Below are 60948 nucleotides of genomic sequence, written 5' to 3'. Positions count from 1 at the left end.
CATTCAAAATTCCTGGGATGGCAGTTAGTAATATGACATCCTGACTAGATTGGTGTACACAGACTAAGTGCATTTAAGAAAATAGTTGTAAAATGAGAACAGAGCCCATGTGAGGTTGACCCACCCATTGCTGGAGTATATAAGTACCCTGCAAGAGTAGCTGGTACTCAACTTCAGAAATATCCTCCTACAGGTCAACTGAAACTTCACCTCCTAACACCATGTGTTGCAACTACTTTGGAAACTCCTGTGGGAGCTACGGCTGTGGCCTTGGCTATGGCTATGGCTGTGGCTATGGCTCCCGTTATGGCTGTGGCTATGGTTCCAGATATGGCTGTGGCTACGGTTCCGGATATGGCTGTGGCTATGGTTCTGGATATGGCTGTGGTTATGGTTCCGGATATGGCTGTGGCTATGGTTCTGGATATGGCTGTGGCTACGGTTCCAGATATGGCTGTGGTTACGGTTCCGGATATGGCTGTGGCTATGGTTCCGGATATGGCTGTGGTTACGGTTCTGGATATGGCTGTGGCTACGGTTCCGGATGTGGGGCTTCCTGGTGTAGCTACAGACCAATTGTTTACAGGAGTTGCTATTCTTCCTGTTGCTAAAACATCACTGGAACGCAGAAAATCTTTTAAACTGATCAATCCAAAAATTTCTTCTTCACTGACTCATGATGACAACTGAATCAACTGAAGATAAAGGATTCAGCCTGAAGAATAGTCATTCCCCTCTTGGCATTCCAGCTTGTAATGATTTTTTCATGATCTTCTTGGAAAGCAGAAGACATGGTTTAATTCACAGAGCAAGTTGAAACCATCTACTTCTAGTGCTTACCTGTATTGTGATCATTTCCAAATAAACGTAATTCTTTGCTCCTAACAAGTTTGTGTCTTTATGTGTCAGACATGGCCTTTGACTTATACTTTGTGTTACCTTCTGTGATTTTCTTTAAGCCTGTCACAGGTAATCTCTGTGGGCATTCCAACTGTGTGTCTTATCTTCACTCATTGATCAGCATGATATCATTCTGAAAAAAATGGGTCTTTATTGGTTGAGTCTAGTGTTCTTAATTCATTGTAGGAAGTAATTATTCCTAAGCTTTTTTGCTTCATGCTCTTGTGTCTCTCTATTTCTTTCAATATGTACACTCATCAACAGATGCATACATATAAAAACAGACAAATATCTCTGGGTAATGTGGTATGGGAAATTCTCATGGTGAAAACTTTGATGGATAGAGTCAGTGTAATAGTTGAGGGAAAAGAATTTGGAGTGTCCAATGCACTCTTATGTTAATTATAGCACTATTTATATCAGCTAGAGTGGAAAACAACCTGCGTGCTCAACAACACATGAGTGTGTTAAGAAGATGTAACACACATATGTAGAATTGAATGCTAGCTGGTGATTATAATTGTGAAAATTTTCCACTTGCAACAGCATGAATGGAACTGGCAGAGATTGTGTTCAGTGAAATAAGTCAGAAAGAGGGAGAACAATACTGAATGACCTCACATGTATGTATGATATAGTTAAACAAAGCAGAGGAACAGACACTGACATCTGCACACATCTGAAATGGACTGGCTTCCTCACTGGGTGCTCTACCAGCAGATATGCTTACACTCAGTCATGATCACCATCTCCTAGGTTTTTTTGTAGGAACATTGTAAACTCATTGGGAGAGGTACAAGGTACCCGTTTATAAGTACCTTTCTGCTCTCACCCTATTCTCAATTATTGGTTAGGAAAGTAACCAGACCTCTGAAACCTTATGCAAAAATGGTGATGCTATTACATTAATATACATAACTGGAATATTTTTTGTTTCTGCATCTGTAAATTGTGGCCAGTGATAATATGTTTAAGTTTGGCATGTTAAGTGAGATGGAAAATGTAAATTTTACTAAAAATTTAACCTTTTAGCTTAATTGTGTTCATGCAATATTTGGGTCATACTTGCTAAATTGGACAACTCTAGTGAAATTATATGGCAAAGATTTTTGCCTATGTTGAGGGTGAAGACTGATGCAATATTGGGAGTGGGATCCTGCTTGTGATCCCAATTGAATGGACTTACATCTCTCAAGATTGTGATGTAGTAAATGAGTTAATTTCGGAGCTTTTTTTTTTTTATTTGCTTAAATAATTTAAAGGACTTCTACTGTTCTTTAGTTATGTAGTAAGACATGTGGTTGACTAGCATGACTTGGACATTATATTCCTATATCAGTTGAGGTGACAAGACATTGACACCATAGAGAATCAAGAACAGAACATTTTTGAATAAAAATGGAAGGCTGAGAGGCACTATCAACCATACTTGATTAACATTATACAGTGTTGAAGTTAAGGTTTCCTCAAAGGACAAAAAGTATTATTTTTCCAGTTCATTTGGATACATCAGATGTTTAACAGAGAGGGGTGAAGAGTTTCATTTTCAGATAGCATTGAGTTATAATGAGATCTCATGAGAAGTAATAATAATTGCAAGTTTGTCAAAGTTATTAGTTAAACTTATTTTAATAGCCGTATTCCTCAATTGAAACAAACATACACTTCTCCAAAGAACATTATTAGTATCACCCACTCTAGTTCCATCCATGTTGCTGTGCAAGGATAGATTTCATCATCTTTTATAGCTGAGCTGTAGCCATTATGGAGATACACCACACCTTTATCCACGCAACTCTCCTTAGGCACTTGGGTCCTTTCCATAATGTGACTAATGTAAATAGTGCTGCAGTGAACTTAGGAGTCCACATGGCCCCTCAAATTAGTGTCTTTGTGTTCTTCGGTTAGTTCCCTAGCAGTGGAATTACTGGATCATATGGCAAATCCATTGTTAACATTTTGAGATTGACCCACCTTCTCTCAGCTGCTGTCAACTACTGCCCTATTTCCAAGATGAACAGACACTGATCTGTGGTGTGTTTTTCATCAACACATTGTTCTTTGCTGTTCTCTAAGTTTTAGTCCTCTCATGATTGCATTATCTTCCATTTTCTCTTTTCATTTCACATAGTAGTAATCTTATCTGCTATTATTGATTCAACCACCATGTATACACAAATGCCTCATCAAAATAAAGCTGTGTGCCTCAGTCTGTGTCCCTGTGTCCAGTCAGTAGATAGGAACCTTATGTTAGTCTAAACAGGGACTGTACTATTAAAATTAATTTTTAGACTATGAGAAAAGTTGATAACAGGCTGTGAAAATTCTGTATGGTGGTCTTGGGTGTGGAACAGTACTCAAGGATGCAAAACATGGAAGGGGTAGTTCAGCGCCCTGGATAGATGAAATATTTCACTCCTTTGGCCAGATTAGAGTTGTTCTTTATTCAGTGGACCTGCAGGGGACACCTTATGTAGTGCAGATGGTAATCACACATTTAGCAAGTGGTAGAAGTCCTGGGAAGATCAGGGGCACAGACAGCCCTCTGGGGTGGAAAGCTAGCAAGGGAATCTGAGTGTCTGGGCATGTTTGTGGCTACAGATACTCATGGATGAGAAATCGTCAAGGTGCTAGTTTCAACAGAGGGGACAAATAAGCAAAAACATGATCTTGATTCTCCAATATCACCGATGACCCACCATTTAAAAGAATCTCAAAAAGTCCTCACCTACCACCCACCACATGTGCAAACGTAAAATGCAGAACTGCTTTCTCCTGCAGTATCGCCTCTGCAGCACTCTATGCCAAGAAAGCTTAATGCCTTGCTCAAATTATGTGCAAAATCATGAAGGAGCCTTCACTCGTCATCGAACATACACTGAAAATATTAGGGGGCCTCCCTGGTGGCACAAGGGGTAAAGCACTGCACTATGAAGCAATCTGCAGCATCTGCAGCATGAGTTCAAACCCTGGTGGCCAGGGAGCAACCCAAATGGCACAGCAGACCTATCCTCAGTCGCCCACAGCTCCCCTCAGCAGTTTATTTCAGTCAATCTGCCTGTTCTGTTCCCCACTCTGTCACTGGTGAATCCTCTCACCTCCCACCATCTCTGCTCTGTGCCCCAGCTCTTGTATGCATAAATAAATAAATCTTTAAAAAAAAAGAAAATATTAGGAGAGGAGATGCAGTTAGTTTTGAACATTCCTCTTCCAGTTACAGTAGCTCTGTAGGAGAAATAGCTTTTCATGGCCCTATTTGTCAGAACCATTTACTATTAATTTGATTATTGTAAATGTTCTCAAATTTGTAAACTTTAGATTCTGCAACTGAAAATAAGAATAAGTGCATTAAAATAGTGATGGAGTTTATAGGAAATATTAGGAACTCAAAGAGTGAGGCACAGATCTTGCTATATGGGGAGTCACTACCTTCTTTTACTTTTCCCTCTGTCTTGTATCCAAACATCAGCATTCCCAAAGAATAACAGTTGTCAAATATCTATATTAACCTTGAACAGTTATAGTGTACCATGGAACAGTACACCATAAAATCCAAAATTGGTAAGCATCCAGCAAATACAGTATGGGTAACTATTATTATTCAAAAATTATTTGTTTGAGGGCCTCCCTGGTGGTGCAGTCGGTTGAGCACAGCCCTGTGAAACTGATGGCAGCCTCTGCAGTGCCGATTTGATCCTCGCCGGCCTTGGAGCAACCCACATGGCAAGCAGACCTCTCCTGTCTTGCCTGCTGCTCACCCTCAGCAGTGTATTTCGTCAGTCTGCCTGTTCTGTTCCCCGCTCTGTCTCTGGTGAATCCTTTCACCCTCCCGCGCATCTGACCTGTACCTTTGTTCTTGTATAAATAAAATAAATCTTTAAAAAAATATTTGAGAACCAGTGGGAATAGAATATTTCATGTCTGCGAGTTCAATTTTGTTTGAACTAATGTTAGTGGAGATCATGACTACATAATGAGAACCTTATAAGGAGACTTGCACTGAAAATTTGGACTTGAACTCAGACATGCTTAAACCAAAGCATTTTCTTTACTGAAAGTTGAAATCTTAAAAAAGTGTTTCATTATTAAGTGTTTGTATTTTGTCAATGATTAGTTTCTATTCTGGTGTTTCCTAAACAATTTGTACTAAAGATACTATAGAATATTATAAACTGATGGAAAGGATGAATAGACAAATTTTCTTCAGACAAGGAGATTATTTCAGGGAATAAATGTAGCATATTGCAATACTTAATTCCTTATCCAAACCATGGCAAGTATTTTACAGTATAAAGCTTATTATTGGAAAAAAGGAAACACTGTGATATGATAATGAAGGTGATACTGATGATGTGGAGGGGAGATATTAATAGCAATCAGTAGAACCTTGAGCTCAATATTGATAGCTGCTTTCTAAGACAATGAAAGAGCAAAATAGTGAACACATATACAGGCCAAGTATTTGTTGATGTGTTATGTTATAACCATGAAAATAATTATGGAGGTAAAATTAGTGTTATAAATGTTTGGTTGTTTAGCGCATGTATCTTTCTTCGTGTTTAAATAGCCATTAGAAAATTCCCAGGATGGCAGTATATAATGTGACATCCTGACAAGATTGTTGTACACAGAATGAGCTCACTTTTGAAAATAGTTATATAATGAGAACTTAGCCCATGTGAGGTTGACCCACCCATTGCTGGAGTATATAAGTCCCCTGCAAGAGTAGCTGATACTCGACTTCAGTAAGATCTTCCTACAGGTCAACCGACACTTCACCTCCTGACACCATGTGTTGCAACTACTTTGGAAACTCCTATGGGAGCTACGGCTGTGGCCTTGGCTATGGCTGTGGGTATGGCTCCCGCTATGGCTGTGGCTACTATGGTTCTGGATATGGCTGTGGCTATGGTTCCAGATATGGCTGTGGCCTTGGCTATGGCTATGGCTGTGGCTATGGCTCCCGCTATGGCTGTGGCTATGGTTCTGGATATGGCTGTGGCTACGGTTCTGGATATGGCTGTGGTTATGGTTCCAGATATGGCTGTGGCTACGGTTCTGGATATGGCTGTGGCTATGGTTCCAGATATGGCTGTGGCTATGGTTCTGGATATGGAGCTTCCTGCTGTGGCTACCGACCAATTATTTACAGGAGCTGCTATTCTTCCTGCTGCTAAAACATCACTGGAATGCAGAAAATCTTCTAAACTGATCAATCCAAGGAATTTCTTCTTCACTGACTCATGGTCACAACTTAAATCAACTGATGAGAGAGGATTCAGCCTGAAGAGTAGTCATTCTCCTCTTGGCATTCCACCTGTTATTGAGTTTTTATGATCTTGCAAAGCAGATGACATGGTTTAAGTCATCGAGCAAATTGAATCCCTCCAACTTCTTGAGCATATTTCTATATTGTGATCATTTCCAAATAAACATGATTCTTTGCTCCTAACAAGTTTGTGAATCTATTGTGTCAGATGTGGCCATTGACTTGCACTTGGTCTTATTAGTCTGTGACTTTCTTGGATTTTGGCAGTACTAATCTCAGTGGTCATTCTGCTGTGACTGGCCTCCAGGCATTGTTCAGAACCCACGACTTACTGAAGTATATTTGCCATGATGTCATTCTGAAAAAAATGGGTCTTTATTGGTTGAGTCTAGTGTTCTTAATTCATTGTAAGGAAGTATTGATTCCTAAGCTTTTTTGTTTCATGATTCTGGGTCTGTATATTTCTTTCTATATGTACACTTGCAGCACTATTTAAATCAGCTATTGTGGAAAACAACCTCCCTGTCCTACATCATATGAGTGTGTTAAGAAGATGTAACACATATATACACAATTTAATGCTAGCTAGTGATTATAAATGTGAAATTTTTCCACTTATGACAGCATGAATGGAACTGACAGAGATTGTGTTCAGTGAAATAAGTTAGAAAAGGAAAGAAGAATACTGAATGATCTCCCACATATGTATGATATAGTTAAAGCAAAGGAACAGTCACTGACATCTGAACACATCTGAAATGGACTGACTTCCTGATTGGGTGCTCTACCACCTGATATGCCTACACCCAGTCATAATCACCCTCTACTAGGGTAATTTTATAGGAAAATTATAAACTCATGGGGAGAGGTACAATGAATCCATTTATAAATACCTCTCTAATCTCACCCTAGTCTACAAAATTATTGGTAGAATAATGATATATGTTTAAGGTTTGGCATACTAAGTAAGATAGAAAAATGCAAATTTTACTAAAAATTTAACTTTATGGCTTAATTGGGTTCACTCAAAATTTGTTAAGATTTATTTTCATTTATGCATATAAGAACTGGGGTATAGGGCAGAGGTGAGGGGTGAGAGGATTCACCAGAAATAGTGGGGAGCAGAACAGGTGGATCTACTGAAATACACTGCTGAAGGGAGCAGTGGGTGAGACAGGAGAGGTCTGTTAGGTCATGTGTGTCAGCGCCCTGGCTAGGGATTGAACTCAGGCCCCACTTGCTGGTTATAGCTTGTAAGCACTGACACTCAACCCCTGCGCCATCAGGGAGGTCCAATATTTGGGTCATTCTTGCTAAATAAGACTACTCTAGCTAAATTATATGGCAAAGGTATTTTGCTGATGTCTTTGATGAAGACTTGATTGCAATATTGGGAGTGGGATCCTGACTTGAGATTCCAGTTGGATACTTGCATCCCCAAAGACTCTGAAATAATAATTGAATTAATTTTTGAGCTGCTATTTTCTTTAAATTTGGTAATCTTTAACAGGCTGCTTCCTCTTTTCTTTAGTTATGTAGTAAGATACGTGATTGACTAGGATGACTTGGAGATCATATTCGCACGTCCACTGAGGTGAGGAGATATTGACACTAAAGAGTATCAAAAACAGAACATTCTGCCATAAAAGTGGGAAGGTGAGAGACACTATCAAGCATAATTGATTAACATTATACGGTGTTGAAAATTAAGGTGCCTCAATGGATAAAAAATATTTTTTCAAGTTTATTTGGATTCATAAGATATAACATAAAGTGGTTAGGAGTTTCTATATAAGACAGCATTGATTTATTATGACATCTCCTATGAAATAATTAGTAATTGGCCAGTTAGTAAAAGTTATTAGTCAAGCTTATTTTAATAGTTGTACCTAGGAGTGGAATTGCTGGATCATATGACAAATCTATTATTAATATTTTGTGATTGACTCAGCTCCTTTTAGATTGTTGTCAACTGTTCCCATATTTCTAAGATGAACAGACTCTGATACATGATGTCTTTTTCATCGACACATTGTTCTTTGCTTTTCTGTAAGTTTTAGTTCTCTTGTGATTGCATTATCTTCCATTTTCTCTTTTCATTTCACATAGACTAGTAATCTTATCTGCTGTCATTGATTCAAATACCACATATGAACAAATGTCTCATAAAACTAAAGCTCTCTGCCTTAGCTTATGTGCAGTCAATAGATAGGCATCTCACATTAAGTTAAACAGGGACTGTGCTATTAAAATTAATTTTTAAACTATAATAAAAGTTGATTATAGGGTGTGAAAATTCTATATGGTTGTCTAGGATCTGGAACAATACTCAAGAAAGAAAACATGGAAGGGGATTTAAAATTCTGGAGAGCCAAAAAATTTCACTCCTTTGGCCAAACTACAGCTATTCTCTATTCAGTGGACCCAATAATCAAATGTTCAGCAAGTGGTAGAAGTGCTGGGAAGCTCAGGGGTACAATCTGCTCTCTTTGGGAGGAAAACTAGTAAGGGAATCTGAGTGTCTGGGGAGTTTGTGGCTATAGACACTCATGGATGAGAAATCTTCAAGGTGCTAATTTCAGCAAGTGGGGGAAAAATATACAAACATGATCTTGAGACTCTAACATTACTGATGACCCACCACTTAAAAGAATCTCAAAATGTCCTAACCTACCGTTCCCCTCGAGAGCAAACACAAATGAAGAACTGCTTTGTCCTATAGTTTCTCCTTTGTAGCACTCTATGACAAGAAAGCTTAATGTCATGCTTAGATCAAAGTGACAATCAGGAAGGAGCCCATCACTCATCACAGAGCATAGTGTGAAAATATTAGGATATGAGATGCAGTAAGTTCAAAGCATTCCTCTCCCAGTTTCAATGGCTCTGTAGGAGAAACAGCTTTTCATGGCCAAGTTTGTCAGAACCAGTTAGTAATTATTTGGCTATGGGAAATGTTCTCAAAATGATAAACTTTAGTTTCTGCAATTGCTAAATAAGAGTAAGTGCATTAAATTGTGGAGTCAGTAGGATGTTTTGTCTTTCTTGAGTATTGTTCCACATCCTAGACAACCATACAGAATTTTCACACCCTATAATCAACTTTTATTATAGTTTAAAATTTAATTTTAATAGCACAGTCCCTGTTTAACCTAATGTGAGATTCCTATTGTGGAGTCCTTTGTATACATACATACAAAGTGTGATGCACAGGTCCTGCTATATCAGGAGTCCCTGTGTTCTTTTACTTTCCCCCCCTTTCTTGTGTGCAAACATAAGCATTCCCAAATAATAACAGTTTTCAAATATCTTTATTAACTTAGACTGATGTTTTTATTGTATTAATATGTTAATAGTAACTTTAATAATGTAAGTAAAGTAAATCAGAAAAAAAAGCAAGTATAGGACACTTCTTTCATATGTGAAATATAAATAACAAAGCAGAGGAACAGGAAAAAAAAGGAAACATAAACATGGCATATGTTCCCTAAAATTTTTTGCATAAATATGGCATAGAATATCATAAACTAATTCCTGAAAAGTATGCTATAGATAAACTTCAGAGAGGAGATTAAATGTAGCATGTTGAAATACTCAATTCCCTGTCCAAACTAAGGAAAGCATTTTACAGTATTTACCTTATTAATGGAAAAAGGAAAACTATACTATGAAAATGAAGGTGATATTGAGGATGTGGAGGGGAGATATTAATAGCAATCAGTAGAACATTGTGCTCAATATTGATAGTTTCTTTCTAAGACAATGAAAGAGCAAAATAGAAAACTTACAAATTTACAGACCAAACCTTTTCATTGCTGTGATATAGCCATGAAACAATTTGGAAGTAAAATTAGGGTTATGTAAGGTTGGGTGTTTAGCACATTGATCTTTATGTTTGACATAATCATTGGAAAATTCCTAGGTTGGCAGTAAGTAATGTAAAATCCTGACAAGTTGCTGTACACAGAATAAGCTCACTTTAGAAAATAGTTGTAAAATGAGAACAGAGCCCATGTGAGTTTGACTCACCCATTTCTGGAGTATATAAGTGCCCTGCAAGAGTAGCTGGTACTCAACTTCAGAAATATCTTCCTACAGGTCAACTAAAACTTCACCTCCTAACACCATGTGTTGCAACTACTTTGGAAACTCCTGTGGGAGCTACGGCTGTGGCCTGGGCTATGGCTATGGCTGTGGCTATGGCTCCCGTTATGGCTGTGGCTATGGTTCCAGATATGGCTGTGGCCTTGGCTATGGTTATGGCTGTGGCTATGGCTCTCGTTATGGCTGTGGCTATGGTTCCGGATATGGCTGTGGCTATGGTTCCGGATATGGCTGTGGCTATGGCTCTCGTTATGGCTGTGGTTACGGTTCCGGATATGGCTGTGGCTATGGCTCCCGATATGGCTGTGGCTATGGTTCCGGATATGGCTGTGGCTATGGTTCTGGATATGGTTCTTCCTGTTGGAGCTACCGGCCATTTGCCTACAGAAGGTGCTATTCTTCTTGCTGCTAAAACATCACCACAATGCAGAGTTTCTTCTACCATGATCACTCCAAGGCATTTCTTCTTCACTGACTCATGATCACCACTGAATCCACTGACAAGAGTATTCAGAACCTGAAGAATATTCATTGTCCTCTTAGCAGTCCAGCTTGTTGCTGAGGGAAATTGAGTTACTCCATGAACCCTTGGAACACAGAAGTCATGGTTTAAATCATAGAGCAAGTTGAAACTCTCTCACTTCTGGTTGCATAATTATATATGTGATCATTTTCAAATAAACATTATTTTCTCCTAACAATTTTGTGTGTCTTTTGTGTCAGATGTGGACATTGACTTACACTTTGTCTTCTATGTATGTTACCTTCTCGGATCCTGGCAGAGCTCATCTCAGTGGTCATTCCAACTGTATGTTTTGTCTCCAGTCTCACTGCTCAGCACCCACAACTCACTGCAGGATATTTGCTATGAATATTATCTTGAAAAAAAATGAGTCTTCATTGGTTGAGTCTAGTGTTTTTTTTTTTTTCTTTAAAAGATTTATTTATCTATACAAGAACCAGGATACAGGCCAAATGCACAGGAGGGTGAGAGGATTCACCAGAGACAGAGTGGGGAACAGAACAGTTAGACTGACGAAATACACTGCTGAGGGGAGCAGTGGGCGAGACAGGAGAGGTCTGCTTCGCCATGTGGGATTTTCGCCTGCTGGCCGGGATCGAACCCACATGACAGAGGCTGGGGATAGCTTCACAGTGCGGAGCTCAACCGCCTGCGCCACCAGGGAGACCCCCAGTCTAGTGTTCTTAATTTATTGTAAGAAAGTATTCATAAACCTTTGTGTTTCATGATTCTGTGTCTATTTCTTTCCATATGTACACTCATCAACACATACATACACATATAAACACAGGCAAATATCTCAGGGTGATCTGGCTTGGGAAATAAATTCTAATGGTTAAAAATTGTTTAGAAAGTGTCAGTGTAAAAGTTGAGGAAAAACAAATAGGGAGGGTCCAATGCACTCTTGTGTTCATTGCAGCACTATTTAAATCAGCCAAGTGTGGAAAACAACCTACACGCCCAAAAACACACGAGTGTGTTAAGAAGGTATAACACATATATACACAATTGAATGCTAGCTAGTGATTACAAACATGAAATTTTTCCACTTGCAACAGTATGAATGGCACTGGTGGTTTTTTTGGTCAGTGATATAAGTCAGAAAGGGAAAGAATAATACTCAGTGATTTCACTTGTAATATAATTAAGCAAAACAATGGAACAGACACTGACAACTTTCTGATAAGGACTGACTCCTCATTGGGTGCTCTACTACCAGATGTGCCTATATACAGTCATGATCACCATGTACTAGGGTTGTTTTTAGGAAAATTGTAAACTTATGGAGAGAGGTATAATGAATTGATAAATACCTCTCTATTCTCACCCTATTCTACAAAATTATTGCTTAGGAACAATTGTGACCTCTGAAGCCTTATGTGAAAATTGTGATACTGATGCCATGAAAATGTGTAAGAGGAATCATTTTGTTCAGCATCTGGAAGCAGTGGCTGGTGATAAATGTTTAAGATTTGGCACAATAAATACAAGATGGAGAAATATAGATTTTCATGAAAATTTTAACTTTAGCTTAATCTTGTTCATGCAATATTTTGATCATACTTACTAAATCAGGCTACTCTTGTTAAATTATATGGCAAAAATATTTTGCTGGTGTCATGGATGCAGACTTGATTGCAGCATTGGGAGTGAGATCCTGACTTGAGATCCCAGCAGGATGGACTTACATCCCCCAAGACTGTGAGATAATAAATGAATTAATTTCTGTGTAGCTATTTTCTTTAATTTGGTAATTTTTAACAGGCTGCTTCTACTATTCTTTAGTTATATAGTAAGACATGTGGTTGACTTATATGACTTGGAGATAATATTCACATGTCAGCTGAGGTGAGGAGACAGTGACACCAAGCAGTATCAAGAACCGATCAATCTGGAGTAAAAGTGGGAGGCTGAGAGACACTGTCAACCATGCTTGATTAACCTTATACAGTGTTGAAAATTATGGTTCCCTCTATGAGTGAAAAATATTATTTTCAAGTTTATTTGGATTCATAAGATGTATAACAGAATTGTAGGAGTTTCTATATAAGGCAGCATTGAGTTATAATGAGATTGCCTACAATGTAATTAGTAATTGGCAAGTTAGTCAAAGGTATCAGTAAAGCTTATTTTAATAGTTCTCTTCACAAATTTAAACAAACATATGCTCCTCCAGAGAGCATTATGTAGTATCCCCTACTCCAGTTCCATCCATGTTGCTGTGCATGTATAGATTTTATCATCTTTTATAGCTGAGTAGTAGCCATTGTGGAGATATACCACACCTTTCTCCATGCATCTGTACTTGGGCACTTGGGTCCTTTCCATAAAGTGACTAATGTAAATAGTGCTGCAGTGAACATAGGAGTGCACATGCCCTTCAAATTAGTGTCTTTGTACTCTTCAGGTATTTATTTAGGAGTGGAATTGCTGGACACTATGGCAAATCTTGTTAATATTTTGAGACTGACCCACTTACTTTTAGCCTGTTTTCATCTATTCCCGTAGTTTCCAAGATGAACAAACTCTGATCCATGAAGCCTTTTTCATTGACAAATATTTCTTTTCTCTAAAGTTTTATCCTCTTGTAATTACATTATCTTCCACCTTTGCTTCTCATTTCATGTACTAGTACATGTTATCTACCATTGATTCAACTACACAAACACACAAGTGACTCATAAAACTTAAGTTCTCTGCATCAGTCTGTGTCCAGTCAGTAGATAGGAACCCCACTCTAGGTTAAACAGGGAATGCTTGCTAATAAAATGAATTTTAAAACTATAATTAAAGGGTGATTATAGGGTGAGAAAAATCTGTATGGGTGCTAGGATATGGAAGTATACTCTAAGGCAAAGCTTGGAAGGAGCAGTTCAGTCCTCTGGATAGCAAAAAAAAAAAAAAAAAAAAAAAAAAAAAAAAAAAAAAACAAAAACAAAAAATTCACTCTTTGCCCAGGCCAGAGCATAGATGGTATTCAAGAATTTAGCTAGTGGTAGAAATTCTGGAAAGCACAGGGGCACATGCAGCTCAATGGGGGAGGATAATTAGAAAGGGAATATGTGTGTCTGTGTGGTTTTGAGGGCTGCAGACACATGGATGCGAAATCTTCAACTTTCAAAAGGTGAAAATTTCAAAAGAGGGGGACAATTAAACAAAAACATGATCTTGAGGCTCCAACATCACGAAGATCCACCACTGAATAAAGTTTCACAAAATATCCTCTCACCCCCACTGCCATGATCTACCTCCCCACCAGGGCAACAAACAATTCATTTGGACTGCCTTTCCCTGCAATTTGTCCCCTGAAACACGCTGTTCTGAGAAAGGTTATCCATGCTCTCATTAACCGAAAATTCATGAAGGAGCCCATCACTCATCACAGAGCTTACATTGAAAGTATTACAAAGATGAGAGGTGGTAATTTCAGAACAGGCCTCTCCCAGTACAAAGGCTCTTAGGAAAAACAGCTTTTCATGGTAAAATTTGTCAGATCCATTTACTAATTATTTGACTGTGGAAAATGTTCTTCAATTCATAAACTTTAGTTTCTGCAACTGCTAAATAAGAATAAGTGCATTAAAATGTGTTGGGGTCTATAGGAAATATATAGGAACTACAAAGAGTTAAAGCCCATATACTGCTCTGCTGGTTTTCACTACCATCTTTTACTTTTCCCTCTTTCTTGTATCCAAACATAAGCATTCCCCAATAATAAGTTTTCAAATACATATATTTACTGGGACTGATGCATTTCTTGTATTAAAATGTTAAGACTTACTTTAATGTAAAATAACACAACAATTCAGAAAGAGAAAGGCAAATACAGGACATTTCTCACATATGTGCAATATAAAAGACAAAACAAAGAACAGAAAGCAAAACAAAACAAAACAAATCCTAGAAATCTGACTGTAGAACAGGGACGTAGGAGATCCAGTGCTGTATATTGAAGAATTACTGAGGCTTTGGTGGTCAATGTGCTATGGTAACACATGTTTGTAGAGGTGTGCACCTTACTTATAAATCACAAACAGTGCTATAGCCAATGCACCTGAATAAATATAACTTTAAATAATACAAAACTAAAGTTAGGAGCATATAGTAAAAACCATGGAGCAGTGAGCTATTATTAATGTCATGATTGGAAGATATTCAACAAAAGTGATAGGTCCTTGTAATTATTCAAATATTCCTTGCTGAAAATACATAGGAGAGTAAAATCAAAATGCTGCAGAGTCTGTAAGCACTAATTATTGAGTGATCACATGTTAGTGGAGAACATGATTCCCTAGCCCATATGAGAAACCTTATACTGAGACCTGCCTTGAAAACTTAGACTTGAGCAAAGGAGTTCTTAAACCAATGCAATTTTCCTCACTTGAAGATCAAACTCTTAGAAAAGTTTATTTTTAGTTCAATAATTAATAGTATTACATAACTTATGAGGTGTTCACTAAAATATTTTTACCTAAAGAGAGAATAGAATGTCATAAACTGATGGGAAGGGATGAGATAGACAATTTACCTTTGGAGGGAAGGAGATCATTTCAGGGAGTATATGTAGCATTTTGGAATACTCAAGTCTTTGTTTAAAATCCAGGAAAAGTACTTTACAGTATTTATTAGTGGAAAAAAGGAAACCAATATGATATGGTGATGGTGATAATGATGATGAGGGGCGGGAGTATATTAATATCAGTGAGTATAACTTTGTTTTTGATAGTTGCTTTCTAAACATTGAAAGAGCAAAATAGTAAACACACATATACAGGCCAAACCTATTTGTTGATGTGTTATGTCATAGGCATGAAAGACAATTATGGAAGTAAAATTAGGGTTATACAAGCTTGGGTATTTAGCACATATATATTTTGTTTGAAATAACTATTAGAAAATTCCTAGCATGGCAGTAAGTAATGTAATATTCTGTACACAGAATGAGCTCATTTTAGCAAATAGTTGTAAAATGAGAACAGAGCCCATGTGAGGTTGACCTGCCCATTCCTGGAGTATAAAAGTGTCCTGCAAGAGTAGCTGATACTCAACTTCAGAAAGATCTTCCTACAGGTCAACTGAAACCTCACCTTCTAACACCATGTACTGCAACTACCTTGGAAACTACTATGGTAGCTACGGCTGTGGCCTTGGCTATGGCTGTGGCCTTGGCTATGGCTCCCGCTATGGCTGTGGCTATGGTTCCGGATATGGCTGTGGCTATGGCTCCCTCTATGGCTGTGGCTACGGTTCCGGATATGGCTGTGGTTATGGTTCTGGATATGGCTGTGGCTATGGTTCCAGATATGGCTGTGGTTATGGTTCCGGATATGGCTGTGGCTACGGTTCCAGATATGGCTGTGGCTATGGTTCCGGATATGGCTGTGGCTATGGTTCTGGATATGGATCTTCCTGCTATAGCTACCGACCAATTGTTTACAGGAGTTGCTATTCTTCTTGCTGCTAAAACATCACCTCAGTACAGATTTTCTTCTAAAATGATCACCCCAAGGCATTTCTCTTTACTGTTTCTTCATCATAGCTGAACCTACTCAAGAAAGAGTATTCAGAGCCTGCAGAGTATCCATTGTCCTCTTGGCAGTCCAGCTTGATGCTGAGGGAAGCTGAGTTACTCCATGATGTGCCTGAAAAGCAGAAGGCATAATTTAAGTACCAACTCTCTGACTCCTTGTTGCATCTTTCTATATTGTGATCATTTCCAAATAAACATGATTCTTTTCTCCTAACAAGTTTGTGTGTGTTTTGTGTCAGACGTGCCTATGACTTACCTCTTTGTCTTCTATGTCTGTGACCTCCTTAGAGCTTGGCAGAGCTTATCTCAGCTGGTCATTACAACTGTGTGTCTGGTCTCTACTCTCATTGCTAATCACCCATGATGTACTGAAGTATATTTGCCATCAATAGCATGCCTCAATAATGGTCCCCATTGGTGGAGTCCTGTGTTCTGAATTGATTTTAGTCTAGTGTTTGATTCTGGGTCTATCTTTCTTTCTATATGAACACTCATCAACACACAATTATACATAGACATATGTCAGCAGAGGTGAGATCATTCACACCAATCCATATCAAGGACAGAGCACTTTGGAGTAAATGTTCAAGGGTGAGAGACACTATGAGATCCCAACCATATATGGGACTGGATTATGAAAAAAATCCTTTTTTTTAATTTTAAAGATTTATTTATTTATTTATATAAGCACTGGGTATAGTCAGAAGCACGGGAGGGTGAGAGAATTCACCAGAGCCAGAGCGGGGAACAGGCAGACCAACAAAATACACTGCTGAGGGGCGTAGCGGGCACAGCAGGAGAGGTGTGGGGCACCATGTGGGACCCTCGCTGGTGGCCAGGGATTGAACTGGTGCTGCAGAGGCTGCGGGCAGCTTTGCAGCCCAGTGCTCAACCGCTGCGCCAATCATGAGAAAAAAATTCCTTGTACCCACAGTAACATTGGGAATAATGAGAGATTATGAGGCATGTTGGCCTTTATACAGCATAATTTCACAATGAATTGGGTTCCCAGAAGAAATATCAACTCCCTGTTATAACATGTATTCAAACACCCAATGATTATAAAAGGAGACTTTATGTAGCTTAACATAAAGAACAAACACTTGACTTTGTTAATACAGCAGATCTGTAATTTTAGTAAAATTCCTAATCTGTTTGTCCCTCAAACAGAAATTACTGCACTAAAGTTACATCTTTTGCAATTTTTTTTGAGACCAAAGAGATTGTAAAATGTGAAAGAAACATGTGATTAAAAAAATGACTAAGCAGTGTTATTCTGAAGGGTATTTGTGTGCTCTTCTCATTGAATAAATGACCACTTAGAACTGATAATAAATTGTTGGGGAGTGGTACTTGTGGTAAATATACACTATCAGAAGGATTACTATTTGGTATGGCCACTATGGATGAATATGGATGTTCTTCAAAATTGAAAATAGGACTGCATATTATCCATCAATTTTACTTCTGGATATTTATCTGAATAATATAAAAATTAATTCAAGAAGATGTATGCAACCCTGTGTTAATTTCACTATTATTCACAATAGCTAAGATGAGGAACAACTGCCCATTGACAGATGATTGGATACAGATATTATGATATGTATACACAGTGGAACAAGAATGAATCCTAGTGGATTATTGTATGTGAAATAACTCAGAAAAATGAATTGCTCTATGATTTCACTCAATTTTGGAAGTTAAATTAACAAAACAAAAATAATTAATAAGAGTAAAACTTAAATTTTGTCAACAGAATGCTGGTTACCAGAGGAGAAGGGTAATATACCTGGTTTAACAAGTAAAGGAGTTTTATTGGATAGTGGTGGATGGTAACCCAGTCTTTGGTGATAGGTGCGGTGTGGCATATGCTGTTGTTGAGGTGTGATTCTGTATGCCTAAACCTTATGCAGTGTTGAAAATCAATGTTACCTCAATAGAGGAAAAAATTAATTTATTTTCATGGCTACTTGGATTCATAAGAACTTCAAACAGTGTAGTGGAGTAGTGTGTATATATATATATATATATATATATATAACTACACAGAAGTTCTCATATATATATGGCAGCATTGAGTTACAATGAGAACTTCTGTGAAGTAATTTGCAGTGGGCAATTTAGTGGATGTTATTAGTTCAACTTATTTTAGTAGTCATATTAGCAAACTCAAAACTATACACAGAGCCTTACAGAGTACCATCCTCTCAAGTTCATCCATGTGTTGCATATGGCGAGATTTCATCATCTTTTATAGCTAAGTAGTAAGCCATTGTGTAGATATACCACACCTTTAGCCACTCGAATAACTTGGGTCATTTCCATAGTGTCACTATTGTAAAAAGTGCTGCAACGAACATAGGAATGCATATGTCTCTTCTTATTAGTGTCTTTACCCTTCAGGTAGTTACCTGGGATTGGAATTGCTGGATCATATGGCAAATCTATTGTTAATGTTTTGAAACTGACCTGCCTATTTCTAGCTTGATGTCATCTATTCCCATAGTTTCCATGATGAAAAAACTTCTGGTACACCATATCTTTATCATTGAAAAATATTTCTTTGCTTTCTCAGAGTTTTGGTCCTTGTAATTACTTTATCCTCCTTCTTTGCTTTACACTTTACATGCTAGTAAATCTTATCTTCTACCATTCATTCAACAACCATGTATACAAAAGTACTCTTAAAATGAAAGCTCCATGTGTCGTTCTGGGTCCAGTCAGTAGACAGAAACCTCACAATACATTAAACAGGAAAGCTTAATAATAACATTAATTTTAAACTATAATTAAAGGGTGATTATAGGGTGAGAAAATTCTGTTTTCTCTTGGGATGTGGAAGAATACTCAAGAAAGGCAACTTGGAAGGCATAGTTCAGCACCCTGGATAGCAGAAAAAGTTCCTCCTCAGGCCAGGCCAGAGGTGTTCTCTATTCAGTGGACCTGCAGGAGACACCCTCAGGAGTGCAAATATTAATAAAGCAGTTAGCAAGTGGTAGAAGGTCTGGGAAGCTCAGAGGCACACCCAACTCTGTGGGTAGGGTAGGCTAGAGAATGTTTGTGTGGGTTTGAATGCTGCAGACACTCATGGATGAGAAATCTTCAATTGCTAGTTTCAGCATAGAAGGGGCCAAATAAGCAAAAACATGGTTCTGAGCCTCCAACAACACTGATGTCCGCTACTAAATATAATCTCACTAAATATCCTTTCATTCTCACTGGTATCACATGCCTTATAAGAGGGCTCAAAACAAATAATGCAGAACTGTCTTCCTCTGCAATTTCTCCCCTGAGACACTCTCTACTGAGAGAGCTTAATGTCATGCTCACATTAAAGGGCCAGTTCATGAAGGAGCCTATCCCTCATTGCAGAGCATACCCTGAAAGTATTGGAAAGATGAGGCAGAAATTTCACAACAGCCCGCTCTTCCATATTCAGAGGCTCTGTAGGGGAAATAGCGTTTCATGGCAAAATTGTCAGAACCATTTACTACTTATTTGACCACAGGAAATGATCTCAAATTTATGAACTTCAGTTTCTGTGACTGCTTATGGCATCAAATAATATGTGAATTAAAAATTTGTTGGACTCTGTAGGAAATATGTAGGAACTACAAAGAGTGAAGCACAGGTTCTGCTGTATCAGGAGTCACTACCTTCTTTTCCTTTCTCCCCATTCTTGTATCCAAACATAAGCATTTTCACATAGTAACAGTTTCCAAATATATATATTTACTTTTATTGATGCATTTCTTTTATTAAAACATTAATACTTTAATGTAAAATAAGCAAATTAAGTCAGAAGGAAAAGGACAAATTTTGATGTTTCACTTGGATGTGGAATATAAAAAACAAAGGAGAGGAACAGATGATAACAAAACAAAAGAAACACTAAATGTGAATGTATAACTGAGTTGACCAGAGGACAAGGTGGGGAACCTGGTGCTAGGAGGGACGAGCTCCAATAGTGGATAGTGGACAATTATTGGGGTTATGGTGGTGGGCGGGGTATGGTAATAAATAAGTAGAGGTGTTCACGAGTATCCATAAATCATATATAGTTTTGTAAACCAATGTACTACCTCTAAAAAAAAGTTTTTAGAAATTACAAAAATAAAAGTAGGGGAAAATAATATCTTGAAATAGTTCAATATTATTAACGTTATGATTGCAAAGTATCCAGCAAAGCTAGTATGGGTAAATAATATCCCATTATTTTTTGTGTGAGAAGACAGGTGAGAATAAAATCAATTAGATACTGTAGATTCTCCAAGTACTAATTATTGATTGATCACATATTAATGGAGGCCAACACTACATAGCACATAAAGGAGCAACCTTATAACTGAACTTGCATTGAAATCTTGATTTTGAACAAAGAAGTTCTTAAACCAAACCATTTTCCTCACTTGAAGTTCAAACTTAGAAAATTTTATCATTCTTTTAAATTATTAAAAGTAAGTATTAGTAACTTCCTTATCTGGTGTTCATTAAAAATATTTGTCCTAAAGAAAGAATAGAATGTTATAAACTAATAGAGAGGGTGAGATAGAAAAGATTTTCTTCAGAGAGAAGGCGAATATTCAGAGACTAAATGTAGCATGTTGAAATGTACGATTCCCTGTCCAAAATCTGTGCTAAGTACTTGGGAGAATTTTCCTTATTAATGGTAAAAAGTAGACCAACATGATGTGATAATGATAGTGGTAATGATAAGAAGGAGGGGAGGAAATTAATAGCAATCATCAAACTTTATGTTAAATATTGATAGTTGCTTTCGAAGACAAAGCACAGAATAGTAAAAACATGCATACACAAGCCAAACATATTTTGTTTATGTGTTATATCATAGCCATGAAATACAATTATGGAAGTAAAATTAGGGTTATATAAGCTTGGATGTTTGCAACATATCTCTTTATGTTTGAAATAACCATTAGAGAATTCCTAGGATGGCAGTAATATGACATCCTGACAAGATGCTGTACACAGAATGAACTCATTTTAGCAAATAGTTGTAAAATGAGAACAGAGCCCATGTGAGGTTGACCCACCCATTGCTGGGAGTATATAAGTGTCCTGCAAGAGTAGCTGATACTCGACTTCAGAAAGATCTTCCTACAGGTCAACTGAAACCTCACCTCCTAACACCATGTACTGCAACTACCTTGGAAACTACTATGGTAGCTACGGCTGTGGCCTTGGCTATGGCTGTGGCCTTGGCTATGGCTCCCGCTATGGCTGTGGCTATGGTTCCGGATATGGCTGTGGCTATGGTTCTGGATATGGCTGTGGCTATGGCTCCCGCTATGGCTGTGGCTACGGTTCCGGATATGGCTGTGGCTATGGTTCCGGATATGGCTGTGGCTACGGCTCCAGATATGGCTGTGGCTATGGCTCTGGTTATAGCTGTGGCTATGGCTCTTCCTTCTGTGGTTACCGGCCTTTTGTCTACAGAAGTTGCTATTCTTCTTGCTGCTAAACCATAACCACAGTCCATGTTTTCTTCCAAAGTGATCATTCCAAGGCATTTCTTCTCTGCGTTCTCATGATCACAACTGAATCCACTGAAGAAAGAGTAATCTGAACCTGCAGAAAATTCGTTGTTCTCCTGGAAGTCTACCTTGTTTTTGAGAAAACCTGAGTTACCCCATGATGTGTCTGGAAAGCAGAAGGCATCATTTAAGTTATAGACCAAGTGCAAACCCTCTAAATTTTTTGTTGCATATTTTTACATTGTGATTATTTGCAAATAAACATGATTCTTTGCTCCTAAAATATTTGTGTATCTTTTGTGTCAGACATGGCCATTGACTTACAGTATTTTCTTCTATGTCTGTGACCTACTCAGAGCCTGGCAGATTTAATCTCAGCTTGACATTCCTACCATGTTTCTGGCCTCCACTCTCATTGCTCAGTACTCATGACTTTCTGAAGTTTACATACTTTGAATTTTATGTCTGAGAAGACTGGGCCCCTACTGGAGTCCTGTATTCTGAATTTATTTCAGTGAAGCCTTCATTCCTATGCTTTCATATTTCCTGATTCTGTATATGTTTCTTTCTTTCTATGTGAATACTCATCAACACATACATACACATAAACACACAGAAATATGTCTCAGAGTAATCTGGTTTGGGAAATTTTGATGGTGAAACATTGGTTAGAAAGAGTAAGCCTAAAAGTTGCAGACAAATGAATAGGGAAGGACAAACACACTCTTAGGTTTGCTGCAGCACTATTTAAATCAGCCAAGTTTAGGAAACAACCCAAGTGCTCAAAAAATATATGACTGTGTTAAGAAGATGTGGTATATGCACACAATAGAATACTTGTACATGGTTAAAAATTGAAATTTTGCTATTTACGACAACATGAATGCACTGGAGGGGTTACGTTAAGTGAAATAAGTCAGAAAGGGAAAGACAACTACTTGATGATTTTACTCATATGTGAAATATAGAGAAACAAAACAAAGGGAATTAAAAAGGAATGACTTCCTTGTTGGGCTCTCTACCACCACATGTATTTATACCCAATAATGATCACCTATACTAGGACTATTTTAGAGGAAAATTATAAAATTATGGAGAGGGGTACAATTAATCCACTTATATATACCTTTATGTTCTCTTCCTACTCTGGGAAATTACTGGTCGGGATTAAATGTGTCTTCTGAAGCCTGATGTGAAAATGATGATGCTCATGCCGTGAAATTCCATAGCTCAGTTTTGTTTCCACATCTGGAAGGAGTGGCCAGAGATAACATGTTTAAGGTTTGGTAGGTAAAAGTCAAGATGGATAAATTTAATTTTACTTCAAATATTTAACTTTTTAGCTTAACTATGTCCAAGCAATATTTGGGTCATACTTGTTAAATCAAGCTGCTCTAAGTTACTTCACAAAGTTTTTTGCAGATATCCTAGATGAAGACATGATTGCAATATTGAGTGTGAATCCTGAGCAGAAATGCCAGTTAGGGTGTACTTCAATTTCTTATCCACCAAGACTGGGAGATAATAAATACATGGTTTTCAAATTGCTATTTTCTTTTATTTTGTTTATTTACAAAAGGTTACATCTACTATTCTTTAAGTTTTGTACTAAGAGATGTGGCTGACTTAAATGGCCTGGAGATAATGTGTCAAGTCAGCTGAGGTAAGGAGACCATTCACACCAATCATAATCAAGGACAGGTCACTCTGGAGTAAAAATGGAAGGGTGAGAGGCACTATCAGCTATACTTAATAGGACTGGCTTGTGATTAAAATCTGGAAACATCAAATGTTGAGGAATTTCTCCATAAGGCAGCAATGAGTAACAATGAGATCTCCAATGAAGTAATTAATAATTGGTAAGTTAGTCAAAGTTATCAGTCAAGCTTATTTTTTAAAAGATTTTATTTATTGATGCATACAAGAGTTGGGGTACAGGCCAGAGGTGTGAAGGGTGATAGGATTCACCAGAGACAGAGTGGGGAGAAGAACAGGAAGACTACTGAAATACAGTGCTGAGGGGAGCAGTGGGCAAGTCAAGAGAGGTCTGCTGTGCCATGTGGGTCTCCTCCTTGGCTGGGGGATCAAACTCGTGCTGCACTGGCTGTGGATAGCTTCATAGGTTGTGTCTTAACCCCTTGCACCACCAGGGAGGCCCCTGTCAAGCTTATTTTAATAGTCATATTCCCAAATTTAACCTATCCTACCCTCCTCCAAAGAACCTTCTAGAACATCTTCCTCTCCAGTTCCATCCATGGGTTCATGTGGTATGATTTCATTATCTTTTATAGCTTAGTAGAAGCCATTGTGGAGCTACACCACACCTTTACCCACTCATGTGTTCCTGGGCACTTGGGTCCTTTCCATAATGTGACTAATGTAAATAGTGCTGCAGTGAACACAGGAGTCCACTTGGCCCTTCAAATTAGTGTCTTTGTACTCTCCAGGTAGTTACCTTGGTGTGGAATGCTGGATCACATGGCAAATCTATTGTGAATGCTTTGAAACTCACCTGCCTACTTTTAACTTGATGTCATCTATTCTCATAGTTTCCATAATGAGCAGACTTCTCATCCGTGACGTCTTAAACCTTGACAAATTTTTCTTTGCTTTTCTCTACGTTTTGGTCTTTGTTATTGCATTATCTTCCATTTTTCCTTTTCACTTAATGTACTACTTCATCTTATCTGTTAGCATTTTATCGACTACCACATATACAAAAATGACTTGTAAAACTAAAGCTCTGTGTGTCAGTCTGGGTCCAGTAGTAGATGGAAACCTCACATAAGGTTAAACAGGAAAGCTTAACATTAAAATCAATTTTAAAGCTATAATAAATGGGTGATTATAGGATGAGAAAATTCTATATGGTTCTCTAGGGATGTGGAAGTATACTCCAGAAGGTAAAACTTGGAACTGCAGTTCAGCACCCTGGATAGCAGGAAAAAAATAACTCCTTTGGCCAGGCTCTATAATCAGTGGACCAATAGGAGATGCCTTCTGGAGTGCAGATGGTAATCAAGCAATTAGCAAATGGTGAAGGTCTGGAAAGCTGAGGGGCAGTGGCAACTCTGTGGGGCAGGATAGCTAGAGAGGGAATCTGTGTGTTGTGTGGGTTTGAAGTCAGCAGATACTCTTGGATGAGAAATCTTCAAAGGCTAGTTTCAACAGAGTGTTCCAAAACCAAAAACTTGATCCTGAGACTCCAGCATCCACCAGTGAATAAAGCCTTAACAAATGTCCTCTCATCCTGTCACTGCCATCTCTTATCCACCCCCCAGTCCAGGGCTGCAAACAAATAATGCAAACTGCTTTCTCCTGCAGTTTCTCCCCTGCAACACTGTCTACCAAGAAAGCTTAATACCATGCTCAGATTAAAGGGCAAACTCATGAAGGGGCCCATCACTTGTCACAGAGCATACACTGAAAGTATTGGGAAGATGAGAGGCAGTAAGTTCAGAAAGTTCCTCTCCCAGTTTCAGTGGCTCTGTAGGAGACAAGGCTTTTCATGGTAAATTTTGTCAGATCCATTTACTAATTACTTGACTATGGGAAGTGTTCTCAAATTTATAAACTTTAGTTCCTGCAACTACTAAGTAAGAATCAATAAACATTAACAATGTAATAGAATCTATCAGAAATATATAGGAACTACGAAGAATGAAGCACAAATCCTTCTATATCGGCAGTCACTACCTTCTTTTACTCACCCCCCCTTCTTGTATCCAAACAGAAGCACTCCCAAATAATAACAGTTTTCAAGTATCTGCATTAACTTGGACTGATGTATTTCTTGTATTAAAATGTTAAAATTTACTTTAATGTAAAGTAAGCAATATATGTCAGAAAGAAAAAGAAAAAATACAGGATATTTCTCTCATATATGAATATAAAAAGCAAAACAGAGGAACAGAAAAACACATGATGAAACAAACCCTAGAAATCTGACTGTAGAACTGAGAGGTAGGAGATCCAGTGGTGTAGAATGAGAAATAACTTGGGCTTTGGTAGTGGGTGTGATGTTGTAACATACATTTTAGAGGTGTGCACCTTATTCCTAAATCATATACAATGCTCTAAAGCAATGCACCACAATAAAAATAATCTTTAAAAATGACAAAATCAAAGTTAGGACAAAATAAATACCATGGAAGTATAAACCATTATTAATGTCATAATTGTAAAGAATCCCACAAAAGTGGTATAGGTAGTGCTATTTGAATATTGTTTGTAGGAGAAGTCAGGTGGGAATAAAAACAATAAAACATTGCAGATTCTTTAAGTACTAATTTTGATTGATCATATGTTAGTAGAGAACATAACTCAATAACACATATATGAGGAACATTATAACCGGACTTACATTGAAAACTTGAGCTTAAACAAAGTTTTTGAACCAAAGCATTTTCCACACTCTAAGTTGAAAGTCGGAAAACTTCATAATTTTTGGTAAAGTAGTAATAGTAAGTTTTATATTACTTATCTGGCCTTCCCTAAAAAACTGTTTGCCCTAAAGAAAGAATAGAATGTCATAAACTGATGGAAAATTTTCTCCAGAGTGGAGATTATTTCAGGGAGTAAACGTAGCATGTTGAAATATTCAATTCCTTGTCTGAAACCCATGAAAAGTACTTTAGAGGATTCACATTATAAATGGAAAAAAAGAAAACATTGTGATATGTGCTATGATAATGTCAATGAGAACAAGAGCAAAATAGTAAACACACATATAAATAAGCCCAATCTATTTTGCTTATGTGTAATGTCATAGCCATGAAATACAATTGTGAAAGTAAAATTAGGGTTATATAAGCTTGGGTGTTTACAACATATATCTTTATGTTTAAAACAACCATTAGAAAATTCCTAGGATGGCAGTAATATGACATCCTGACAAGATGTTGTACACAGAATGAGCTCATTTTAGCAAATAGTTGTAAAATGAGAACAGAGCCCATGTGAGGTTGACCCGCCCATTGCTGAGAGTATATAAGTGTCCTGCAAGAGTAGCTGATACTCGACTTCAGAAAGATCTTCCTACAGGTCAACTGAAACCTCACCTCCTAACACCATGTACTGCAACTACCTTGGAAACTACTATGGTAGCTACGGCTGTGGCCTTGGCTATGGCTGTGGCCTTGGCTATGGCTCCCGCTATGGCTGTGGCTATGGTTCTGGATATGGCTGTGGCTACGGTTCCGGATATGGCTGTGGCTACGGTTCTGGATATGGCTGTGGCTATGGCTCCCGCTATGGCTGTGGCTATGGTTCCGGATATGGCTGTGGCTATGGTTCCAGATATGGCTGTGGCTGCGGCTCCAGATATGGCTGTGGCTATGGCTCTGGTTATGGCTGTGGCTATGGCTCTGGTTATGGCTGTGGCTATGGCTCTGGATATGGCTCTTCCTTCTGTGGTTACCGGCCTTTTGTCTACAGAAGTTGCTATTCTTCTTGCTGCTAAACCATAACCACAGTCCATATTCTCTTCCAAATGATCATTCCAAGGTGTTTCTTCTCTGCAGTCTCATGATCACATCTGAATCCACTGAAGAAAGAGTAATCTGAACCTGCAGAAAATACGTTGTTCTCCTGGAAGTCTACCTTGTTGTTGAGAAAACCTGAGTTACCCCATGATGTGTCTGGAAAGCAGAAGGCATCATTTAAGTCATAGACCAAGTGCAAACCCTCTAAATTTTTTGTTGCATATTTTGGCATTGTGATTATTTCCAAATAAACATGATTCTTTGCTCCTAAAATATTTGTGTATCTTTTGTGTCAGAAATGGCCATTGACTTACAGTATTTTCTTCTATGTCTGTGACCTCCTCAGAGCCTGGCAGAGTTAATCTCAGCTGGACATTCCTACCATGTTTCTGGCCTCCACTCTCATTGCTCAGTACTCATGACTTTCTGAAGTTTACATACCTTGAATTTTATGTCTGAGAAGACTGGGCCCCTACTGGAGTCCTGTATTCTGAATTTATTTCAGTGAAGCCTTCATTCCTATGCTTTCATGTTTCCTGATTCTGGATATGTTTCTTTCTTTCTATGTGAATACTCATCAACATATACATACACATAAACACACAGAAATATGTCTCAGAGTAATCTGGTTTGGGAAATTTTGATGGTGAAACATTGGTTAGAAAGAGTAAGCCTAAAAGTTGCAGACAAATGAATAGGGAAGGACAAACACACTCTTAGGTTCGCTGCAGCACTATTTAAATCAGCCAAGTTTAGGAAACAACCCAAGTGCTCAAAAAATATATGACTGTGTTAAGAAGATGCGGTATATGCACACAATAGAATACTTGTACATGGTTAAAAATTGAAATTTTGCTATTTACGACAACATGAATGCACTGGAGGGGTTATGTTAAGTGAAATAAGTCAGAAAGGGAAAGACAATTACTTGATGATTTTACTCATATGTGAAATATAGAGAAACAAAACAAAGGGAATTAAAAAGGAATGACTTCCTTGTTGGGCTCTCTACCACCACATGTGTTTATACCCAATAATGATCTCCTATACTAGGACTATTTTAGAGGAAAATTGTAAAATTATGGAGAGGGGTACAATTAATCCACTTATATATACCTTTATGTTCTCTTCCTATTCTGGGAAATTATTGGCCAGGATTAAATGTGTCTTCTGAAGCCTGATGTGAAAATGATGATGCTCATGCCGTGAAATTCCATAGCTCAGTTTTGTTTCCACATCTGGAAGGAGTGGCCAGAGATAACATGTTTAAGGTTTGGTAGGTAAAAGTCAAGATGGATAAATTTAATTTTACTTCAAATATTTAACTTTTTAGCTTAACTATGTCCAAGCAATATTTGGGTCATACTTGTTAAATCAAGCTGCTCTAAGTTACTTCACAAAGTTTTTTGCAGATATCCTAGATGAAGACATGATTGCAATATTGAGTGTGAATCCTGAGCAGAAATGCCAGTTAGGGTGTACTTCAATTTCTTATCCACCAAGACTGGGAGATAATAAATACATGGTTTTCAAATTGCTATTTTCCTTTATTTTGTTTATTTACAAAAGGTTACATCTACTATTCTTTAAGTTTTGTACTGAGAGATGTGGCTGACTTAAATGGCCTGGAGATAATGTGTCAAGTCAGCTGAGGTAAGGAGACCATTCATACCAATCATAATCAAGGACAGGTCACTCTGGAGTAAAAATGGAAGGGTGAGAGGCACTATCAGCTATACTTAATAGGACTGGCTTGTGAATAAAATCTTGGGAAACATCAAATGTTGAGGAATTTCTCCATAAGGCAGCAATGAGTAACAATGAGATCTCCAATGAAGTAATTAATAATTGGTAAGTTAGTCAAAGTTATCAGTCAAGCTTATTTTTTAAAAGATTTTATTTATTGATGCATACAAGAGTTGGGGTACAGGCCAGAGGTGTGAAGGGTGATAGGATTCACCAGAGACAGAGTGGGGAGAAGAACAGGAAGACTACTGAAATACAGTGCTGAGGGGAGCAGTGGGCAAGTCAAGAGAGGTCTGCTGTGCCATGTGGGTCTCCTCCTTGGCTGGGGGATCAAACTCGTGCTGCACTGGCTGTGGATAGCTTCATAGGTTGTGTCTTAACCCCTTGCACCACCAGGGAGGCCCCTGTCAAGCTTATTTTAATAGTCATATTCCCAAATTTAACCTATCCTACCCTCCTCCAAAGAACCTTCTAGAACATCTTCCTCTCCAGTTCCATCCATGGGTTCATGTGGTATGATTTCATTATCTTTTATAGCTTAGTAGAAGCCATTGTGGAGCTACACCACACCTTTACCCACTCGTGTGTTCCTGGGCACTTGGGTCCTTTCCATAATGTGACTAATGTAAATTGTGCTGCAGTGAACACAGGAGTCCACTTGGCCCTTCAAATTAGTGTCTTTGTACTCTCCAGGTAGTTACCTTGGTGTGGAATTGCTGGATCACATGGCAAATCTATTGTGAATGCTTTCAGACTCACCTGCCTACTTTTAACTTGATGTCATCTATTCTCATAGTTTCCATAATGAGCAGACTTCTCATCCGTGACGTCTTAAACCTTGACAAATTTTTCTTTGCTTTTCTCTACGTTTTGGTCTTTGTTATTGCATTATCTTCCATTTTTCCTTTTCACTTAATGTACTACTTCATCTTATCTGTTAGCATTTTATCGACTACCACATATACAAAAATGACTTGTAAAACTAAAGCTCTGTGTGTCAGTCTGGGTCCAGTAGTAGATGGAAACCTCACATAAGGTTAAACAGGAAAGCTTAACATTAAAATCAATTTTAAAGCTATAATAAACGGGTGATTATAGGATGAGAAAATTCTATATGGTTCTCTAGGGATGTGGAAGTATACTCCAGAAGGTAAAACTTGGAACTGCAGTTCAGCACCCTGGATAGCAGGAAAAAAATAACTCCTTTGGCCAGGCTCTATAATCAGTGGACCAATAGGAGATGCCTTCTGGAGTGCAGATGGTAATCAAGCAATTAGCAAATGGTGAAGGTCTGGAAAGCTGAGGGGCAGTGGCAACTCTGTGGGGCAGGATAGCTAGAGAGGGAATCTGTGTGTTGTGTGGGTTTGAAGTCAGCAGATACTCTTGGATGAGAAATCTTCAAAGGCTAGTTTCAACAGAGTGTTCCAAAACCAAAAACTTGATCCTGAGACTCCAGCATCCACCAGTGAATAAAGCCTTAACAAATGTCCTCTCATCCTGTCACTGCCATCTCTTATCCACCCCCCAGTCCAGGGCTGCAAACAAATAATGCAAACTGCTTTCTCCTGCAGTTTCTCCCCTGCAACACTGTCTACCAAGAAAGCTTAATACCATGCTCAGATTAAAAGGCAAACTCATGAAGGGGCCCATCACTTGTCACAGAGCATACACTGAAAGTATTGGGAAGATGAGAGGCAGTAAGTTCAGAACGTTCCTCTCCCAGTTTCAGTGGCTCTGTAGGAGACAAGGCTTTTCATGGTAAATTTTGTCAGATCCATTTACTAATTACTTGACTATGGGAAGTGTTCTCAAATTTATAAACTTTAGTTCCTGCAACTACTAAGTAAGAATCAATAAACATTAACAATGTAATAGAATCTATCAGAAATATATAGGAACTACGAAGAATGAAGCACAAATCCTTCTATATCGGCAGTCACTACCTTCTTTTACTCACCCCCCCTTCTTGTATCCAAACAGAAGCACTCCCAAATAATAACAGTTTTCAAGTATCTGCATTAACTTGGACTGATGTATTTCTTGTATTAAAATGTTAAAATTTACTTTAATGTAAAGTAAGCAATATATGTCAGAAAGAAAAAGAAAAAATACAGGATATTTCTCTCATATATGAATATAAAAAGCAAAACAGAGGAACAGAAAAACACATGATGAAACAAACCCTAGAAATCTGACTGTAGAACTGAGAGGTAGGAGATCCAGTGGTGTAGAATGAGAAATAACTGGGGCTTTGGTAGTGGGTGTGATGTTGTAACATACATTTTAGAGGTGTGCACCTTATTCCTAAATCATATACAATGCTCTAAAGCAATGCACCACAATAAAAATAATCTTTAAAAATGACAAAATCAAAGTAAGGACAAAATAAATACCATGGAAGTATAAACCATTATTAATGTCATAATTGTGAAGAATCCCGCAAAAGTGGTATAGGTAGTGTTATTTGAATATTGTTTGTAGGAGAAGACAGGTGGGAATAAAAGCAATGAAACATTGCAGATTCTGTAAGTACTAATTTTGATTGATCATATGTTAGTAGAGAGTGTGACTCCATAACACATATATGAGGAACATTATAACCGGACTTACATTGAAAACTTGAGCTTAAACAAAGAAGTTCTTGAACCAAAGCATTTTCCACACTCTAAGTTGAAAGTCAGAAAACTTCATAATTTTTGGTTAAATTAGTAATAGTAAGTTTTATATTACTTACTTATCTGGCCTTCCCTAAAAAAAATTGCCCTAAAGAAAGAATAGAATGTCATAAACTGATGGAAAATTTTCCTCCAGAGTGGAGATTATTTCAGGGAGTAAATGTAGCATTTTGAAATATTCAATTCCTTGTCCAAAACCCATGAAAAGTACTTTAGAGGATTTACATTATAAATGGAAAAAAGGAAACCATTGTGATATGTGCTATGATAATGTCAATGAGAACAAGAGCAAAATAGTAAACACACATATAAATAAGCCCAATCTATTTTGCTTATGTGTAATGTCATAGCCATGAAATACATTTGTGAAAGTAAAATTAGGGTTATATAAGCTTGGGTGTTTACAACATATATCTTTATGTTTAAAACAACCATTAGAAAATTCCGAGGATGGCAGTAATATGACATCCTGACAAGATGTTGTACACAGAATGAGCTCATTTTAGCAAATAGTTGTAAAATGAGAACAGAGCCCATGTGAGGTTGACCCGCCCATTGCTGGAGTATATAAGTGTCCTGCAAGAGTAGCTGATACTCGACTTCAGAAAGATCTTCCTACAGGTCAACTGAAACCTCACCTCCTAACACCATGTATTGCAACTACCTTGGAAACTACTATGGTAGCTACGGCTGTGGCCTTGGCTATGGCTGTGGCCTTGGCTATGGCTCCCGCTATGGCTGTGGCTATGGTTCTGGATATGGCTGTGGCTACGGTTCTGGATATGGCTGTGGCTATGGTTCTGGATATGGCTGTGGCTATGGCTCCCTCTATGGCTGTGGCTACGGTTCCGGATATGGCTGTGGCTATGGTTCTGGATATGGCTGTGGCTATGGTTCCAGATATGGCTGTGGCTATGGCTCTGGATATGGCTGTGGCTACAGATCTGGATATGGCTCATCTTGCTGTAGCTACCGGCCATTTGTCTACAGGAAATGCTATTCTTCTTGCTGCTAGAACATCACCACAGTCTGTTTTCTTCTAAAATGATCACTCCAAGGCATTTCTTCTTCACTGTATCATGATCACAACTGAATCCACTGAAGAGAGATGTTCAGAACCTGCAGAAAATTCCTTGTCTTCTTGAAGTCTAGCTTGTTGCTGAGGAAATCTGAGCAACTCCATGATGTTTCTGGAAAGCAGAGGCATCTTTGAATTCATAGACCAAGTGTAACCCCCCACCCCCAACTCCTTGTTGCATATTTCTGTATTGTGATCATTTTCAAATAAACATGATTCTTTGCTCCTAACAATTTTGTCAGAGGTGTCATTGACTTACACTTTTTTTCCTCTATGTCTGTGAACTCCTCAGAGCCTAGCAGAGCTAATATCAGATGGTCATTCCAATTGTGTTCCTCATCTCCACTCTCATGGCTCAGCCCTCATGACTTCCTGCAGTTTTCATACCTTGAATAGCATCCCCTCCAAACACTTGCCCCTCTGGTTGAATCTCTCTTCTCTTACTTCTCCCCACTCTTTTTGTGTGATTTTTACCCTTATGCTGTCACAGTCAAAGATGTATATAACCAGTGTTCCAGGTAGAAAAGAGGTGAAGGACAAGTGATGAATAGCATCATATCCTCTAAAGAAATGCTCTCTCCTTTTTTTGGGAAGGGAAACACTGTCCAGCAGACTTTGTCTACCTCTGTGCCTACATGTTCAAGTGGCTACTCTTATCTGATGGTGGATAAAGAAGGGACCAGAGGCAAAAGTTGAGCTAGGGAGAGTCTATAGCGTCTACTCAACCCCCATAGGTCATAGATATCAGGGTGAATTTCGGTGATGTGAAACCTAGCCAAATGGATATTTTTCACTGTATGACAGTCCAAACTTTGAATCTGGGCAAGGGTGAAACTCTCATTTTCATGTAAATTTTATCTTTTAGTGTAGAGGATTTAACCTATACTCTTCCTTAATACCATATTATTATCCACACAGGGCACTTTCCTTTTTCCTTAAATTTTTGTTTTACATATTTATTTTCTTTTATTTCCTATTTCCGTTTGCACGGAAATGGATGCAACATTTGCTTCCATCTTGTAATTTTTTGATTTATATGTAACCAACTCATTTTATCCCACAAAAGTTCCAATACTTGGACATGCACAAGAGAGACAGTGCAGAAGGTGATTTTGAGAACTGGGGAAAGGTAGGGTTCAGATCCAGAAAAACCTCTGCAGGATAACTCATGGGTGCAGTCAGGGCCCCAGGTGAAGATGAAGAGCTTATTCCAATTTTTAAAAGAATGGTCGCACGTATTCACTATGTATTGCTGTGAAATTATGAGATATGATGTGTGGTACTAGCTCAGTTGTCCTGAGAAATGGGCATCTCATTTTTTAAAATATTCAACATAGACGAGTTGATCATCTGCTAGGAGTATCTACAGGGCATGGCATAATAACTTTGTCAGTTACTAGTTTTGTTACTCTGGTCTAATAATACAACTACTCCTAGAACACAGTTTCCTTACATGAAAATGTGGTTAAAATATCTTCTCAATATTGTGGAGTGGAAATTTAATTATGTTTTCAAAGTCAATTTGTACAATAGGAACCATTGTAAGAAACAGAATGAATTTCTCTACTCTGGGATTTTGCAAAAGGAAAGACATAATTAGAGCTTCAGGAGATTAATGAATATATTTATCACACAACTCTAAGACATTTTCACTATAATTAGTGATACATGTTTTATAATCAACATTTTTATCCACTTAAATCTCCAGCTGCAAGATTTTTTAAAAGATTTATTTATTTTTAATTTTTTAATATTTTATTTCATATAATTCTTACATCATTTTTCATTTTTGCACAATGTATGCATTTTCATTTTGTTTATATTCCCCATACAATTGCACCCCCCCTGATTTTGACCCTAATCCTTTCTCTCCCGGGATCCTCCCCCCTCCATCGTAGTGTATCTCTAGTTTATTGTTGCTTGTTGATTTTGATTTTTACTTTGTATTAATTAGTCTTTTTCCTGGTCCCTTATTTAGTTTTCTAGATTCCTGCTATGAGTGAGACCATCCGGTATTTTTTTTTCCTTTCTGACTTATTTTGCTGAGCATGATCCCTTCCAGCGCCATCCATGTTGCTGCAAACTGCATGTGTTTATCTTTTTTGATTGTTGTGTAATATTCCTTTGTGTATATGTACCACATCTTCTTGATACAGTCATTTATTTTTGGGCATTTGGGTTGTTTCCATAGCTTAGCTATTGTAAATAGCTCTGCTATAAACATAGGGGTGCAGGTGCTCTTTGGAATTGATGTTTCTGTTTCCTTTGGGTAAATACCTGGGAGTGGAATTGCTGGATCATATGGAAGCTCTATGTTTAGTAGGTCCAGAAATCTCCACACAGCTCTCCATAGTGGTTGGACCAGTTTGCACTCCCACCAACAGTGCAGGAGAGTTCCTTTTTCTCCACAACCTCGCCAACATTTGTTGCTAGTTTTTTTAATATGTGCCATTCTCACTGGTATAAGATGGTATCTCATGGTAGTTTTGATTTGCATTTCCCTGATTACAAGTGATTTTGAACATTTTTTCAGATGCCTATTGGCCATTTGCATTTCCTCTTTGGAGAAGTTTCTTTTTAGCTCTTCTGCCCACTTTTTGACTGGATTATTTTCTTTGTTTTTGTTGAGTCTCATCAGCTCTTTGTAGATTTTTGTGATCAGTCCTTTATCATTAGTGTTGTATGTAAAAATGTTCTCCCAGCTGGTGGGGTTTCTCTTTGTTTTTGTTATTGTCTCTTTTTCCAGCTGCAAGATTTTAACTGATGAATATGTTCAAAAATAGTCAGATGGGTCAGACATAACCTGTTTTCTCAGGATATTAACTAATTCTTTTGGTGATACCAAAATTTATAATAACTCTCAATTGTTTTTCATGGAGAAGCCAGAGAATATTTTCAGGCCAATAGTTTATAGGTACAAGATGTATGCGTCCTGTAATTACTGAATACACATTATGATGTCATGTCTAATAAATTGACATAGTATTCTCAGTAGCAATGTGCTGCACAAAATGCTTCAATCACATTATAGTTTCATTAACATCAGAATACTAGGAAGTACATTTCCTAGTATTTGGTTGTATTTGCTTTCCTCATTAGGCCTATTAATAGTTTGAATAAATCCACGGAATACATATCATCACATACATTTTAAGCTGCTGCTCCATTAGCTTAAGAACATTTCTTAAGATTTGTAAATGAATCTAGAGGAGATGGACAAATTCCTACAACTCTACAATCACCCAAAAGTAGATAAAGAAGAAATAGAACACCTAAACAGACCAATTACAAGCAGCAAAATTGAAATGGTAATCAAAAACCTCCCCAAAAACTAAAGCCCAGGACCTGATGGATTTACAAATGAATTCTACCAAACATTAAGAGACAAATTAGTGCCTATCCTTCACAAACTCTTCCAAAAAATTGAGAAGGAAGGGATAATCCAAACACGTTCTATGAAGCCAAAATTACACTAATACCAAAACCAAACAAGAACAACACAAAAAAAGAAAACTACAGGCCAATCTTCCTAATGAACACTGATGCAAAAATCCTCTATAAAATTTTAGCTATCAGAATCCAACAATGTATCCATAAGATAATTCACCATGACCAAGTAGGATTCATTCCAGGGACACAAGGATGGTTCAACATCTGAAAATCAATCAACGTTATCCAACACATCAACAAAAAGAAATATAAAAACCATATGATAATATCAATAGATGCCGAGAAAGCTTTCAACAAAGTGCAACACCCATTCATGATAAAAGCCCTTGAAATTCTTGGGATACAAGGAAAATACCTCAACATCATAAAGGCCATATATGACAAGCCAACAGCCAGTATCATTCTTAATGGTGAAAAGCTGAAAGCAATTCCATTAAGATCTGGAACAAGACAAGGATGTCCACTCTCACCACTGCTTTTCAATATAATACTGGAAGTCCTAGCCAGAGCAATAAGACAAGAGAAAGACATACAAGGAATTCAAATAGGAAAAGAAGAAGTCAAACTATCACTGTTTGCAGATGATATGATAATATACATAGAGAACCCCAAAAACTCCACAGAAAAACTAATTCAACTCATCAATCAGTTCAGTAAAGTGGCAGGATACAAAATCAACACGCAAAATTCAGTAGCCTTCCTATACACAAACAATAAATCTGAAGAAGAAGAAATAAAAAAAAACATTCCTTTTATTATCAAAACAAAAAAAATCAAATACTTGGGAATAAAACTAACAAAAGAGGTAAAGGACCTCTACAAAGAAAATTATAAAACGCTGTTAAAAGAAATAGAAGAAGACACAAAGAAATGGAAAGACATCACCTGCTCATGGATTGGAAGAATAAACATTATTAAAATGGCCATCCTACCAAAAGCAATATACAGATTCAATGCTATTCCAATCAAAATTTCAATGTCATTCTTCAAAGAAATAGAACAATTATTGATGAAATTCATATGGAATCACCAAACACCCCGAATAGCCAAAGCTCTCCTGAAAAAAAAAAAAAGGGAATGGAGGCATCACACTCCCAGACTTCAAACTATACTACAAAGCCATAATCATCAAAACTGCATGGTATTGGAACAAGAACAGACACACAGACTAATGGAATTGAATAGAAAATCCTGAAGTAAACCCACAGATTAATGGTCAACTAATCTTTGACAAAGGAGCAAAGACTATGCATTGGAGCAAAGAAAGTTTGTTCAATAAATGGTGCTGGGAAATCTGGGTCGCTACATGCAAAAGAATGAAGCTTGACTACTGCCTCACACCATACACAAAAACCAACTCAAAATGGATTAAAGAACTAGACATAAGACCTGAAACTATAAAATACATAGTAGGAAATATAGGCGAAACACTACGTGATATGCACATCAAAGACATCTTCACAGACACATCACCCAAAGCAGTGATAGTGAAGGCAAAGATAAACAGCTGGGACTACATCAAATTAAAGAGCTTCTGCTTAGCAAAAGAGACAATAACAAAAACTAAGAGAAACCCCACCGACTGGGAGAACATTTTTGCACACAACACTAACAGTAAAGGAGTGATCACAAAAATCTGCAAAGAGTTGATGAGACTCAACAACAACAAAGAAAATAATCCAGTCAAAAAGTGGGCAGAAGAGCTAAAAAGAAACTTCTCCAAAGAGGAAATGCAAATGGCTAACAGGCATATGAAAAAATGTACAACATCACTTGTAATCAGGGAAATGCAAATCAAAACTACCATGAGATACCATCTCACACCAGTGAGAATGGCACATATTAAAAAAACTAGCAACAACAAATGTTGGCAAGGTTGTGGAGAAAAAGGAACTCTCCTGCACTGTTGGTGGGAGTGCAAACTGGTCCAACCACTATGGAGAGCTGTGTGGAGATTTCTGGACCTACTAAACATAGAGCTTCCATATGATCCAGCAATTCCACTCCTAGGTATTTACCCAAAGGAAACAGAAACATCAATTCCAAAGAACACCTGCACCCCTATGTTTATAGCAGCACTGTTTACAATAGCTAAGCTTTGGAAACAACCCAAATGCCCAAAAATAGATGACTGGATCAAGAGGATGTGGTCCATATATGCCATGGAATATTACTCAGCATTCAAAAAAGATAAACACATGCCATTTGCAGCAACATGGATGGCGCTGGAAGGGATCATGCTCAGCAAAATAAGCTAGAAAGAAAAACAAAAATACCGGATGGTCTCACTCATAGCAGGAATCTAGAAAACTGAAATAAGGGACCAGGAAAAAGAATAACTATGAGACAGTAAAAATCAAAATCAACAAACAACTATGAACCAGAGACACTCTGTGGGGGGTGGGGGGCGGGGAGGGGAGGGATTGGGGTCAAAATAAGGGGGTCGCAATTGTATGAGGAATATAAAAACAAAAACAATTTATAAAAAAAATAAATTGAGCAGGTTCTCAAAAAAAAAAAAAAAAGATTTGTAAATGGTGGGGCCAGGGATTCTGACCAATGACTCTCTGACTTAAAAAGTTTCCATCTCCAAATTTCTACTTGTATTAAATAACCCCTGTATTTATTTAATTTCAGTGTATTCTAGTCTTTCCCAGATTATTATTCCCCAATCTTTAACATTGACCATCTACTGAAGAATTTAACCACCTAAAGTATGTCTATATTCTGAAGCATTAACAGAGCACCAAGGTACATCTTTAACATTTCCATTGCACCAGCTACAATCAGTAACACAGTTCATAAAAAAGGATTGTCTGTGTTATAAATATTTATGAATTAATCTGGGAATGAGTGACATTATCTAGCATTTTAAAGAAGCCAAGACGAGAGGTCATCAGAAATGTGATCACGGATCCTCTGTAGAAAGTCGTATGGGAGCCATTATGAGAAGCTCGGATGACACTTTCATGGTTATATTTTTGAAGGGGGGAATACAAAAGAAGCTAGGAAAATTGTATATTAACAACAACAACAACAAAAAAAAACCCACCATGAAACACTAATATATTTAGGTTTAATTTTGAACTTAAGTTTTTTAGGAAAACAAGTCCTGACAATGAATAGCCAATTTACAAAAATCAATTTTTGCAATCTTGGAGGGGGGGAGGGTCAGTGAAATAATCATAACTAATGAGAAAAAAGAAACTTCCAAAATAGAAAAAAACATGTTCCTTCAATAGTGGCAATTTATGAATTATGGTAAAGGCTGACAAGATGAAGTGAAATATTGCTACTTGGGGTTTTTTGAATCAGCAGTAATAATCACAAGTTAAAATTATGAGACTCACAATGCAACATGAGTTTAAATAAAATGAGATATTAAAACACAACTGCTTATATTACAATGAGTATTTGTCATTGAGGATATATTTTGTGATGAGTGGATTTCTACAGTGGAAGTACAAAAATAATTTGGGAAAATATTAACAAGAAAAATGCAAGGACATATTTGAAGAACATCATAATAGAAGAAAATCTTATTAAAGAAAAAATTCTGAGAAAATGGCAATGTGTATCTTGTCTTGAATGGGAAAACTGTCATAAGTGTAAACCTCTTCAATTAATATGTAAATTAAGATGTCCACTAGATTCTTCATTGAATAACCTAATTCTACATGAATTTAAATATATTCTAAAGATACCAAGGGGATAATAAAGAATATATTTTTGTTTTAAGAAAAAATAAAAGAAAGCCATACATAGAATGAAGAATGTGGAAATACATCAAAGTTCATTTGAGAATATGTGACAGAGTTTATAGTATAATACAGTGAACAATTAGTAAATTGTACTGATACAACTGAGTGTCTAGAAAACAATAATGTAGAAATCCATTAACTGCTTAAAATCTATTTTTAGCAAGTTTCACGATTCACAAAAAAACTGATGAAACAAAGTAGAAGGCCAGAGATTTTCCATATATTCTCTGCCCCAGGCACGCAGTTAAAATTTTACTCCTATCGCTGGCTGGGCTGTTAGGAAAAGAGTTACTTCTGCCTTGTTGGTGGAAGTGGTTTCTCTGACTCCAGTTAAGATGGTGGGGAAGAACCTGCACTTGCTGTGCCTCGTTACCATGGCTACAAACTCTTCAGAGACCAGAGGTCTCATGTGACCATAGCTGTGATATGACATCCACACTTCCATACCTTTTGGCATCATCCTCTAAGATATATTTTCCTTCCCGGACCTTATTTTCAAAGGCTTTTCCCCCTCAATGTAAGTTTACAAGTCACTTCTAAGTAGTTTCATGCTAAGTAATTACTAATTAATAAGAATATTTTAGGATCTCATATTTCATTTCTTCAGACATTATCAATATGCATTTGGAAAAAAGGCACTTTAGTTGCCACCTTGTCTGTGTTACTGTGACCATGAACTTGTAAGAACAGAAGTTAGGATGAAGTTTCTGATAAATTTTCTTTGCAATAGGATGTCTATTTTTAAATAAGTATTAAAACATTTATTGACTCTATTCTTTGGGTATTTGTAAACCGAGTAACTGCAATAATATTTGGTGGCACAGCAGTTGAGTGCTGGGCTGCGAGGCTGCCTGCAGCCTCTGCAGTGCCGGTTCGATCCCTGGCCGAGGGTGAGGGTCCCACAAAAAAAAAAAAAAAAAGTTCTCAAACATTTCAAAACCAAGTTCTTGTTTGATCCTTGACTCTTAAAATGGGCATGCACACATCTGTATTTAGAGTACTTTGTGCAAAGGGAGAAAGAGTATATCTTTCCTTTTGTTGTGCTTTGATTTTTATGCTAGGGATTTGTGATGATATAATAGCTCATAGACACAGTTGGTATGGTAGTGGAGTGAGATTGAAGTAGCAAGATCATTATTTAAAAAAAATTCTCATATCTCCTTTTATATGCTATGCGGACCATGTATATATTCTATTGTACATCCTATAAATCTGTCTCCTATTGTAACATAAATATATATTATCTATCTATTATCTACCTACCTACCTACCTACCTACCTACCTACCTATCTATCATCTCTCATATTAGTTCTGTTTCTCTGGGTAGCACTGACTAATATACCATTCAATCAGGTAGAAATAAAGTTAACTTCTAAGTCTATGGGGTTCATGGCTTTCCTTTGGGCAATTTTGGTTCTTGAACAGATTACAGATCAACATTGAGTTTCCTAAATCACACTTAAAACCTTCTAAGCATGTAATGAACTCCCTGGGGTCCTCACCGTGAGTGTGAACAGTCTTTGTTCTTGGTCTTGCCTCTATTTACAGCCTCTAAGATGAGGTTGTCCAAAGAGGGTGGTGAATGAGGAACTGAAATCTATTATTTGGATGCTAAAATCCTCCAAATATTCTGAAGTTTGTGGCAGCTAGCCTGAGCTTTCAATAATGACCTTTGTGCTTTAGATTCCAATTTCAGAACTTACAGATAAGCCAGGTTTGGGGGAGAATAAGGCAAAAGTTAAAATAAACATGGACCAGTAACCTTCACTGCAAAACCTTTTTGATTTAGAAGAATGATTGCACAAATAGACTGTGTTTCCATTATTATCTAAGCTTTGTGAATCAGAGAAAGTACACTGTTAATCACCGTTTACCTTTTTTTTTTCTTAAAGATTATTTATACAGACAAGAGCTGGGGTACAGGCCAGAGGTGCGGGGGGGGGGGGTGAGAGGATCCAGCAGAGACAGAGTGGGGAACAGAACAGGCAGACTGAAATACACTGCTGAGGGGAGGAGCAGGCGAGACAGGAGAGATCTGCCTCACCATGTGGGTTGCTTCCTGGCCGACTGGGGATCAAACTTGTGCTGCAGAGGCTGAGGATTGCTTCATAGTGCAGTGCATAACCCCTTGCGCCACCAGGGAGGCCCCACCATTTGCCTTGTTTATTTATTTATTTTTTTTCATTTGTTTCTCATTTTATTTTTTTTCCCTTGTTTATTTTTTTTAATTTTTTTTTTAAATTTTATTGTTATATTCCCCATACAATTGCAGCCCCCCCATTCTGACCCCAATCCCTCCCCTCCCGCCCCCGCCCCCCTAAAAGTGTCTCTGGTTCATAGTTTTTTGTTGATTTTGATTTTCACTTTCTTATAGTTATTCATTTTCCTGGTCCCTTATTTAAGTTTTCTAGATTCCTGCTATGAGTGAGACCATCCGGTATTTTTCTTTTTCTTTTTGGCTTATTTCGCTGAGCATGATCCCTTCCAGCGCCATCCATGTTGCTGCAAATTGCATGTGTTTATCTCTTTTGAATGCTGAGTAATATTCCATGGTATATATGTACCACATCTTCTTGATCCAGTCATCTATTTTTGGGCATTTGGGTTGTTTCCAAAGCTTAGCTATTGTAAACAGTGCTGCTATAAACATAGGGGTGCAGGTGTTCTTTGGAATTGATGTTTCTGTTTCCTTTGGGTAAATACCTAGGAGTGGAATTGCTGGATCCTATGGAAGCTCTATGTTTAGTAGGTCCAGAAATCTCCACACAGCTCTCCACAGTGGTTGTACCAGTTTGCACTCCCACCAACAGTGCAGAAGAGTTCCTTTTTCTCCACACCCTCGCCAGCATTTGTTGTTGCTAGTTTTTTTTAATATGTGCCATTCTCACTGGTGTAAGATGGTATCTCATGGTAGTTTTGATTTGCATTTCCCTGATGGCAAGTGATGTTGAACATTTTTTCACATGCCTGTTGGCCATTTGCATTTCCTCTTCAGAGAAGTTTCTTTTTAGCTCTTCTGCCCATTTTTTGACTGGATTATTTTCTTTGTTGTTGTTGAGTCTCATCAGCTCTTTGCAGATTTTTGTGATCAGTCCTTTATCATTAGTGTTGGGTGCAAAAATGTTCTCCCAGTTGGTGGGGTTTCTCTTTGTTTTTGTTATTGTCTCTTTTGCTGTGCAGAAGCTCTTTAATTTGATGTAGTCCCAGCTGTTTATCTTTGCCTTCACTATCACTGCTTTGGGTGATGTGTCTGTAAAGATGTCTTTGATGTGCAGATCACGTAGTGTTTCGCCTATATTTCCTTCTATATATTTTATGGTTTCAGGTCTTATGTCTAGTTCTTTAATCCATTTTGAGTTGATTTTTGTGTATGGTGTGAGGTAGTGGTCAAGCTTCATTCTTTTGCATGTAGCGACCCAGTTTTCCCAGCACCATTTATTGAACAAACTTTCTTTGCTCCAATGCATAGTCTTTGCTCCTTTGTCAAAGATTAGTTGACCATAAATCTGTGGGTTTATTTCTGGATTTTCTATTCGATTCCATTGGTCTGTATGTCTGTTCTTGTTCCAATACCATGCCATAATCATTTGCCTTGTTTAAACAAGTCAAAATGTTCTCAAAAATAAAAGTTTGGCAAATTAACCATTTGTGTGGCCCAATGCTATTTTATCTAGAAATGTTGTCTAGGTGACTAGAGGATTAATCTACATCAGATGCTCTCGAGTGACAGTGTTTATCATAATTACTGAAATGGCTTGAAAAACAGATTTCCATATCCATCCCTATCCCCTGTAGTTCTGGCTTAGGTCTGGGATAGTGTCTGAAAATTTTTATTTTAGTCAAGTTCTCAGGTGATGCTGATACTGATAGTCCCTAGACCACACTTTCAGGAATTTTGACTCTTAAAAATACAATTAAATAAGCGAATTGATGGTAAATATTGCTTCCTCTTGGGTTTAGCACCTGATCAACAGAGATTCATTGATCCCTAAATATATGCTTGATAACTTCTGTGACAGGTGCTATGCAGACAAAGAAAAGTGATAGTTGCTGCCATAAAAACTGGCATCTTCTTGGGGAAGCAAGACTAATTCCTCAAGAATAAAACCTGGGTATATAGCCCAAACAAGAAGGTTTCTAGGGACTCAGAGGAAAGGAAGGTGATGAGGAGAACTCTGGTAACCACAGAAATCTTCTACTGAAGGGGAAGGAAACTTGAGCTGCCTCTGGATGGTTACTTACAAACTTGTTTGACTTAATATCCCCTATTCCTTCAGTCTGTGTAGAAATGCCAATAGTTCTCTGTAGGATTTGAAAGCTTGGGTACCCATAAAATATCCATACTCTAACAAATACTCTATGATAATACCTTTCAAAAGAACTTAAAAGATTATTTATTTTAGTTTACAAGTAATTTTTATTGCAGTTATGTTTGTTGAACAATGTCAGACTGGTTCTTTTCTTGTGATGGTCCTCCATTACATCCAACGGCTGCTCCTATTACAGTCCTTGGAATTTTGGATATGGAAACAAAGTAACTCCCCAAAATGTGGTGAATGGATTAAAATAGATAGATGTGTAGATTAGTAGATACACGCACACAGACATACCATGGAATACTACTCAGCCATCAAAACTGATAAACTCCTGCCATTTGTGGCAACATGGATGGAGTGGAAGAGGTGATACTAAGCAAAATCATCCAGAAGGAGAAAGACGAAGACTGTATTGTATCACTTATATGTGGAGTACAGAAAAAAAAAAAAAGTCAGATAAAACCAAGCAAAAAAACTAATCCTTAAAAGCTGACTGTGTAATGGGTGCAACCAGAGGGGGAGGAAAGGACCAGAGAGGGAAGATATCTAAGAGAGGAGGAAACATATTGGATTATGGTGGTTAGCTATGGGTTCTTTGGGGCTGGGTACACTATAGCAACAACATCGGAAGTGAGGGATCCTACACTACTAAAGTAGAAACAATGATGAAAACATTAACTCAGTAAGATATTAAAAATAACTAAATATAACTTATATTTATTGAGGTGTCATTGGTTTAAAATACTGTATATGGGGGCCTCCCTGGTGGCCCAAGGGGTTAAGAGGCAACCTATGAAGCTTTCCACAGCCTCTGCAGCATGAGTTTGATCCTCCCCACCCCCAGGCCTGCCAGGGAGCTATCCACATGGTGCAGCAGATCTCTCCTGACTTGCCCCCTGCTCCCCTCAGCAGTGTACTTTGTTCGATCTGCCTATTCTGTTCCCCACTCTGTCTCTGGTGAATCCTCTCACCCCCCCACACCTCCGGCCTATACCCCAGCTCTTGTATGCATAAATAAATCTTTTTTTTAAAAAATAATACTGTATATGATTTAGGGAAATAGGTTCATACATATTCATATTTAAAAGAAAGCTAAAAAATAAATGCAAATTGTGACTATCCCAAAGGGATTTTATTTCCCAGTATGTGACAGTAGATATTTCATCTTAGAAACTCTGGTCCTTGGGACACCTTCTAGTAGTTCTCAGTATTCCTGAGAGTGCCACTCACATAAGCTGCCACAGGTACTCAAGGAAATATTTTTGCTCATGGGTAATTTAACAAATGATGGTTTAAAAGAAATAAGGTATGACTAAATGAGTTGGATAAGGGGTGATGATTGTTGTGACTCAAGATAGACCTGATTATATCATCACCTTTAGCATGAATTCCACACTTTTACCTTGATATTCAAACATCTTTATTATGGGACACTAATCTATTGTTTCTTTTTCTATGTTTTGTTCTTCAGGTGGGGGAAAATATACTTTTGTCCTCTCTTGGCCTATATTTTAGTGAGAACAGGCAACCAAGTGATTATGTGATGATAAATGCTATGAAGAAAAATTGAGTAGGGAGACAGATATGTGGGAAGGAAGCAATTATAAATGAGGTTGTTTGTGGAAGTCCTCTCCAAGATAGTGATATTAAACAAGACCTGAAGGTTGTGAGGGGGTGAGTGACATAGACACATGAAGTGGAATTTCAGGTAGAAACTCAGCAAGCATGAAGCCCTGAGCGGAGCCCTGACTGCAGTGTTTTGAAGCCCGTGTCCTGTCATCTCTCTTACCTTTTTCTATACTCCTTTGTCATTCTGTATCTCCATTGACCCCCTGAATTAACCTGAGATTTGGTTGTATATGCATATTTCTTCCTTAATAAGTTTGAAGTTCAGGCCTGTTATGGGTCTTATTCATCTTTCTATTTTCAGCCTTGCCTAGTGTCATGTTCTGTTTTTTTTTTTTTTTATGCATGCTTTCAATAAATGCTAACTGAATAGAAGGCAAGTTTCTCAATTTAGTTTTTCCATATGCAACCCCTTCTGAGTACAGTTGTTGATTTTATGATAGATTTGATGGTGTCTGACAAGGTAAGCATCCCTAAGGGCCTACCTTTCTTTAAGAGATGGGAATCGTAGAGGCTGAGATGCTCAGTGTAGAGGAATTACTCTCCTGGAACAAAGGGATCTTTCATGTTGGGTTGGAGATATGGGGATTTTACTCTTTAGAAGCCATGAAAATCATGAGATCAAGCACATGGTGGTTATAGTTATATAATACTCCTCCACTGGGGAATGAGCTTCGCAAACAATTGACTGAAGGCAGTGTCAACCTCAGCATCAAAGATGGGGTGCTCTTAACATCATAGGAAACAATCTGATCATTCAATAAAACCAGGATCTTCAAAGGACCTTTCAATGTTTGCTTCATCAACTTCTTGATGTCATCATAGTGGGTAGCACTAGTGGGTTGAATAGTGCCCTGCTAACATTCATGTCCACCCAGAACCTCTGAATGTCATCTTATTTGGAAATGATGTATTTGCAGATATAATCCAGTCAAGATATGGTGAAAATAGAATTGGTGGGTGTACTCTAATCCAATGACCAGCATTCTTATGCAAAAGAAGAGGAAGATACGGACAGAAAGATGCTAAGAGGACAAATGGGGAGAAAGTCATGTCAGACAGAGGTAGGGATTGAGATGTTGGGTCTACTGAAATGTATGGCCAAGAACCATCACAAACTACTGGCGACCTCCAGAAGCTGGTAGAGAGATGTGGAACAGACTCACCCCCTGAGTCTCCAAGAAGCAACTAATACTCATGGCATCTTGATTTTGGACTTTTGGCTCGAAGACTTTAAGAGAATAAATTTCCATTGTCTTCAGTCAGTCACTTTGTGGTAATTTGTTATGGCAACCCTAGGAAAAATAATATAATGCCTTTCTCTAGGAAGTAGGTCAAAGTCATTATGGATAGGTTGGGTGTGGGTACATGGATCACTGTGCCAACCAGTTTCCTGGTCAGGTCTGGGGTGATTTTATTCACAACATGGGCTCTGCTAGATACAGGCAATGCCATGATAATAGCAACATCTTTGATCTTCTGAGTAGAGCTGATGTCATGGATTGTGATCATTAGATCCTCACTAGTTCCTTCACAGTACCAAAATTATTAATGACTTTGGAGTAGTAGAAGGCTTTGGTGACAATCTTTAAGGAGTTGACTTAAACCCCAAAACACAGGCATCAGCAGAAGGGGGAGAGAGAATGGCCTTTGACTTGACTCTTTAAATGTGACCCAACATTTTCTAAGGCAGTTAAGAATGGATACTTTGAGAAGTGTTGGATTTACCTTGATTGTGATGATAGTACCATGAGATACAGCAAATGTATCAAATTACATATATTAAATATGTATAGTTATTTATGTATCAATTATATCCTAATAAAACTGTCAAAAATACATTGTACTCCACAGAATACTTACCTTGTTTGATGGTGATATCTTCCCTCTAGAAGACAGAAATGGGCTTCCCATTAACTCTAAGTTTTATGTTTTCAGCCTTGATAGTAGCATTGAATTTGCCACAGGTTAAATCATACCTGGGCCTCTCCTCATGGCGCAGCAGTTCAGGGCTGGGCTGCGAAGCTGCCCGCAGCCTCTGCAGCGCCGGTTCAATCCCCAGCCACTGGCGAGGGTCCCACATGGTGTGCCAACCTCTCCTGCCATGCCCGTTGCTCCCCTCAGAAGTTTATTTTGGTCCTTCTTTCTGTTCTGCTCCCCGCTCTGGCTCTGGTGAATTCTGTCAGCCTCCCGTGCTTCTGAGTGTACCTAGTGCTTGTATAAATAAATAAATAAATCTTAAAAAAAATGTATGTATTAAAAAAATCATACCTGACTTGTATGGGGTCAATGAATGAGTTATTTAAGGGTCACACAATGCCAAAGTTAAAAAGAACTCTAGTCACAAGGTATCTGAAATGATCAAATCTGTTGACTCCAATCTTTACATCATGTCTCAAAGATGCAGTTGGCTTCAGACAAAAAGGTGTGGCTTTCTTTTGAATGTGGAGGACTAGAGGCTCAGTTTAGCTTCATTGCTTTGTTTGTTCCCATGAGTTTTTACAAATGGAAAAGGTAAGAATTAAAAAATTTAAATGTAAGAGGTTTGGAGAATGTTTGGGAGGAAATGTTTGGAGAAGACATCTCTATCTGCCTTTTCTCCCCCCTTTGTTTTCTCTCTCTCTTCTCTCTCCAGTCTCAGTAAAACAATCATTTTTTTTTTTTTTTTGCCAGAATGAGTTGTGTTGGGAAAGTTCCATATTGCAAACTTGGCTTTTCCATCAGTATCCAAAACAGTCAAGAACAATGAGATGACTTTTATGCAATAGTCAAAATCTTCTGATAATTGATGCATATAAAATCTTAGTAATCAAATATTGAACTCTCCTGGAATGATCCTTGATTCAAACACGGGCATTTTAAATATCTCCTATTTCATAACGAATGTCTAATAAAGCCAACTGTATGACAACAATTCCCACTCATTCCCTATAAAACAGGCAAGAATGTGTTGAGTAACACATACGCTTTTTATAGGTGGTGAGCTAAATATTTTAATTAGATGCCAACTGAAGGGACATATGGGATGTGACCATTGCCCTAGTAAGCAATCATAGCAAAACTTGCTGTATACAAAGTGTAATGCATTTCCTAAATTTTCTATCTTGGTTTCATAGTGTGTGAAATACTCATTCCATAGAAATAGCCACAGGTATTGTAACAAATGTAATTGTACTTGGTAGGTTTGAACAAGAAGTCTGATGACTAATACCAACTTGTGATGATAAGCTTTTGACCATATTACCACTATGCTTATTTGAAAACATTTTTCTTTATAGAGCATGGCTTATTCTTCCCAGTTTTACAAATGAAAAAATGGAGGAAGTGTTAGTGATAGGAAATAATTTGTCCTATACTAGACAATCAAATGGCAAAGCAATAATAATGAGGGTTCACAGGTGAACGGGTGGTGGGGATTTCATGGGGACTATAACCGAGATGAAAATGCATACATTGTAAAAAAAAATGAAAAATGATGTAATATATAAAATAAAATAATAATTAAAATATTTAAATTTAAATTTATATGATATTGCTACTACTGCATCTCTTCCTCAATACCCTTAGAAGTCTTTTTTTTAAAAACTAAAAATTTTAATGGACATTATGTTTAAATTCTATGAGACAAAAAACCAGCTTTTGACAGAGTTCAGTTGTATTGTCTGCAAACTTTACAAATTTATGTCAAAGTATTTTTGAGGAATGAAGCCATATTTTCTGCAAATAAGAAAGATCTCTCTCTCTCTTTTAATTTTTTTCTCTTTTATATATTTATTTTCATTGATATAAATAAATACCTTATACAGCATGCCCTGTATTTATATCAAGGCCCTGATACTTCAGTTGAGATTTGAAGAAATTATCAAAGCATCAGAAGAGTTGATATTAATCTTATGTACCATGGTAAGGACAATGGCTGATCTGGTGATAGGGTGCTGTGGTGAATACACTGTGGGGGGAAATCCTATTCTATCAAAACACTAACTGATGGGATGTAAACCAATGGTACTGCAATAACAATTAGCAAGAAAAATTATCAGTCAATTTCCATGAGGTTATTTTGGAATAAGCAGATAAACAATCATTCATATTCGCTGAAGTCACTTGACAGCAACTCAATTCTCTCAATAATCTCACAGCAACAACTTGACATGTATAATTTATATACCCACCTATGTAAGAGTGTTCCTTGTGCCATATGAGCCTGCTTATAAGTATTATACTTTTGTGTGTGTGTGTATGTCTGTGCACACATATGTCAATGCAGATTAAATTTCTGCCTTTAGTCGCCTATGTTTGGATCTGGGTAAAAGGTCTTGTTTTTGAAGTCAGTCTGTTTACCCAAACCAATGAATGAAATTGACAGTCATTTTATGAGCTTTATGGGTCTCTCACTTCTGAACTTGAGCATCATAGGGACAGAAACTTTACAGCTTATTATATTTACTTGCTTCTTGAAACCACTTGCTTTAGCCTTCTACATTACTGTGGGAAAAAAAAAAACTATTATTTTTATTTGAGCTGGTTTGCTGACAACACAACTTAATGATAAGTCATTAAGTTTAACTGTAAAAGGGCACAGAGGAATGTGAATAAAATTATTATCTAGATAAAATATGTTTAATTTCAAGAAGGCACTTTATGGCTGATATTTATTTAGTTTTATTTCCCATGGTGCAAAAGATGGAAGAAATATTAGCTCTTAAAACCTATTGGCAGCATTTTCTCTCAATTTTCTGGAAATAATCAGAGAGACATTTCAACTGAAATAGAAATGGCCTGGTACTCCAGGTAATGGCCTTAATAGGTCCAAGCAGGTTACAGACTACATTGCCAAGGTCTGGGCAGACCACAATAAGATCAAACAGATATTAATAGCAATGAAAGACATTATGTCTGTGATCTAATTGTAATCAAGTGCTTGTTTTTCTGAAAATTTTATGCTTATTTCACTTTAATACACTTGCTGTATTTATAATAATGGATGACAGTCAAGCTTAAATATTTTTACTACAATTTCCATTTTGGTGAAGTACATAATTCATCATGAATAGAAGCTTGCACCTATGCATATGGAAACATCTCAGAATTTAAAGTATAAGTAGTTTAATAATGACATATTGTAACCTTTCAAGAGTGCTGGTAACTTCTAAAATATCTAGGTATTTAGCCAGTGAGAAGCTTTTACAAGGATTAAAAAATGAACTGTTTCGCAAAGCAGCCCATATAATTGCAAATAATTTGAATTTTAAGAAAAATCTACTTGATGTTGGCATGTTCATAGCTTCCATTTTGGTTTTTCCTATGAACTAATATAACACAAGTTATATTCACTTATTCAGGGTAGCTATAGCTGTTAAACCACCGAACTTAGCCTTTTTTTCAAACTAATCACCTAAACTTACCTCAGTTATTTCTCTCTTTATATGATTTCCAGAACCATATATGTTCCTGTATTTCTTCTCCTTTGCTCGCCTTATGGTTTGATAATGCTAGTTTTTTTGAAATTTATTTTTGGGTAGAAGAACAGGGGTGTAGGCCTGAGATGTGGGGGTTGAGAGGATTCACCAGAGACAGAGTGGGGAGCAGAATAGCAGACGAGACAGGAGTGGTCTGCTGTGCCATGTGGATCAGCTTCCTGGCTGGGTATTGAACTCAGGCTGTAGAGTTGGCAGTGGTGAGACTTAACCCTTAGGCCACCAGGGAGGTACAGTAATGCTAGATTTTAAAGTATAGTATATAACACTAAAAAGGATTAAAGGTAATATTCCTTGACATCTCTAGATCTCACTTGCGTGACACAGGTTGAAATTGTGTCTCCTTATCACAGGGCAGGCTCATTAGGCCAATGGTCAAACAGAACTTCAGTTCTTCCTTGGATATACTACTCTTAGTTCTGATCTTCACAATAAAACTCATTAGCATTTTCATAATTCCAGAATATATGAAAAAATTTAAATTGTTATGTAAGGCAGTCTATATTGTTTCAAAACTGCATGATCTCTAACAGCTTCATTTGAGAATTCCATAACTATTTAAAAAATGATGGGGAAATGAGCAGCATATTGTGTTACATATTTCTTTAATTATAAGTTGTAATAAATGTTATGTCAAAAGTGCAGATGGGCCTTCCTGGTGGCCTAGGGGTTCTCAGCACTATCACCTCTATGGCCTGAGTTCGATCCCTGGCCAGGGAGCTGGTCTTCATGATGCAGCAGACCTCTCCTGTCTCCCTGCTTCTCCCCTCAGCAGTGAATTTCAGTCGATCTGCCTCTTCAGCTGCCCACTCTGTCTCTGGTGAATGCTCTTACCCCCTGAATCCTAGTTCTTCTATGCAACAAAACAAAGCAGCAAATCACAGGCATTTGTGAAATACTGTTCCTGTGGTGTATGTGTATTGTGGTTATTGGATATCTAAAAATAGGTTTGAAAAACAGACTAAACTTTATTACTTTAGTCATCACCCACGTGCTTCTGCAGCATGTACGCCTGTCCAGGTGCTGGCCTTCCAGTGAAATAAACTCACATGATATCTCATTGAAGAAAGTTTCATCAGATAATAGTGGCATCAGCTTGGTCAGTTTATCCAGGAGGATACATTTACCAGTGCTTCCTGTGTGATGTCAACACCCTTATGAATTTTGCAGTCTTATCAAGATCTTAGCAAAGGTTAAATATGCATAAAAGAAAGTCAAAGTCCATATAATTGAAATTGAAGTTTCATCAAGCCTGATTTTCATTATATAAAGGTTAGTGATTAATCTTCTTCATCTTTGAAGAGAATGTAATATTTGGGGTTGTAGGAAAATATAGCCATTGTGGTATATTGCCTGGAATTCACTTTCTAAAAGGCAGTCAGATGGGGTACCTCAAAAAGGGTAGCTGTCCACCCTTTCAGTGAAGCTGAAATAGAATAAAATCTGTATCTCAGGGAAGACCTGCTGTAGGTGTCAAGACAAAGTGGATATAGAATAAGAATAGCACCGATATGAGTATCAAATTGAAATTTTCTTCCTTGGAGTGAGTCTATAGGGTATCTTTTACTGAATGGAGCAGAATAAATTTATACATTTATGGACAATCTATATATTATTTTAAGCAACACTATAAAAGTCACATGACAAATAATGTGGATATGTTATAAAATACATGAAATGTTACAATTAATAAAAAAATCACAAGCAAATGTTGCATATAACATATATTATCTTGAATCTGTGACTTTGCAAAGGAAGAGAATGAGATTGATTTTAGTGCTAAGTGAGATAAGTCAGAAGGAGAAAAATAAATACCAGATGGTGTCTCTAACATGTAGAATATAAAGTAACTAAACTATGAGTCAGAAAAAGACAAGCTTAAAAACTAACCCTTGGAAGCAGGCTATAAAACTGAAGCATCAATAAGGGGAAGGGTTGTAGAAGGGGTAAGAACAAGAAGGGAAGGAAGCACAAAAGACTATTGTTGTGGACTATGGGTGAGTTGGTGTGTGCACTACAGTGGTAAAACTTGATGGGGGTGTCCAAATATAACCTTAATTAAAAATAAATGAATTTTAAAACAGATTTGATTCTACTTCACAAAGAATATGGGTTGTGTGATAGAAACAAGAATACTTCAGAGGTCATAAAAAGATAGTGCTTGGCCACTTTGAAGTAGAAATTGATATGGAGGAGGAATATGAAGAATTAGTCAAGATGTGTTTATTGGAAGAAAGGATAGAATTGGACAACTAAGCAGAGGAGGGCACTGACCTAGGAGGGTGATGCTAAACCAGGAGAGATATTGAAGAGTTCAGTGATATAAAATCATATGGACAGAGATTATTCTATGAATGTAATAAGGATGTACAAAAAACGGATGACTGTTGGCATGGTAAAACTACCATTAAACTTGGAATTAAATTATGTCTCTTTAGATTGGATTCAGAAAATATTTTGATGTCATAATATATGTTTAATGATCAGATTCACCCCCTCTACCCTTTCCTCACACCCTCTGGTAATCATGCTAATTTTTCACACAATCTATGATTTCTAAAAATAAAACTCAATTTAGAAGCTCACTAATCAGTATTTTCCAATCTGAAGATCCCAGATCTATGAGATTTTATTAAATTAGTCAGAGGCTCTATGAATTATTTTTAATATTTGTAAAGACCTTAAGGAAGTCATACATATTTCTGTGGGATTATGTTGAAAGGGCACTTAAAATGCTTCTTTGCATTTGAAGAGACATCAATCAATTTATTGCACTAATATCAATACTTTATCTTATGCTGATAGCAAATTCCAGTTGGGCCCAATATGTATACTATTAATTGCAAAATGACTGCTTTTCCAGTCATGAGAGATGATGCAAGGGTTATAGGTCCAGAGTGTGCTCCTGCAGGATGTCGGAGTTCTAACCCCTAGAATCTATGAATGTACTCTTATGGGGGCACAGGTCATTAGGGCAGGCCCTCATCCAGTACAACTGGCATCCAATGCCTCCTCATATTTTATCTCTGCTTCACATTTATAGACTAGAGAAAATGTAAGGAAATTGAAATAAATCTTAATTACACTAATGAAAGAAAATTACTACTGTAATTTTATTACTTTTGCTTCCAGTCTTTTAAAAACAGTGTGTGTTAGTACTTCTTTCTGATTTAATTTTTCTGAAATATAGTTCTTGTTAATTTTATTTTATTTTAAAATCGTAGGGTCATATGGAACCAGAATAGCTAATGTTAACCCCATGTGTATTTTTAAAAAATCTTTAAAAATTAATTCTTTTCTTTTTTTCTTTTATTATTTTTTCCTTTAATTTTGGGATTAAAGTTTAGCTCTTCAATTGTGCATATGTTCAACTCACCCTCCACCAAACCATCTGTGCCAAATGCCCCCTCTGCCTCCCTCCACCATCCCTTTGTTCTTACTCCTGTTCCCTCTAGTAACCATTAAATTATTTCACAGATAAAGTGGATATGTTACAAAATACACAAAATGTATTTTATAACAAAAGTTTATTCCTATTGTATTTTGCCTCTATGTTTTTCAGTTATTTATATTCCACAGGTAAGTGAAGCCATCCAATATCTACCTTACACTTTCTGACTAATTTCGCTTGCCATAATCACCTTGATTTCCATTATTTTGCGCAAAAACTACTATGTCACCTTTTTCACAGCTGTGTACTATTCCACTATGTAGTCCACAATTTTGGTACCCATTCATCTGTTGAAGGGCACTTAGCTTGGTTCCATGACTTGGCAATTGTAGACAGTGATACTATGTATATAGACATGCATAAATCTTTTTGATCTGACTTTTAATGTTTTTAGGATAAATACGTAATAGTAGTATCACTGAATTTCCATTTTTATTTTCTTAAGAAATCTCCATACCACTTTCCAAAGTCTGCACAATGTGAAGTCCACCAACAGTGGGGAGTGTTCCCTTTTCACAGCAATCTTGCCACCCAATATTTGTTGATTTCATTATGTTTTGTATGAGCCATTCTCACAGCAGTGAGGTCATGCCTCAGTGAGGCTTTCATTTCTCTCATAACAAGTGATGTTGAACAATTTTTCACATGTCTGTAGACCATTGGCATGTCTTCTTCAGAAAAGTGTCTACTTAGGTCTCTTGCCCATTTTTTGATTTCTTGCCTGTTCTCTTGTCGTTGGTTTATATAAGAACTTTGTATATTTTGGAGATTAACCTACTGTCAGGTTGTGTGATGCGCGAATATTACTTCCCATTCTGTAGGTTGCCTTTTCTTTTTGTGATCATTTCTTTTGCAGTACAAACACTTTTTAGTTCTGTGTAGTCTCACTTGTTTATCCTTGCCCTTGGGGTTAAATGTTTTCTTAATATTGTTTTATAAAATGAGTTTGTTTGGTTTATAACAACATTTTGAAGCCTTTTAAATCAACATCGGTGTATACTATCTTATGTTCACCACCAAAGGTTTAGTTTTCATCCCTCATTAAATATCTGACCCATTTTATTCAATATCCTCCATTCCCCTATCCTTTCTGGTAACCACCAATTTAGTCGTATAGTTTAGATGATGAATTTTGTTTTATTTAGTTCATTCATTTGTTGTGATTCCTTATATAACACAGATGAGTGAAATCACAAATGACATTGCTTATCTTTGTCCATCTGACTTATTCCACTTAGTGTAATACTCTCTATTTCTACCCATGTAGTTGTAAATGACAACTACATCATTTTTGTAGCCTAGTAATATTCCATTGCACATAGATACCACAGCTTTTTTTTATCCAATTACCTGTTGTTGGGTGCCTAAGTTGTTTCCAACACTGTACTGTTGTGAACAATGCTGAGATGAACATAGGGATGCACATGTCTCTTCATACTAGTCATTTTGTATTCTTCAGGTAATTATCCAGAAGTGGCATAGTTGGATCATATGGCATTTCCATTATTTTCATGGAGTATCCAATATCCATACTGTATTCCAAAATGTCTGCACCAGTTTATATTCCCATGAGTGTGAGGGTTCTCTCATTTGTATTTGACTGGATACATTTAGGCTGGTAAAAATCAATGACATCTTTTTAAGGCACATGAAATTTCTTCTTCATATTTGCCATTAGCTTAAGACAGATATTACTAGAAACCACCAGACACTGAGCACTTTCTTTGCATGAGGATCCAGAGCAGTGATCTCAGTACAGCCCTTGCTTACTAGCATGCTGCTTTGTAAAATGGCTTGTAAATGCTGTATGAATACTTCACAGCCTACAACTTCAGAACACAAACAAGTGTGAGCCTGTGATTCCAGTCTAAAGATTGACCTGAGAGTGGATAGCCTTTTATGAAGGCCATGCTGAGGAGTCACTCATGAGATAAGTTCCTTCCAGGGTAATGAAAAGTCTAAAGTACGCAGAAGCAGTCTTTATTGTTAATAGTAAACAATGATAACTAAAGGTTTTATTTTAATTACTTTTGAGCACATTGCTCTGACAATGTGACTTACATATCTGATAAATATGGCACTTTCTCTCTCTCTCTCTCTCCCTCCATACACACACACACACACACACACACACACACACACACATACACAGTGATATCTCAAGTATTTATTTACTCATATATGGGGTTGCCAGATTTAGCAAACAGAAATACAGGACACCTAGTTACATTTCAATTTTAAGTAAATAGTGAATGGTATTTTAATATAATAAGAATGTACCAACTACTTTATGGGATAGAGTTGTACTAAAATAATTCATTTACTGCTATCTGAAATTGAAGTTGGGTGTTCCTGTATTTTATGTGGTGAGCCTTTATAATAAGGGGTCCTTCTGAAACACAAGCCCCTACTTATAGCCCATTCCAGATAAACTTTAAGAGATAATTTTCTCTGAGATAGCTATTTGTAGTAATCAAAGAGAAAATTTGTCTACTCCATAGTAATGGAGACAATTTAATAGAGAAAATTAAAAAAGGGAGAAATTTCCATTTTCATGCAAATTTTTTTTTCTGGGTATATTCACTTATTTCTGAAAGTTCCTGTCAATCCCATATATAAATTGTTTATAAATGAAGATTCCTTCAAAAGCAAAAATATATGATCTTTCTGTTGATTTTCTCTGACATCCATCTGAGTAGTTCAGAATGCTTGGGTTAACAGTGGAGAACTTTCAAAAGAAATACAATGCAAATTGTACACTTTTAAGGGGGTTGATTGCCTCACATAAATCAAGTAGTTGAAACTATTCATGGAAATGGTGATTTCATAAACATATAAGAGGGAAAATGAGAGTATCAATTGGAAATAAAATTGTATTATTTTGTGGGAGGAAGCAGCGTAGGATAGGTGGATTCATATTGAGGTTAGGGTTTAAGGATTGTGTTTTGGTATGAGATAAATGGAAGATAAGAACAAAAGCGACAAATCTAAAGGATCACTTAGAGAAATCTCTGTCTGGGGTTCTATGGAAAGAATATTAACTTATTTGGGAAGTAGGGGTTGGGTGGCTATGAGTTTAGATATTTGAGCATAGGGAGATGTCAGTGACAAGAATCATAGATATTGGAAATGTTGTAAAAGGCATTTTGAAATGTGGGGAGATAAACACAAAATAAAAACCTGCTAAGAAATGGTAAATACTGACAATGTGCTGGAGCTCAGGAATGTTGATGTGAGAATTTATGAGTGTTTAAGGGCTCCATCTTGAACACTGAAGATCTGACCCTGATTATTCAAAAAATAAATTGGTTTCCAATCAGCTGGGAACATGAAGTGAATAATGAAAAGTTAAACACTCAACACTGGTTTATGAGATACACCAAGAAATTTAACATAGCTCAAGCTTTAGTACAAGATGTAATTATAGATTAGTGAAAAGAAAGGCAAGGTGTTATTCTGCATCTTGATGTTTGTGGGGTCGATATTTGATTGTCACTGGGAGCCTTTGCAGAGTACACCAGTTACTTCTGAAAGTTCATGATTGATTTGGGAAAACAGAACTAAGGTTCATAAAACGAGCAGGTTTCTTACGACATAAAATAAGGAAAACAACCAAATACATTTTTTAAATGTAAAGTTTTGTCAAAACCAGAAGACAAAGTATGATATGTACTCTGTAGACCTCTGATACATGGAATAATCCCACGTCATGGTGCCATCCAGTTTAAATTCTACACAAACGTTTGTGGCAGATGTGGACATGGCTTCTGTCATGGTGTCAGTATGGCTGTGGATGGCTCCACTGGGGTGGTAATGGTTATGAGGACTAACAACTATTCCGTTAATGAAGAGTCTATGATTTTTGCCTCTAGAGCATCACCATCAGACTTGCTTTGCCTCCTAATTCCTCCAAGGTCCATTTGTTTTATTCATTTTTTTAAAGATTTATTTATTTATGCAAGAGCTGGGGTATAGGTCAGAGGTGCAGGAGGGTGAGAGGATTCACCAGAGACAGAGCGGGGAAAAGAATAGGCAGACGGACTGAAAGCACTGCTAAGGAGAGCAGTGGGTGGGATAGGAGAGGTCTGGGTGGGACAGGAGAGGTCTGCCGGGCAACGTGGGTATCTCCCTGGCCGACCAGGAATCGAACCCATGCTGCAGAGGCTGCGGACAGCTTCACAGTGCTGTGCTCAACCCGCAGCGCCACCAGGGAGGCTCAAAGTCCATTTGTTTTAAATTCACTTAATCTCAACCTTCCACTCAAGAACAGTGACTCACTTTCTGCTGAAAACCTCATTCATTTTCCAAATTCTAGCTAGTCATGACCATGCTGTGGCTGTTTGTTAAGATTGAAAATATGACTGATTAATTTGAAACTTTCAGGTCTATTCTATCAGCTAGCCTCTTTGTACTCTTTCTTTCTCTCCTGTACTCTTTCTTCTTTCATCCTTTCCTCTCCTCCCTCCTTTTCTATTCCAAATCTTTTTCTCTTTTCCTCTTTCTCCTGAAGGGTCACATCTGTATCCCTTCCATGATTCATTACTCATGAGCCAGGATGAAAAACATAAAAATAAATAATGATATTTGTTAAATGGGTCACTGAGTGAGTGAGTGAATAAGTATATGGATTGGGCAAAATAAACAAGCTTTGTTGTACTGTTGAACATAATTGCCTTGGCTGAGCTAGTTACTAGAATTAAAATCTTTAATCTGATAAAATGTGTGTTCAATATAACAACACTGCTTATATATTTATCCAACTATTTAGCTCTTGTTTACTTAGCCCTAACCCATCAGGCAAAAGCATAACTAGACTGGTCTGTTAACCTTTCTCCTCACTTTTGTCATTAATTCCTTCAAATCAATAGGATCAATAGTTTCAATGTAGATAAAACTATATAAAACAAATTATTTGGACAAAAGTATACAAAAGTACTTAGTGAAGAAGGAATGGAAGAATAAAGAGAGATTCTAATGAGTTTACATGGAAACAGTATTCATTAAAATTTGAGCAAGGTATAAACCAGTTTCAAAATATATATAAGAATGGCTTCCATAAGGCAAAAGTATGAGCAATCATTTCAAAATTCATGAAAAATACATTGGTAAGTTTTAGAGCTGAATTTTTCCACTTTTCTTATGAAATCACCATACTATAATACCACTAACATTTTAAATAAAGGCCTAAAGATATGTAAAGTTTAGATAATTGGAAGGAGAATTTGGTTCACATGAAACATCCCTTGTAACTTCCATTTTTGCATTCTAAGTTGTAGTTGAGCTTTGCTTCAGAAGAACATAAAAATAATTATTTTTTATGATTAATTCCCTTCATTCTCAATTATGGAGATGGACTCACTAGTAGATGAAGGGAGGGTTACTGAGTGATTCATTATCATTATTTTCAAATAATATTAATTAAGTCATCTCCTGTGCTGAACGGTAGAACTTGGTGCGCCACAGTAGAAATGGAACAGATGTTGTCCTTGACCCTGTGAATCACAGGATCGAGACATATGGCATTGTTTAATACATATGCAGAATAAGAAGCAACTGAAAATGCAAGAAGAGACTTACAAATTTATAATTATTTACCAGAAAAATTTCTGTCCAGAACCAACAATTTACTATTCAAACAATGCAATAACATATTTTCTTGTGCATATTTTTGACAGATGTTTGTAGGGCAGAAATTCCCAGCTTTCCCCACAAAACTTTTGCAGTATTGAAAATTCTAACTAATGATTTATGAAAACATTGATTCCTGGAAACTTTTTCAAGCACTGTTTATAACCAATTCATTTTAAGTTTTACCAATACAGGAGTGCTGGCCAATACTCTGGCACTTCAGTGCTTTCAGTATTACAGCAACATTGAAGATAATGAGTTACAGCTCTTCATAGTTATCAGGATGTCTATGTCATGTAAAGCAAAAGCTTGTCAACTATCCTATGCTTTATCCTCTCAGGTATCATTCCTAAATAATATTAAGTAGTGTTCTCTTAGAAGAGACTGTCCTAAAAAGTGTCCAATGGCCAACTGCTGAATGTAGATTATATTCTT

At 37.2% G+C, this 60948-nt stretch overlaps 7 protein-coding genes across 7 annotated transcripts; all 7 read left to right on the top strand.

Moving 5' to 3' along the window:
* Window positions 1–221: 221 nt before the first annotated feature.
* On the top strand, window positions 222–611 carry LOC311169295 (uncharacterized protein; the record flags this gene model as incomplete). Its single annotated transcript, XM_084231114.1, has 1 exon — window positions 222–611. The coding sequence occupies one exon, from the start codon at window positions 222–224 to the stop codon at window positions 609–611; it is 390 nt and encodes a 129-aa protein (XP_084087240.1).
* A 5079-nt stretch (window positions 612–5690) lies between these two features.
* On the top strand, window positions 5691–6077 carry LOC311169296 (uncharacterized protein; the record flags this gene model as incomplete). Its single annotated transcript, XM_084231115.1, has 1 exon — window positions 5691–6077. The coding sequence occupies one exon, from the start codon at window positions 5691–5693 to the stop codon at window positions 6075–6077; it is 387 nt and encodes a 128-aa protein (XP_084087241.1).
* A 4215-nt stretch (window positions 6078–10292) lies between these two features.
* LOC311169294 (uncharacterized protein) lies at window positions 10293–10682 on the top strand (the record flags this gene model as incomplete). Its single annotated transcript, XM_084231113.1, has 1 exon — window positions 10293–10682. The coding sequence occupies one exon, from the start codon at window positions 10293–10295 to the stop codon at window positions 10680–10682; it is 390 nt and encodes a 129-aa protein (XP_084087239.1).
* A 5209-nt stretch (window positions 10683–15891) lies between these two features.
* LOC311169299 (uncharacterized protein) lies at window positions 15892–16257 on the top strand (the record flags this gene model as incomplete). The annotated part of the gene is made up of 1 exon (XM_084231118.1): window positions 15892–16257. The coding sequence occupies one exon, from the start codon at window positions 15892–15894 to the stop codon at window positions 16255–16257; it is 366 nt and encodes a 121-aa protein (XP_084087244.1).
* Window positions 16258–21478: 5221 nt separating this feature from the next.
* Window positions 21479–21808, top strand: LOC311170374 (uncharacterized protein; the record flags this gene model as incomplete). Its single annotated transcript, XM_084232738.1, has 1 exon — window positions 21479–21808. The coding sequence occupies one exon, from the start codon at window positions 21479–21481 to the stop codon at window positions 21806–21808; it is 330 nt and encodes a 109-aa protein (XP_084088864.1).
* Window positions 21809–26892: 5084 nt separating this feature from the next.
* Window positions 26893–27282, top strand: LOC311169293 (uncharacterized protein; the record flags this gene model as incomplete). Its single annotated transcript, XM_084231112.1, has 1 exon — window positions 26893–27282. The coding sequence occupies one exon, from the start codon at window positions 26893–26895 to the stop codon at window positions 27280–27282; it is 390 nt and encodes a 129-aa protein (XP_084087238.1).
* Window positions 27283–32374: 5092 nt separating this feature from the next.
* Window positions 32375–32740, top strand: LOC311169300 (uncharacterized protein; the record flags this gene model as incomplete). The annotated part of the gene is made up of 1 exon (XM_084231119.1): window positions 32375–32740. One exon carries the CDS (start codon window positions 32375–32377, stop codon window positions 32738–32740), a length of 366 nt encoding a protein of 121 aa, XP_084087245.1.
* Between the last annotated feature and the right edge of the window lie 28208 nt (window positions 32741–60948).

Source organism: Talpa europaea (genome assembly GCF_964194135.1).
Source record: "Talpa europaea genome assembly, chromosome: 4".
Taxonomy (NCBI): domain Eukaryota; kingdom Metazoa; phylum Chordata; class Mammalia; order Eulipotyphla; family Talpidae; genus Talpa; species Talpa europaea.
Note: the sequence above shows the minus strand (reverse complement) of the source record. Positions and strands in the feature narration are given on the sequence as shown.